This window comes from Apium graveolens, chromosome 8 (assembly GCF_009905375.1).
Source record: "Apium graveolens cultivar Ventura chromosome 8, ASM990537v1, whole genome shotgun sequence".
Taxonomy (NCBI): domain Eukaryota; kingdom Viridiplantae; phylum Streptophyta; class Magnoliopsida; order Apiales; family Apiaceae; genus Apium; species Apium graveolens.
The window spans coordinates 139678688-139750776 of NC_133654.1; the positions used below are offsets into that span (position 1 = coordinate 139678688).

The 72089-nt window shown below is 36.5% G+C and overlaps 1 protein-coding gene across 2 annotated transcripts; it reads right to left on the bottom strand.

The window, feature by feature from the left end:
• Window positions 1–28831: 28831 nt before the first annotated feature.
• LOC141678809 (uncharacterized) lies at window positions 28832–41995 on the bottom strand. 2 transcript variants are annotated; one of them, XM_074485212.1, is made up of 11 exons: window positions 41737–41995; window positions 41465–41559; window positions 39270–39327; window positions 38049–38243; window positions 37603–37679; window positions 37005–37087; window positions 36748–36799; window positions 35351–35419; window positions 30278–30364; window positions 30037–30098; window positions 28832–29382 (listed from the first exon to the last, which is right to left on the bottom strand). In XM_074485212.1, the coding sequence occupies exons 1-11, from the start codon at window positions 41852–41854 to the stop codon at window positions 29211–29213; spliced, it is 1068 nt and encodes a 355-aa protein (XP_074341313.1). In that variant the 5' UTR covers window positions 41855–41995; the 3' UTR covers window positions 28832–29210. The 2 variants fall into 2 exon arrangements, with proteins under 2 accessions (XP_074341313.1, XP_074341314.1); XM_074485213.1 differs by having other exon boundaries at window positions 28832–29373; window positions 41737–41990.
• Window positions 41996–72089: the final 30094 nt, after the last annotated feature.

The following is a 72089-nucleotide window of genomic DNA, read 5'->3' on the forward strand; positions in this document are numbered from 1 at the left end:
TCTGCTCTCCAAAGGTATCCACACGAAAGTCCGATCGTCCAACGATCACCGGAGCCGGTACTAGCCGATTTGGCTGCCTCTTTGTAATAACCCAAAATATTGCTGATTGAGTAAAATTATCAGACCATCCTATGTAGGGGTTCTTTAATTGATATTCTGAGATCATATTAGTATTTCGTAAAATAAATGAGTGTATGTAAAGTTCGTCGAAATTTGAATTCGAACACTTTGATTTTTCCCGAAAATCCACCAGATACCGAAAATCCACAAGATACCGAAAGAATTGAGTATAAGGTTACATGATAAAAAGTATTTTAATTCAAGGATTATAAGATAGGATCATTAAAAGAATATAAAATATTAAGAAAGGTTTATGAAAGCCTAAGTAATAAGATCCTGGATATGATCCCTCAAATGAATAACGAGAACGAGAGTTAAGCGAACCGTAAAATAAATAAACGACCAAGGGGAAAGCACACGTAAGTAGCATGGAAAGGAAGCTTCCAAGAGAAGCTAAAACATGTGGTTCTAAGTAAAGACACCCTCACACCATGAGATTGTAACATGTGGCAAAGGAATGATGCAAGCAATGACATAAACAAGTGATGTCATTACTATATCAAGATATTTGTTCAAGAATCATCCTCCACCAAGCATTTCTTTCTCATTTCCCAAGGAAAATCAAGCAAGCAAAAGCTCTCCCCCATTTCCTTCTTCTTCCATTTGACCTTTTCATAGAAATGGTGATATAGATTTTCAAAACTCAAGCTCTAGGCCATGGAAAATTACAAGGTTTGTTTCTTTGGATCCTATACTTGATAACTTAGTTATGCTATAAATTTGAAGCCGAGATTCCAAGGATTCCTTAGTTAAACAATTCCTCAAAGTTCTTGATGAATAGTATTTTCAAAAACTAACATTTTTCTTTCTTATGTTTTCGTTAAGATCCAATCTTGGTAGAGATAGTTAGAGGTTCCTAGAGGCTTTTTAGTAATTCTCCGCTCTCCAAGGAAGGTATAAACACTTGAACCCTTAGTTTTAAATTTGGTTTATTTGGAAGATAATGGTGATTAGGATGTTGGGTTGTTTCTGGTTGATGTTTGGATTGTTGCGGTTGGATTGGAGTTGAATCGGCGTTGGTAAATTTTGGAAATCATTAGGTTATAGCTTTCGTAATGCCCGATTTTCCTTAATTATTTTGTGCATAACTTTTGGACCCGAACACCCATGGATAAGAACTAACAACTTCCATGCTTAGATAGTTTGTGTTTTAAGCTTCATTTTGATATGTGGTTCACTTGGATCCGATGTACGGTTTAGGAGAAATGACCGTTTTAAGTAACGGCGTTTCGCAAACAAACCTTTACTCCTCGCTTAACTTTGAGACCTTATTTAAGTCCCTTAAAGGACTAATTGGATTATGAAATAATTATTTAAGGTTAATTGGTTAGTTGGTAGAGTATTCACGAAAGAGTCTCCTTAAACAATTTAACGGTTAATTTTATAAAAATGGTGGAATCGAGGGTACTCGAGCGACTAATGTAAATCATTAAGCGAAAAAGTGAGCGTTAGTGTCTAAGTGGATAAAGTCTAGTTTCTTAAGAGACCGTGGTTTAATTCCGGCTTATATGTTGTTTGTAGTTTACCGGACTCATCCTAGACCCATTTCCACCCCAGATCGCTCAGGCAAGTTTTCTACCCGTATAACTGTTGTTGTGATATATATATATGCATTATCTTGTGATAAGTGCAAGATTGTTTTTAGCAAATCTTTTGATATATTAGAGCATGCTGAGATGATATATATATATATATATGCATGCATGTTTCGTAATCTTGATATCTCATTGTTGATTCAATTGTTATAAACTGCATAATACCTATGCTAGAGATAGGCATTATTTGTGTATACCCTTAGTATAAGGGACCCAAAGTTTAACATTTTTCTAAACCGGGACGCGATGTTCCTGATTATATTATATATATATATATATTATTTTCAAAACTATTAATCGAATAATGTTTATTCAATAGTTTTAAATTATAAGTAAATATTAGTTTGAATATTCATTCGAGGACTTATGACTCCGTTTACTTTATTAAATAATATTCTTTATTTTCTTAAAGAATAATTGTTATGGATTAAAAACTAGGGTATATGATTGTTGTATTTATTACTAAGGAATGTGAGCTTCGAGGCTCGATTTGACTGCTCTTGTGTTTCGTGACTCAATCTGCCTTAACAAGATGTCTACGTACCTTGCTGATTGCCAAGGATCAAGTCAAAAAATGTAGTTCTGATTTGTGGGGTGAGGCCCTTTATATAGATGTTGGGAGTCCTTGAATTGGACTTGGTGTAGGAGACTTGGTGGTCAAGTCTCAGAATTAGAATGGACTTTGGAGTCCTAGGAAGTAGGAAGTTGATTCCTTATCCATGAGGTTCCTTGAAGGCCATTCTACAAGGATTTATATCCCCTCCAGGACTTACCTTAATAGCTGTTTTTCTCCCTTATTAATTACTTAAGAAATTAATTAATATTCAGGGTTTTGTGCTTTCTTTGTTCCATCAGGCCTGATCTGATCCATCATGTCTGATCAACGTATTAACCTTTTTGGTCTGAATGTCATACATCTTCTTATTGAGCCTTATAGCCTAATTCATGTATAATCAATTAATTACGTAATCAGGATTTATTTACTCCCTATCATTTGCCCCCCAACTTTTGGGAAACAGTGGCTCGGTTTCGCAGAAGTTTAGTTTACTTGTTCCCTTACAGGGTATCGTTTTTGCGTAAAGTGTGGAGCGACCTACATATTTACGACGATTTTCTTTCATCCCTATTATTTAGGAATTATCTTAATTTCTCGGAATTTTTCCTGAATTCTGGGATTTTTCCTTATTTTTCTGGATTTTTCCCTTATTTTTTTAGATTTTTCCATTTTTTTATGGATTTTTCCTTAATTTTATGGATTTTTCCCTATTTTTGTGGATTTTTCCTTAATTTCTTGGCTTAAAATCGATCAGGATTCATACCAAATCGATCAGAAATCCTGGTCGAAATCGTCCAGGATCCTGATCGAATTTACTGTGATATTGTCATTCTGGTCGATTGAATCTTCGATCAGAATTCCTGATCGATTTCGATCAGGATCCTGATCGAACTAGCTCAGAAAATAACACTCTAATTGATGGAATCTTTGATCAGGATTCCTGATCGATTTTGATCAGGATCCTGATCGAACTAGCTCAGAAAATAACACTTTAATCGATAGAATCCTCGATCAGGATTTATGCAAAATCGATCAGGATTCCTGATAGATTTCGATCAGGATTCTAGTCGAACTAAGTAGATTTTTACCCTTTTAATCGAATGAAAATTCGATCAGGGTTCTTCTCTTTGTCGATCAGGACTCTGATCGAACTAAGTGGTTTTTTATCCTTTTAATCAAATGAAAATTCGATCAGGGCTCTTCTCTTTGTCGATCAGCTCTGATCGATCGAACTAAGTGGCTTTTTACCTTTTTAATCGAATGAAAATTCGATCAGGGTTCTTCTCTTTGTCGATCAGGACTCTGATCGAACTAAGTGGCTTTTTACCCTTTTAATTGAATGAAATTTCGATCAGGATTCCTGCCTTTTGTCGATCAGGACTCTGATCGAATCATTTCTTCAAAATTCTGGTCAATTTTTGACCCTTCAGTTTCCATCCGTGCTTCTAGAATATTCCTGACACTTCTCCATAATGGGCTTTCCTCAAGTTGGGCCTTGCTGCATGTGCATTAAAATGCCTCGTATTCCGAGCTTTTCGTTTATATAAGAGAAGTGAGAAGTGAGAACCCTCACTTCACTTCTCATTTCTCAACTTTTCTCTCAAAAACTCTCTCAAATTTCTCTCAAGGTTCTTCTCTTAGAAAGGCGATTTCCGGCGACCTCAGCCATCGTAGCTCCACGACCTTCAAGTTTTTCTTAGTTTCAAGCCTTCATCCGAAGAATATCAATGGTAGATCGCGACCTAGGTCGTTTGGGGAAGATGAACACTTCCAAGAGAGGTACAGCCATTCAAATCCAATCTCCGTATACTTCCTTAATCGATATGATAAACTCTAGAGGCGATGAATATCCCTCTTTATCTGAATTAGATTCATATAACCATGGTAACACATTTCATGAGTTAGATGGTAGAATCGAGTCCATGAACACCATGTATAGACTTCCACCTCATCTTAGAATTACCCCAGCCGCCCCTGGGGATAGGACATGTAACTGGGAGGGCGATACTCTGTTTATTTATCGAGGAGCCCTGACCGCGGGTCTTAGGTTTCCATTCCATGAGTTTATTCCTTGTTTGCTTGAAGACGTAAAAATCAATCCTTGTCAACTCCCCCCTAACGCATGGAGGAATATTATTTGTTTTATGGTTCTGTGTCTTAGAAATAAATTTCCCCTTTCTGTAGCTGTCTTTAGGAAAGTTTTCCAATTTTACAACAGTTCCATGGGTCAACTGGGTTGTGTTTTAATCCGTCAAAGGCCCAAAATTTCCCATATCTTTGATAGTAACTCTATAGCTGAGAACAACCCTAAATGGAGGGATGAGTTTGTTAGGCTGACCTGGGCCAGGGGTGATTGGGCCACACTCTTCCGTAGGCCCTTTTATAAAGTGTCCGACGGTAGTCCTGGTAGCATCAGGTTAACTAATGAGGAGGAGGTGGCCTATCAAACCCTCATTTCAGATGACGGAAAAATAGATACTTGGACTCTTTTAGAGGAGTTCTCGTTGAAGAAAGTCGGTCTCTCTCATGCCAGTGATAAGGGTAAACTTACATATGTGCTGTTATTTCTTTTTTCCTTTTTATTGCAACTTTATTATCCCCTGAAGTTTAAAATTCTTTCTTCTTTTTCTTTCAGCTTGTGAGGCCATTAATAATATCAACAGGCCTAAGGAGGGGGAATCAGGCCACCAGAAAAGGGCCAAGCTAAACAGAGATCCCAGGGGCAAGCCCGACGCTCCCGCCTTCCTTAGGCCTCACGTCCCTGTTGTGGAGCTAGGGGATGATGTGGATCTTCCACTTAAGGTACACTCATTCAGGCCTAACTGGGGCTTTAGGAGAAGTGACACGGTGGTTGGATCCACCAAGCATGCTAAGGATTGGTCGTACCATTCCATCACTCCCCACGACTTCACTGACATCGTCACGGGGAGTGACATTGAGACAATCGAGCTTCTGAGTTCTCAGCCACAAGCTGCGGTAACATACTACTCTTTCTTTTTAAATTCCAACTTTCTTGTTTTTCAATGAACTTGTGTTAACTCATGTTTCTTTGTGCAGAGTAACACCTACTTCCAGGCGGCCCTCCATCAGGCTAGGTTTTGGAAGGGTAACTCCGATGAGTTTGAGAAGGAGATAAAGAAATGGAAGGAGAGAGCTAAGGTCCTGGAGAAGAAGCTGGACACAAAGAAGGAGGAACTGTCTAAGGCTCATTCTGAGCTGGTGAAACTTAGGAGTGATAAGGAAAAACTCATTGATGATTACATGGATTCTGATAAATTCAAGAATCTCATGGAGATTCATGATGAGGGTCTTTATTCCCTACAGTTTACCCATGGATGGGATGCAGCCGTGAAGGCGGTTTCTGCGAGGCATCCAGGCTTAGTCGACCCTAAGGACTTCATAAGTCATGAGCAGGCTGAGACGGAGGACAACAAAGATGCCCTCTTCAACTCCCCTCAGCCGGATGATCGCATCTTGGATCCTAGCACTACTTCTCCTCCTGCTTCTCCCGCGAAGAAAGCTGAAAAGGATGGTGCTGAAAAGGAGCAGGAGAATGAAGGCTCCCACATGGAGGAGTAGTGTTTCTAGTTTGTAATTTTATTCATAACTTATTGTTGAACTTTATTTGTATCCAGAACTTATTACCCTTCGGGGTTAATTTATGTTGCTTTCTTCTTCATACCTTTCTTCTTTAACTTTCCAGCACTTATTATGCTTTTAACGTTAAATGACCTGAACTACTTAGCCCTTTGTACAACAAGCACTCCTTATGATAGAAGAATTCTTAAAGTCTTCTTGTTTCAATGATCAAAACATGATCTTTGTTAAAATCACACAAAGTATTATCACAACTTAAATATCCAAAGGTTGAAATAATTTCAAACTCATTAATATGAAGTCTGGTTTTCCAAAACCTTACATAGCATGGGTTCGACCCTTAATAATAATGATTCGACAATGTAAATCCTACTGGAATTAAAATATAAAATCTTACGCAAGAAAAGCTTCAAGGTGCTTTTCAACCTACTTGTCATCTTGACAAGTGAGAATCGTGCTCAACCTCTTTATACATAGTAAATCTTTAGGTTTTGTGCATGCCAAGTTCTCGGGACTTCAAAACCATCCATAGTCTCTAACTTGTAAGTTCCCCTTCCTTGAACGCTCTTAACCTTGTACGGCCCTTCCCAGTTTGGGGCAAGCTTTCCTCTCTTCCCAACGCCAGAGGCTTCCACCTTCCTCAAGACTAAGTCTCCTTGCTTGAAGAACCTTTCCTTAACCCTTAGATTGTAGTAGAATGAAGCCTTTTTCTGATATTCCACTATCTTCGCATGTGCTTCATCTCGTACTTCATCAATTAGATCCAGGGCTAATCTTTGCCCTTCCTCATTTTCTTCAGTGTTAAAGGCTTGAATCCTTGGAGATGAATGTGATATCTCTACAGGAACAACCGCTTCAGCTCCATATGCCAATATGAAAGGACTGGCTCCGTTAGTGACTTTACAAGTAGTTCTATAAGCCCATATTATTGGTAGTATTTCATCCACCTAGTTATTTCTCGACTTCTCAATCCTCTTTTTTAGTCCATCGAAGATTATTCGATTTGCCACTTTCGCTTGCCCATTGTCTTGTGGGAGAGCCACAGAGGTGAATCGTAATTCAATTTCATTCTCCTCACAATACTTCTTAAACTCCTCATTGTTGAACTGTGTTCCATTGTCAGTGACTCCCGATGCGGGGAATTCCATATCGGCACATGATATTTTCCCACAGGAATTGTGCAACCTGCTTAGTTGTGGTCTTGGCCAAAGGTTTGGCCTCAATCCACTTAGTATAATAGTCAATGGCTATAATCAAAAACTTCCTCTGTGCCGTGGCCATGGGGAAAGGCCCAAGTATATCCATTCCCCACATAGCAAAGGGGATGGGTGAGTTGATGGAGGTCAGCATCTCAGGAGGTTGTCTAACGACAGGTGCATGCTTCTGACAGCGGTCACACTTCTTCACATACTCTTTGGCATCAGCCATCATTTCTGGCCAATAGAAGCCTAAACGAGTTATCTTATGAGCTAGCGCTCTGCCCCCCAAGTGTTGCCCACATATGCCTTCATGTACTTCTTCGAGAGCCAAGCATGCCTCATCGGGCCTGAGACACCTTAAGTAGGGAACCACAAAAGATCTTTTGTACAAGATCCCATCTATCAAAGAGTATCTTAGTGCTCGAACAGCCAACTTCCGTGTTTCAGTAGCATCGTTTGGCAACCATCCAGTTTGAATATGAGTCTTAATGGGCTCTATCCATGGAGTCCCCAGACCTATAGGAGCTACATGCTTAACATCAATGCTTCGTGTCTTCAAAACACGGAAGTATACACTTCCTGAACTTTCCTCTATCTCAGATGAAGCAAACTTTGATAAGGCATATGCCTTAGCGTCTTTCTCCCTTGGAATATGTTCAACATGGAATTCATCGAATTGGTTCATCACAGCCCTTACTAGGCGGACATACTTAGCCATCGTATCATCCATTGCCTCAAACTCTCCCTTTACCTGGGATATGACCAGCTTCGAGTCTCCACAAACTTTTATGTTCTTGACTCTAAGTGTTCCTGCTAAGCCAAGACCAGCTATCAGAGCTTCATACTCTGCTTCATTGGTTGTGGTCGGGAAGTCTAACTTCATGGCATACTCAATCAAGAACCCATCAGGGCTTTGTAAAACCAAACCTGCTCCACTTGAATTTGTTTTTGATGCTCCATCAAAATAAAGGACCCAATATTCCTTGTCCTTATCATCCTTTTCTTTGTCCCCCTTATCAACTTCCTTGTCTTGAGGTATGGTATCTTCCTGCCCCCCGACTTCTTGGTTGGGTATGGTACATACCAACACGAAGTTAGCCAATGCCTGCGCTTTTATTGCTGTTCGTGGCTTATATTTGATGTCGAATTCTCCCAGCTCTATTGCCGATTTGATCAGTCTCCCACTAGCCTTGGGACTATGAATTATATTTCTCAAGGGCTGATTTGTTAGAACCTCAATTTGATGAGCCTAAAAGTAAGGACGTAACTTTCTTGAAGCCATTACCAGGGGTAAAGCAAACTTCTCAATGGTTGAATAATTCAACTCAGCTCCGTGCAGAATTTTGCTGACATAGTATACGGGTTTCTGGATTTTCAGTTCCTCCTTGACCAACACAGCGCTCACGACATTTTCTGAAACAGCCAAGTACAAGTATAGAACCTCATTCAAAGATGGCTTGGCCAACAACGGGGCTTGAGCCATATATTCCTTTAACTCTTCGAATGCCTTCTGGCTTTCTTCACTCCATACAAAATCTTTAACCTTCTTTAATGACTTGAAAAATGACAAACACTTATCCCCAGACTTGGAGACGAATCGTCCCAACGCGGAAACCTTTCCAGTGAGCTTTTGAACATATTTGATAGTGTTTGGTGGCTCCATGTCCAAGATTGCCTTTATTTTATCGGGGTTGGCCTCGATCCCTGTCTTAGAGACCATCAATCCCAAAAATTTTCTAGATCCTACTCCGAAGGCATACTTCGTAGAATTTAACATCATTTTGTGGTACCTTAGGACCTCGAAAGCTTCCCTCAATTGGGTTATATGATCAGTCTTTACTAGACTCTTGACCAACATGTCATCAACATAGATTTCCATAGTCTTTCCAATAAGATCCTTAAAAAATTTATTTACCAACTTTTGATAGGTGGCTCCTGCATTCCTCAGACCAAATGCCATAACAAGATAATAATAAACACCAAAGTCAGTGATGAATGATACCTTTGGAATGTCATCCTTGTGCATCTTAATCCGATTGTATCCACTAAATTCATCCATGAAGCTCAGCATCTCATGCCCAGCAGTGGCATCTATCAAAGTATCAATCATTGGCAACGGAAAACAGTCCTTAGGGCATGCATCATTTAGATCAGTGAAGTCTACACACATCCTACATTTTCCATTGGCCATTTTCACCATTACAGGGTTTGCTAACCATTCCGGAAACTGTATCTCCTCAATAAAACCAGCCTCCAAGAGCTTCTCAATCTCTTGTTTATAGCTTATTGCCTTTCTGGAGCAAAACTTCTTTTCTTTTGCTTCACTGTCTTCCGAATTGGATCCACATTCAGCTTGTGAGTAATCAGTTCCGGGTCTATGCTTGGCATATCAGCTGCTAACCATGCAAATACATCACTATTTTCTTGCAAACATTTCACCAACTTCCCTCTAAGGGGCTCCTCGAGTGTGGCTCCAATGAAAGTCACCTTCTTAGGATTCTCGGGGGCTAAAGAAATTGAAACCAAGTCTTCCGCTGGCTTTCCTCTTTTCTCATCATTCTCTCGGATATCCAGATCTTCAATAGGAAGAACCTGCCCCCCAACTCCATCTGCCCTCAAAGACACCACATAACAATTCCTAGCCATTTTTTGATCTCCTCTTTCTTCTCCAATTCCATTCTGGGTAGGAAACTTCATAACTGAATGGTAAGAAGAAGGGACGGCCTTGAAGGCATGTATCCATGTCCTTCCCATTATACTTTATAAGTTGAACTAGCCTTCACCGCCACAAAGTCCAACATCTGTGTTGCTTGCCTTGGTTCCTGACCTATTGTTGTTGGCAACTTGATTATCCCTTCCATGGGGCACTCTACTCCAGCAAATCCATATATCGGCATATCGGTCGGGGTTAATTGAGAATCATTATAACACATCCTTAAAAAGGTGTCGTGGAGCAAAATATCCACTGAAGCACCATTATCTACTAGGAACCTCTTCACCGGGTTGTTTCCTATTACTGGTGTTATGACCAGCGGGTCGTCATGAGGAAATTTCACACCCTCTAGGTCAGAAACATCAAAAGCCAATGTTACTTCCGTCATAGCCCTCTTCGGAGCTTCTCCAACAATATACATAACTTCTCGGGTTATTCCTATCCCCTGATCATCTTGGTCCCTCCTACGATCTTCAAAGTTCATTCTTCCATTGTTATTCCTATCCCCTGCTTCTCCAGTATATTTGTTCAATCTTCCTTTTTGAATGAGGAACTCAATTTCATCTTTCGGTTGTCTACACTCATCGGTGTCATGACCAACTTCTTTGTGAAATCTGTAATACTTGCTCTTATCTAGCTTAGCAGGATCAGCCTTCAAGGGTTTAGGCAAACGAATATCTCGATCTTTCTCGATTTCCATTAAGATCTGGCTTCTAGGAGCATTCAGCTTAGCGTATTCAGTGAACTTTTGCCCAGGTCCTCCCTCTTTAGGGGTTGAATCAGAGTTTTTCTCAGTTCTAGGATACTTGTCCTTAGTAGTATATTCCAGGTCATTTTTTCGCTTCTTGCCTCCAGCGGGCTCAGTACTCACCACGGTCTTTCTCATGCTCTCTTCCACCTTGATGTACTTCCCGACCCTATCTTGGAGCTGCAATATGCTTTCAGGGGGGCGCTTGGCTAAGGACATCTTGAAGAATTCATCCCTAGTTCCCTGTTGCAGTGCTATCATGGCCACCTTGTCATCAAGGTCCGGAACTTTTAAAGCCTCCTTTGTGAAATGATTCAGGTATTCACTCAAGGATTCCCTCGCTCCATGTACAACGCTCATGAGGGATGCTGAACTTTTCTCATGCACTCTCCCGCTAATGAACTGCTTAATAAAAGCCTGACTTAATTCTCTGAAGGACCCGATAGAGTTCGGGGGCAAACGACTATACCATCTTTGAGCCATACCCGACAGGGTTTGAGGAAAGGGTCGACACTTAATAGCGTCATTTACGGGCTGTAACATAGTGCATTAGAGAATATCCTGACATGATTAGCGGGATCTCCCGTGCCATCATAAGCTTTGATAGTGGGCATCTTGAACTTCCTTGAGATATGGGCATTCATTATTTCTTCAGTGAATGGCGGAGTAGAATCATCAGGATCTCCAAGGGGAAGAAGATTGCTTGGATTAGCCCTTGGGACAACAACCCTTCTCTATATTGGACCATCCAGGTCTATGATAGGGGGAGGATTCCTCCCCCTTGGAGGTAGTGGGGGTCTGGTATTCCGGTGCGCCTCCAAGTCGCGCTTCAGCCTTTGAATCTCAACCTCATGAGCCCTGATCCTTTCCTGCACTTCTTGGGAATTCATCCCTTGGGTGCTCCTAGGACGCTGGTTACCATCAGGCATTGGTTCTTTTCCAGCGCACCTCATCCGAAGATTCGGAGTCTCTCTCAGTATAAGGGACAAAGTATTCTTGATCCTCCGGTATAGGAGCCAAACCACGTATATAGGGGGCGAAGAATTAGTAGTCACAACAGTTGAATACTCATACCCAATGGGTCGATAATTCACAGGTGCATGTAGTTGTTGAACTTGGGGATTCATACCTTGAATAGTCGAGGGAATCGTCCCTTGTGGCTGAGGTTCAGTTACCCCTATCTGGGCTTCTCCTTGGTTGGCTGCATAAGTTAAATGAGGAGGTATCTCCACAGTTGACGAAATTACTTGGGTTGTCCCCGATGGTGTTCCTTCCTCAAGAGCTCTAATTGTTCTCCGTGTTCTCGCCATGGTTGTTGTTATGCTTTCCCACAGACGGCGCCAAATGTTATTGATTAAAAACTAGGGTATATGATTGTTGTATTTATTACTAAGGAACATGAGCTTCGAGGCTCGATTTGACTGCTCTTGTGTTTCGTGACTCAATCTGCCTTAACAAGATGCCTACGTACCTTGCTGATTGCCAAGGATCAAGTCAAAAAACGTAGTTCTTATTTGTAGGGCGAGGCCCTTTATATATATGTTGGGAGTCCTTGAATTGGACTTGGTGTAGGAGACTTGGTGGTCAAGTCTCAGAATTAGAATGGACTTTGGAGTCCTAGGAAGTAGGAAGCTGATTCCTTATCCATGAGGTTCCTTGGAGGCCAATCTACAAGGATTTATATCCCCTCCAGGACTCATCTTAATAGCTGTTTTTCTCCCTTATTAATTAATTACGAAATTAATTAATATTCAGGGTTTTGGGCTTTCTTTGTTCCATTAGGCCTGATCTGATCCATCAGGCCTGATCAACGTGTTAACCTTTTTGGTCTGAATGTCATACATCTTCTTATTGGGCCTTATAGCCCAATTCACGTATAATCAATTAATTATGTAATCAGGATTTATTTACTCCCTATCAATAATATTTCGTTATTCGCCAAGTATTCGAGAAATGATTGATATCGTCAATCATTCTTACCTTAAATATTTTCAGAAAGTTATTTTCAAAACTTTTACTTCATTTTCTTTGATAAAAGCTATTCGTTATCGGAATATTATTTATAGCATAATATTCATATGTTCTTTGATTATCTTGGAATTGATTTATTCTATCAAATCATCCTTATTCTAGACGCTTTTAAAAAAAATTGAGTCTTCAAAATAATTTTAAAGATTAGAGCGGATCCCAAAACTTGTTTTCAAATTTAAGATCTTCCTTTCGAAGGGGACTTGAATACTCGCTAAAACAATCTGAGGGATCCGACTCCGTGATATGTTTTTATATTCGCAAAGAGGTTGCTGATTGATAAAAGAGTTTTTGATTACTTTCCCAACATTCGGGAAGTAAGTCCATCTAAATGAGTCGGTATAAGCGATAGGCCAGGGTACGGTCTATCAAGGTGTAAGAGGTCGGGTGACAGTCCATCAACGCGTGAGTGGTCGGGTAACGGTCTAGCGCGAGGTCCTAATGTGGCCAGGGTGATAACCAGTGTGGAATTCATCCATCTACTAGTAGAGAAAGTGACTTAATTGGTATTTTTTCCTGATCAGCAAGATATCGAGTTTATGCCAAAGTTTTCTTGTTTCCAAATTCATTGGATATTACAACTCTTTTTATAATTTTCATAACAGAGTTTTTCAAGTAGTGTATGAGATATAGGTATATATATCGGTAATTAATGAAGTATCTCGTAACTTCATTTCTTTTAAATCATATTTCAAAGATTGATTCTATTCAAGTCTTATCTTGTAGTCTCATCTATATGATGAACTTTTGACACTTATTATACTTTGAACGTTGGTAGTTTAAGTAGTATTCGGAAAAGATATAAGTATATGGGAGTATCTTGTGACTTCATTTTTTCAACTTATATCTAGTAAAGGATTATCTCATGCATGACAAAGATTTTTAGAAAAACGTTGAGACAAGGTTAGATATATGAGATCACCTTGCAATGATATTTTTATACAGTTATAAACTGGAACTCTGTTTATATTATGCATGGAAGAGGATTTGAAAGATTTTGAAAAGTATATATACACATATACTGATTATTTTGCGACTTGGTCGCGTTAAGATATCAAACTTGGTTCATTTTTGCTTCACCGAGACTTTCATGACGCTCATATATTGTTAATTACTATACATGTTATTTTGGTGGGCTTGTTGCTCACCCTAGCTTTATTCTTTCATCACACAACAACAGCTAGACAAGATGAACGAGATCAAGCTCCCAATTCGCGAGCGGATAGGAAATGTTCTGCAGTTTCTAGTAGGGGTTGATGTCGCTGTAGCTGAGGTAGGAACTACCAATAGGCTACATTTTCAACTTTTGATGCACTAGACTTATGTATATTTATGAATTGTAATAATGGAAAAGAAATATAAATTTATTCAGAAAACCTTTTTGAGGTGTAATGACTTATAATTGTGGAATAAAATGACTTGTGTTATTTTTGGTATTCATCTCTGAGACTATAATTTGTGGTGTGTGTGTGTATATTGTGGGTTCACAGTACGCAGTAGTGGGTTGTTCATTGAGATTAAGTGTTATTAAGGAAATGGAACTTGTGACAACCCGGATCTCTAACCCCGGATTTGGGGGTGTTACAGAAATGGTATCAGAGCGAAGCGTTATAAATCTCAGAGATGATGCGTCGTTAAAATGATAAGTTCATTAAGATAATAAGAACTCTTTCCAAGTTCATAGTCAGACTACCTAACATAGTACTGACAGTGAAAACCCTTACGGGAACCCTTATAAATATCATGATAGTAACATAGATCATTATCGTATAAGGTAGCCGGGCTCCGAACCCTGAAGTTCAAGAGCAATAACACGATGATGTTTTACTATATATTGGGGATCCGATTGTGGATCTAATGGAGCATCCTAACAAAGGACCAGATAATGTTCATATTAAGGATATAGCGGTTGAGAATGTATCCCAGAAGGGATTGTTGCTGAAGAGGATTTTGTGGAGGATCTTAATAAGAATGAAGAAAGGACCGATGAGGAATTAATGACCGTAGTCAGGGAGACTACCAGAGGTAGGATTGACCGGTTACTACCATAGGTTCGTTCAAGTTTGGAAAGATCGCATCCCCTTTAAAGTGGCTTACTCGTAAGACTGAGAAGTTTGAATTGACAAAGAAATGCGAGAACAGCTTCCACGAACTGAAGCAAAGATTGGTGACGGCCCCTATGTTGGCGTTGTCGGATGGAAAAAGAGATTTTGTAATTTGTAGTGACGCTTCGCACAAGGAATTAGGGTGCGTTCTTATAATAGCACGGCAAGATAATCGCGTACGCGTTAAGATAATTAAGGGAATATAAAATTCGATATCCCACCCATGGTCTTGGTTTCATGATAAAGTTTTGCCCAAAAAAATTGGAGGCACTACTTGTATGGCACCAGTCAAGATCATGTCACAAATATGATTTATCTATGAGAAGAACAACTTCACGGCTCTAGTAAACAAGGGGATTCAACAGTCTGGTGACTACCACAAAATGATGGATTTTGTGAAGAACTGCAAACTCAACTATGCCATGATGGAATCACCTACCATCTTCCGTGAGGTTATTAAAGAAATGTGGTCAACTGCTGTGTACAACTCAACTGATAAAACCATCACACTCACTATTAAAGGTATGGAATTCTGTATTAATAGTGATGTTATTAAAGCATGTTTCAAAATTCTTGATAATACTGTAACTTCACCACACACAGATACTGACATTGTTAATATGCTTAATTCCATGAACTATGCACTCTCTGCTTCTAAGTTAAGTGAAATTAGGAGGTTGGGTCTTAGGAAGGAATGGAGTTATCTATGTGATGTAAGGTATTCCCTGGTAAAATCAGTAACTTTGATTCTATCAATATCTCTATGCTTAACATGCTTTACATGCTAGTTATTGATAAGTACTTTAACTTTAGTGATCTTGTTTTGTTTGAGTTGGGGTTTAAGTTAGGTGAGTTAAATAAGAGGGGTAAAAATGTTTACTATGCTAGATTTTTCATGATGTTAGCTAACCACCTCTCTGAGGAAATTGTGCATGAGAACCCAACCAACAAACTAGATTGTTGGGTTCAAGAAGAAGAATTATTGCAGATTTGAACAAGGCAAACCATCACAAAGAGGTGCCACTCTTCTTTTTCCCTGTAATGGAAGCACCTTAGGTAAGTGAGGTAAGTTAATCTGTCTCTACTCTTCCAACCTTACAAATTTCTTTACATTCTAGTGTAGTTATGGCAACTATGTCATTGACCCAACAGTTGCCTACCCAAGCTACCAAATCCAAAATTTCTAAATTCAAGTCAAAGAAAGCCCCCTCTGGCATCTCTCAAAAGATGCCAGTTGCAAAATCCACCAAATATAAAGAGGGGAGTGTGAAGGTGGGTAAGGTAGGTGAGGGACAGGGTGAACATGAAAGAAACCCTAAGGATAAGGTTGGAGAGGTGAGTATTTCCCAGCCTAGCCACACTGCAGTTTCCCAACAAACTGCAGTGCTTAATAAGGAAATAAGCTCATTTCTAGTTACATCCTCCCAAAAGGATGTGGCTATTGAACAAAACTCTCAGCCAAAAGTACAGGCCAAAAGGGTAAGGGACACAAGCTCACCCCAAACCTATACTAGAAAGAAGAAACCAAAAACCTTGGGGATGCATAGGGTTCACACACTGTGCAAAATGGTGCTAAAGACACAGTCACTGCACCTTTTCAAAGTCAGTTTGATGTGGCTCCAATAAATGTGGAGTCATAGCCAAAATCTTTAGTTATAGAAGCACCTCAAACACCAAATTCTCCCGCAATCTCTCTGGATGTGGATATGATCAACACATCAATTCTTGATTCCCCTTCTTTAACTCTGTTGCGGAAGCCAAAATCTAGTGCAAGTGAGCATCATCTTTTGGATGATTTGTTGGCTCATTTGCCAATTCTTTCAGGAACTGTTGAGACATATGTGCCAAAATTTTCATCAATCTGCACAGAGTCCACAAAAGTTTCCACTCCAAACTCATTTATTCCTACTCTCGATGGATATTGTTCATCCGTCGAGTAGTGATTGTATCCCGATGGATAAGCTTAACAGCAGTTATCCGTCGAATAGTCAAACTGCTAACTCGACAGATATCCCTTATCTGTCGAGTATCTCTGCACAGCTTCCAATTTCATCAATTATCTCAAGTGCAGAAGAGTTAGTGATAGTACAATCACTCCTAGGATTGAGGGAAGGGAGTGAACTGAGTGAGAGTCTGGGTTGCTCCCAGGAAAAAGGAGAGGAAAAGAGTGAAAATATGCAATCTAGTTATTCAGGATTGGCTAAAGAGAGTGTGTGGAGTCCCACCTTAGATGGTGAAGGTGAGGGTGTGAGGGTGGGGAGCCAACGTGAGACCTTGATGCAACAAAAGAGAGAAAATGAGAGAAAAGCAGGTACTGAAGATATAAGGGTGGATGTTATTGTAAGTGAGTTAATGAAGTCCAGGATGCAGACATGGAGGGACTATCTCAGCAACCTCAAGCTGTTATAGATTCCACCCCCCTTGATGCTGAGACATTTACTCACCCTGTTCCAGCATATCAACTTCTAGCTGAACAGGGCAATGACAATGTAGAAAGGATGCTTAACTTGGTGCACACCATACAGTCAATGCTAAGAGCTAAGGATGCCATCACAGCTTTGCCCTCTACAGCTGGTGATATTGATTATGAGACTGGTGGTTCAGAAGAATTCTTTGGAGGTGAAGGTGGAGATAGTGAAGAAGAGCCATTGGACATAGGGGAGAAGTAGGCTCTAATTCAAGATCAGGCATGCCATCTTGGGCATTTTCAAAGCACTGTGATGAACACTACTTCAAGACAACCCTGATTCAACTCATAAATCAGACAAATTCTGCTCTTCAAACCACCACAAATGCCAACACCAAAAAGCTCCTTCAGGCACATCTTGCTTCTCTGTAACTACAACAAATTCAAGGTTTTCAATATGCTCGAGATGTCAACACTATCAAAGGTGATATTGATGAGATGAAAAAGGCCATTTCTGACAAAATGGACTCTAAACTTCCAGAAGCTACAATGCTTTACATCAAGAGACAACTCAGAAAAAATTCTGATCTTGCCACAAAGATAGATGCCTTAGATACAAGAATGACAGCAATGGAAGAATCTCTTACAGCAATTCATCTACACCAAGCTCAACAAACAGACTTGCTTCAGAAACTGGTGGTTGCACAAACCTCATCCTCTACTCAGCTTGATGATAACAAAAAGGGGGAGATAGAGAGTTCTAGGAGTGAGGGGGAGCAAAAAGTGCTCAACATTCAAGTTAGCAAGGTAATTGTGCCTACAATTACTATCTCAAAGCCACCAGCTAAGGATAGTATTGATCTGATAAATGAAGTAGCAGTCACTATAAGAGCAGCTAAAAAGGAGCAGTTGATTCCAATCAACTTGGAGAAAATTGATGAGGACATTCAAAAGAAGTTTGGGCTAGCAAAGAAGCCAGAAAAGTCAGCCATTCATCACTCTCAAGTTAGGCAAATCTCTGTGAATGAAATGAGCATGAACTATCTGGAAAGAGGACAGCCATCCTGCATCAAATCTCCAAAGGCTGAAGTACTTTTGAAGCCAAGGGTGAACTATCCAAAATCATCACTAAAGAACCCTTTGGATAAAGTGTATAAAACACCAAAGCCTGATGAGAAGAAACTGTTGTCAAGATCCATTGCCTTCTACAAGGATCCAGCTGATTCAGCTTTGAAAAGGAGAATTGCTAAAGTTTTCAGAAATGGTAAAGAAATTTGTGTGGTGGCTCGACATTCTCAATTTGCTGAAGCAAAGAGAGAAGAAAAGGCAAGATTAAAGCAAGAAAAGAAGCAAGCTACTCTAGATGCTAAAAAGGCTAAATAAAAGAAAGAGCAAGCTGCTATCTTGGCCAAGCTACAAGCTGTGAAACCAACACAACAAATTCCTGCTCAGCCATCTGAAATCACTGAATCTCAAGATCCAAAGCAGCAAGTTGAACCACAACAGAAGAAATCTCAAAGATACAAGGAATTGGCCAAAAGAACCAAAAGGAAATTGAACTTTTCTGGTAAGGAATTAGAGGATCAGTTTTCCAAGGAATCCACTCCAACTACAACTCAAACATCAAAACCCTCAGTGGTATTTGAAGACATTAAGGTGGTGGATCCTTACAGTAACATTCATGGTGAACCTATTGTGCCTAAGGATGAACCAATAGACTGGGAAAGTCTACCAATTCCTGACTTCAATCTTTCAATCATTAACAAGCCAAAGAGAACAAAGTCAAGAGCAGTCAAGAAAGTGAAGTTCTCCCCTCTCAAATCCAAATCTCTAATCAAAGCTCAATCCTAAGTCAACAAGGGAGATTACATGTACTTATACGACATCAAGGAATTCTCTGATCTAAATCTCTATCTAGATGAAATAGAAGAAGTTAGAGGGATTGATGCCTACAGGAATCTACCTGAAAGGTTAGTTTTCAAGTACAAGGGAGGAAAGGAGATTCAATGGCCACTTCACAGGATCCTTCAAGAAAGCCAATATGTGTTGATAAAAGTTTATTCATCATTCAAGAAGAACTTTGGATTCAATGTAACTGCAAGAAGACTGGTTCTAAAGAAGATTGAAGAACTGAGGAGTATTAGAGCTAAAGATGCACTCTCAAAGACTCTAATTATTCCTTACACAGGGAGAAGAGTGCATCTAAGGCCCTACTGGCTGATGGAGTTCATGGATGACAAAGCAGTTAGAAGATTTTTCAGATTAGAAGACCAATTGAGCATCTCTAGCAATGAGACTCTTTTGGAAATGCAAGAAAAGCTAAATCTCTCAGAATCTGATGAACCGGAATTCCACAGACAGCTCCAAATCAGATAGAAGGAAACAACGGAAAGCTTGGAAAGAGTTCCAGACCTTCAAGAAATTAGATTAATCTGCTCAGGCTAGAGGAGCACCTTGAAAATGTCTGTGAGCTAATCTTTGTGCATTTTGTTATTTGAAGCACTTTACAGTTTTATCTACATACTTTTAAAGTTATATTTTTAGGGTATTTTGTTATCATCAAGTTTCTCTTAATTTATAGCTACAATTCCAGTAGACATAAATTGGGGGAGATTATTGTGGATAAGTTATGAACTTGATGATTTCATTAACAAAATACCTTAGTAGATTTTACTTAGTGAAAAATGTAGCAATCGACGGATAAGGAATATAGTCTCGAAGGATGACTCAATATAGTCCCGACGGATGATGATCAATTATCCATCTAGTGAGTAGCTTGTGTAATAATGAGTCTGTAGCACATTTCTGCATACACCTTGTTTAGATTCTGTAGTAGCACTCAAGTCATGTTGACTTTAATTAGATATGCAGAATAGGTTGATTAATTGTACATAGATGATGTCTTGTAATTCTGTATTTTTAAAATGAAGTCAAGTGCCAGATAGCTACCCGACGGATAAACAACAATGTCACTCGATGGATGATTAACAAGGCAACCCGACGGATGATCATGTACCCGACGGATAATCAATTCAAACATCCGTTGACAGTGACAACACAGTCACATGCGTCGAGTGTATGCAAAAGGAATGTGGAAGCCTATTCAACTGGGTTTTAGAGAACAAAGAAGCATTGCCATTTCCATGCTATTATGAAGATATTCAAAGATGTTGGAATAGAGTAATGAAGCAGCAGAGTATTAAACTTGATAGGTTTTGTTTTATTATCTTGTCTTATTACTTTTGTAATCTTGGTGATATATAAACCAAGAAGTAGCAAATAGAACAACAAGAACACTAAGCAAGAAAATTCTCAAAGAAACATTTGTAAGCTGTATTCTTAGCATTTCTCTAGAAACTTAGTTGTTCATATTTGTAAGCAGCTGTGAGCAAATCTTGCTACACAGAGTTCTCTTGATATAATATATATCTCTGGTGGATACATTCAAATCGACCAGAAAGTTTTTAAAGACTTGTATTTTTAATTACTTGTGTTTAGATTCATTCCAAATTATTATTCCGCACCTTGCAAATCAATTCACACAGATATATATTTTAAGTTAGAACATTTTATAATTTGAGAAAAAGGTTCAAGAATTCCATTCAACCCCTCTTCTGTAATTCTTGTTGCATTGTTAGGGTATAACAATTAGGGTTGTCAATTTGACTTAGTCTTGTTAATGTACAGTCATTTCTTGCACAACATATATATATATAGTTGGGTTTCATGAAGAACACCTTAAATGGAGATTTCATTTTTTATATATTTTTGTTGTACCTTGTATTCAAAATGTATGTAATGAAAAGAGGAAATTTTTACATAACATATACATATGTTATGCACAAATTACTGAACATACTGTACTTTTATATTTAGGGTTCTATAATAATTATGACATTTTTTTAATTAAAATTTTAAATGTGTTATGTAAAACTAAAATCTGTTTCTAAGAATTTTTGATGCAATTGAAAAAAAATTAGTAAAAATAATATTTGCAGAACACATCTATACTATATTATTATAAGCGAAACATAGTTTCGTTTGGTCGGTTGGGTAACACCTTCCTAAAAAGTATGCTAACACCTTCCAGAATAAAGTTTAAACAAACATACTAGTTTTCCGGGGAACTATTTCTCATTTGAGCCTATCTCTATATCTTTTAGGGGACATTAGATTAGATTGATCTAATAACTTAAATTAATTTATATTTTCTATTCTAAAATCATTTTTTATTAAAGTAGCCCATATATATATATAATCATGCATAACACGTCTTAGTCCGGATATATTTCTCTCCCTACTATTTGTCGTAATATTTATCCTTTTGATCTATCATCATTTTGTTATATGTATATATTATATAGAAAAAAATATTATTTCTTAATTCACCTTATATTTTATATTTCTATTTAATTTATTCCCTTGTGTAAACAAACTAGTTTTGTTATAATACAGAACTAATCAAGCAACATTTCTAAGTCAAACACTGGATTTTCTACTTATTTGAAAACTATATAAACTGTAACCTCATAACAAGTAATTTCTACTTACCACGTAACCATAAATCATGATAAAAGAACGAGGCCCGGACCAGTATATTTTTTGACAAATAATGAAATTTTATTAAAACTTCAAATCACTTCTGAGTACATTCCGAATCTCAATAGGAATAAAACTCCTATCGAAAACTCGATCTGGAAAAGAACATGACAGACGAGCTAATTCGTGCACCGTCATATTAGCATATCGTTTAACAAAAAACCAATGACACTGTGTTTGACTCCACCAACATATTCCGACAGGATTGAACAACCTTCCCGAGAGGAGATACCATTGGCGTCTTACTTCGAATGGCCTGAATAGCAGTCAGGCAATCCGACTCCACCACCACCTTACTCCAGCCCTTACTTTTAATCCAACTGGGTGCTTCTTCAATCACCAAAGCTTCAGACATAATAGACGACACCATACCTGGAAGATACTGAGTTCACGCTTGAAAAAGATCCCCATGATCATCCCTTGCAATCGAAGCCAAACCTGAAGCATTATACTAAGAGAAAATTGCTGCATCTGCCGAGATCTTCATATATTCAATCTGTGGTGCAACCCAAAGCTCCTTCCCGTCACCTTCAGAAAGATTAGGATAACGTAATGGTTGTTTATTCTTTTGGGCTATATTCCATTGTAGAAGAAACTGCCTAGCTTTTGCTATGACAACATTCAGACGAGTATAATTATTATTTTAAACAAAATCATTTCTAGCTTTCCATAACGACCAGCAAACTGAGGCTCTTTTCTTGTTGTCACAGATCTCCAGAACTCTCTTCCACCATCGGAAAAAACTATCATTCCCGTTTGCAATGACCTTAGGTAATAGTCGTTGCCAACATTGAGCTGCCAAACTAAAATGACATAAAATATGCTCCACTGTTTCATCACCATTTCTGTTTACTTGACAAACTGAGCTGACAGGTACGTGTTTCTGCATTAACATCATCATTGTAGGCAAACAATTCAACAAAGCTCTCCACATGAAATTTAAGATCTTTGGAGGTGCTTTTACTCTCCACGTCTTTCTCCACGTACTATTCTAATCATCTCGTCTCCATAAATTCTTTTATTGTTGAAGAAGTCTATATGCACTTCGAACAGAGTAATGCCCTGACACTTCTTTTCCCCAGTACAATTCATCCTCCTCACTACTCTCTATCATATTTATACGCCTAATGCACTGCTGGTCATGAGTATTGAACATGACACTCATAATTTCCTCATCCCACCCTTTGTGATCCATAGACATTAAAGCACTTACCTTGTGATTTTTCAAGCCTTGGACGTTGAAGTTACAAACGGATTGATTTCATCTAATAACCAAGGCTGACCAATAATATTAATAGAGTTCCCCGAGCCAATTTTCCACCTCATACCTGCTGCAATAACATGCTTAGCTTCCCAAATATTTCGCCAAACAAAACTAGGATTGTTGCCAATTTGTGCATCCATAAACAAATAATCAGTGAAGTAACGCGCCTTGAAAACCTTACTAACCAAACTATGAGGATTTTTAATGAATCTCCAACCTTGTTTCCCATGCATTGCTAGATTAAATCTCTAAAATCTCTAAATCCCATCCCCCCACAAGATTTATGTCGACTCAATCGGTCCCAACTCATCCAATGTATACTTTTACTAGCTATCTTCTTAGTATTCCACCAGAATTTTGAAATACATCTCTCCACATCTTTAGTGATCTTTAATGGCAGTAAAAATACGCTCATCTCATATGATTGCTGAATGATTGAGTTCACCAGCACTTTTTTTCCACCCTGGTTGATAATTTTTCCATCCCATCCTTGAGCTCGTCTTCTTACTTTATCTTTCAGAAAACCCAGCATTGCCACCTTACTTCTTTTCATCATATTAGGCATGCCCAGATACATACAATCATCTCTTGCTTCTTCAATTTGTAAGGTGCTACATAGCTGGTGTCTAGCATCCGTCCTTGTATTTGTACTAAAGAAAACCGAGGACTTAGATAGATTGACCTTTTATCCCGAAGCAAGCTCAAATTTCCTCAAAATCTCTACCATTTTCTGCACTTCACTTTCTCCTGCTTTACAGTAAAAGTAAGAATCGTCGGCAAATAACATGTGAGTAATACTTGGAGCTCGTTTGCAGACCTTAACCCCCTGAATCAATTTTTAATTTTCAAAACTATGGAGCATAGCCAAGAGACCTTCTACACAAAGAATGAACAAATATGGAGATAAAGGATCTCCTTGGCGTAAGCCTCGACTTGGCATAATTGGGCTAATTTCCCTTTGAGCATGAACAATGTGGTATGAGACTGATTGGACACACTGCATAATTAAGTGAACCCACCAGGAATCGAAACCCATCTTTATCAAAATAGCTTAAAGGTAACTCCATTCAATACGATCATAAGCCTTGCTCATGTCGAGTTTTAAAGCCATATATGCCTCTTTCCCCCGTCTTTTCCGTTTTAGAGTGTGCAGTACTTCATAAGCTACTAACACATTATCTAACATCAACCTCCCAGACATAAATGCACTCTGATTTGCAGATATCACCTGATCCAACATCAATTTCAATCTGTTCGCAACAACTTTAGTAATAACTTTTACTAAAACATTGCATAAAGAGATAGGACGAAGATCCGTCACCACTATTGGGCATTTTTTCTTCGAAATAAGGACTCTGTTGGTAGCATTTAACTCCTTTATTAAGATGCCTGTAATGAAAAAATTGCAAACCAAATTGACAACATCCTTTCCTACGATTTGCCATTGCTTTTGATAAAAGCCAGGGGTCATTCCATCAGGACCACGAGCTTTATCCGTGTTCATTTGGAATAGAGCTTCCTTAACCTCCTCTACTCAAACTGGGCCTAACAAGTGATCATTCTGGTCCCTTGTGATTGAAGTTGGCACATAACTAACCACCTCTGAGCAATCGACTTGAATGGCTGTGAACAAGCTCATGAAATACCCCGACATCATCTCTGCAAGACCATTCTCCCATTCCAGCCATTGACCATCTTCATTTTTAGGCTTATTAATTTGGTTATTTCTCCTACAATTGGAAGCAAACGAGTGAAAATATTTGCTATTTTGGTCACCAACCTGCAACCACAATTGTTTTGATCTTTGGCGCCAAAAAATCTCTCTCTGATTTAAAATTTTTGTAAGCTCGTTTCTAGCTTCGTTGTACCGATGCTTTGAGTCCTCATCTCTCCCCCCTCTGAATTGCTTCATCTCAACTTTACAACTCTTAATTCTGTTGCCAAAGTTGCCAGTTATTTCTCGACCCCATATTGCCAGACTATGACTACAAGTTCTAATTTTCTGAAGAATATTGGCTTCATTATCACTGCTCCAACCATCTCTGACTATCACCTCACACATGGGCTCAATCATCCAAGCATTTTCAAATTTAAAATGATAAGGAGCCTTTACTTTCGAAATAACTTGAGGAACTAACAAAATAGGACTATGATCGCTGGTGGTACCTTCTAAATTATATAGATTTGCCATAGGAAACATGTTCAGCCATACCTCTGTTGTCAAAGCTCTAGCAAGTCGCACCTCCATCCAATCATCTATGTCTCTCCCCCTTTCCCATGTGTATTGATGCCCCACCAATTCCATATCTATAAGACCCGCATCCTGCAATGCTTCATTGAACCCATCTATTAACCAACTTGGATATTGTGGACATCCAGTCTTGTCCCTTATATCAACTACATTATTAATATCTCCGATTACACACCAAGGTAGGTTTGAATCTCTCGTAAGATTTCGGAGTAAGTCCCAAGTTATGAATCTTAAAGCTCGGGCAGACTCCCCATAGAGTCCAGTTAAACGCCATGAAGACCCGTTCCCCATATTAATTTTTATGTCAATATGGTTCTGTGAGTAACCCAAAACTTCAACCTGATCACTCTCCTTCCATAGTATAGCTAAACCCCCACTTCTTCCTATACAATCAACCACGAACATACCCTGATACCCCAACTTCATCTGCACCCACTCCATTTTCGACTTCCTTGCTAAAGTTTCATATAAAAAAATAACCATGGCATTTTCTTGACGTACAACGTCCGATAGGAACTGAATAGTCCAAGGGAGGCCCACCCTTAGGCAGTTCCAGCTGAGAGTATTCATAATGATAGGCGGGTCTGCTTTGCAGAGCCCGCCATAATTTCATTTTTTAATTTCAAGTTCTCCGGCTTACCTTCTTCAGTCATGTCCGCAACTTCTGTACTGTTACTTTCTCCCAGCCCAACTTCTATGGTCTCTTCAATTCGGCGTCTTTTTGGGTCCACAACTTGCAACCCATTGTCTTCATTTGAATAAACATTTTCCCCCGTAGAAATATTATATGAGATAATAGCATTATTATCTCCTAAATTTTCTCCCGTACCAGATGTGCCTCCAATCATTATCTTTTTTGAATTAACTTCCATATCCATTATGTTACCTACTTTCATGGGAACAGGAATAATTACTGCGCTTTTGTGGCAACAATCCCTCCCTCACAGTCAGCTGTCGTTGCTACCGGAAAACTCACCGGATTTTTACCACCCTGTCTCAGCCATTTAGCTCCCATTGTGTGATTACGCCGCCTTGGTTCAGCCCTCATCCATACACCATAGGGTTTCTCGATTTCTTCCAGGGGAGTATCAAAAATCTTCTCACAAAACTTCTCCCCATGTCCTATCATGCCACAAATAAAACAGAATGTGGGTACCCCTTCATAGCGAAAGTTAACCCAGCACCATTCGGACTGACTCTTTCGAAGTTTCATCCTTCTTTTCAACGGCATATTCAAATCAATCGTAACACGAACACGGAGATACTCACGCCAGACACCCACGAAATTATTATCATCAGACTCAATGAACTTCCCTATATAATTGCCTACATCTTTTACCACTCTCTGAGACATGAAGCCTGCATGTATGTCATGGAGTTGAACCCACAAATCCAATTTATTGATTAACATCGTACGAGGATTGTCTCATTTCTTCATGCGTTCAAGAATTAAATTAAATCTACCAAAAGTCCAAGGACTTCCTTCCAGAACTCTAGTAATATCGACCTCATGGTAGAACTGGAAAATATATCTATTTCGATCTACCTCTTTGATATAAATTCCCTTTCCTGGCCTCCATAATGCTGCCATCCTATGTTGCATTGCCAGAAAGTCTATAGGAGAATCTGTTAAAAATCTGCCTACCAAGCACCATCTGACATCAATTTCAGACAAATCCTATGTATCTTCCTCATAAAAAATGCCTCCTTCCTCCTCATCATCTAGTTTAAATCGTGCAAAACTTTCTTCCATATCTTGAACTGCTTTAGAATTTTCTACCATTTTCACCAAACAATACTATGCGAACAGAGAAAGATAGTAACTACTGATTAAAGATAACTATAACAAATCAGGGATAACGGAACGAATCAATGACTGAAATGCGAAACTTTCACACCATGGTATAAGCCACGATAAACACTGCTCTCAACTCTTTTAGTTTTTAATACTCAACCTCTAGTCTCCATCACCGATTGACCATACAAACATGTAATATACACACAGTATACACACACGACTTTGTAAAAAGATACTAGCTAATTTAATTATTATGCATACCAGATTTACAGGATGGTTGCTAGTAGCGAAAAACCCAGTTGCTTGTTCACCCCTGCTGGTGATATTGGTTTGTTACGAGGAGCGATAATATTGTTTAACTAACAGTTTAGCTGCACAATAGTATTGTTAAACAGAGGTTACAGATGAGAAATAGCTTGTATTCTGGCGTGTTGGATTGTGCTTCTGTGTGTGATTTGATAGGAACAAAGGGGATTAGGGTTAAGTGGTTCGGGTTTTTAGATGTATGTATTGATAGAAAGGGAACAGAATTGCGAATTGATTACTCTGTTGGGGACTATGGGGGGAAGTGGCCAGACCAGTATTAATACTACATTTTAGAGGTGAACAAAATAACAATGTCATGAAATTTTCATATCTACAAGTGCTAATGATATATTGCCAAATTTAAATATAAACAAGTATTAATACTATGTGGGTTGTTTTATTTATTTATTTTCCAATGTAAAAATGTATTCATTAGGACTTCAGATCATTATGTAGTATATGGTAAAGTTCTTCTTGGTAGGTATCCCCTCGTATCAATGAAGATCAGCAATAGGATTATTATCTCTTACCAAGAAGTGAGGCACATTATTCGCAGATCGCTTAACAAAATCCAACATCACATGACGATTTTTTATCTCGTTAACTAAGGCTTTGCACTCGTCCACTAAGATAGGACAGGTTAAAAGAAGAGCACCTGATTGCTTGAACCAGTGTGAGGCAATTAGTTTTGATTATCACTGACTGCTTGATCTTGTTATTTACCCAACTTAGTGCTTCTTTGACCCCAATTGCTTGGGCCACCTCCGGATTTATTTGACCGTGTGTCTGCCACTAGCTATGGCTGCTAGCAACTCCCAGTATGATCCATGGCTACCATTGATAAGCAGTATGAGCCTGAGTAGTCAAAAATTGTTACGTCCTCCTGTGGGTGATTAAAATACTCTTTGTTGTCCTCTTTAGTCGTAAAACCAAAAAAAATATTAAACGCATTCTTCCATTGGTTAAGTAGAAGTTTTGCCAGTTTATACACTTCTGAAAATTCCGACCAACGCTGATTTCATATAATCTCATTTCTATTCTTCCAGATTGACCAACAAACCCAGAACTGTTTCCTTTACTTCTCGTGTACAATTTTAGATTTAATGACAATAAGAGAGTTTAATTGGTTTGATATACACGAGTGTGATCAAGTGACCTTGCAAATAGCTTCCATATCCTATATTTATGAAAATCAAGGTTTAAAGACTTCTCAAACTATAAGCCGGTCAAATTTTCAAACCCAAAAGAAATTTCAGAAACAACGATACTCTCCAAGATGTTCCTGCAAAAAAAAATCTCCAAGATGTATAAATCGACTTGAATTGAACTATTTTTAATCATCTCAATTTCTTCAATATTAACTTTCAAAAAAAAAATTTCTATTGAAGTTTGTTGAACTATTACACAACATTACATCCAATCTCATCCTGGAATCTAGCAATTACATCAATCACAGATTCATTCCAATCAACATTCTTTCTTATTGTTCGAACGAGTTTAGAAAGAGGAAGACGAGTAGACAGAAGATGTGTAGACAGAATAAAATTTGAGAAACAGACTTTTCGAAATGTTAATAAAATCATCATAATATTCTTCTCTTTACAATAACAATATCATACAAATACAAGAACAGACCCAGAACAGAAATTTAAAACTAGAATCATAACTTCTTCTTTTTCTGGAAAATGCGTACTCCTAGTCAACATCAAAGTAGTTGCTACTATTCAAAGAAAATTCAGTAAAAATATTGTCTCTTCCTATATCATTTATTAATCATATTTCATTATTCTAATAAATAAATCCCCCCTCCCCTCCCCAAAAAAATGAATTTTCATGGCATTGAAAATTGTAAATACGCATGAAAAATATTCTTCATATGCAAAAAACAGATTACAAATTGTCCTTTGTGCATCTTCACTCTACTTTATACATTTCCTCTGCTGGTTGTAGCATCTACTGATCTCGAGCTCCCTGGGATCCCCATTTTAATGCTATTTGCCAAACCGCCTTCCTCGTCAAGATGTTTGCTTTGTTCGGCATTTTCATCAGCAACCTCAGCGGAGTTCTGTTCCACTTCCCTATCACCCCTGAGATCACTTGGTAATCAGCCACGACAAGTGAAAATTGCATCAAACTCTTGGGAGTAATTAGAAAGTAACTAATGTCAATGTTCTGTATGCATGTCTTAACAAGGGATTTAGCTTTTCTAGAAATGGCGTAAAATATTCCAGGTTTTACAAGATTATTTGTTGCATTTATTAAATATAGAAATTAACACTAAATAATAGAGATTGTTGGCTTGAATTTTTTATTTCTTATTATGAAGGAAACAAATTGATCTATAGGAACTACATATTGTACCAGTAAAAGATATTTGGTATGTCCGGATAAGATTTTTATATGTGGAGTGTGCAAGGCCTTGTTCGGATAAAGTGTTCCAGGTTTAACAAGATTATTCGTTGCAATTGTTAAATATAGAAACTAACACTTAATTATATAGATTTTGGGATTCAATTTTTGATTTCATATTATGAAGGAAACAAATTGATCTATAGAATACCAGTTGAGATATTTGGTATGTTTGGATAAGATTCTTATATTTGGAGTGTGCGAGGCCTTGTACTTCTTGTGATGATTTTAAAAAAATATTAAAACCAGTTCTAACTTTATAAGCAGAACAGCAGTCTCTTGCAGACTTTGTTTTTGATTAGCCCATTACAAGCATCTCTAAAAGCAAACCAAATACTTACCCTGAATATACAACTAGACCAACAACAACAGCGGCAAAGGCTATGAAGTACATCCAGTCAACCTGTAAATAAAAATACTATTAAGATTGGTATTTTCCAGTTTCTCAAATATGCTTACTAATCCAGTGGTAAATGCTCAACCAATGTGCTACATACACACTCAATATTATGTATTTTACACATATTGTGAGTGTGTGCAGTGAGTGTCTGTTCGTGTTATATGTGTCTATATGTTACACACCTTCTCATGGTATGCAAATATGCGAATCAAGACAGACCACATGTCTGATGTCAGCAAAGACAGGTTCAGCATTGTTGATCCACTCATCTGCATGTAATAACAGAACATTTCTTTAATGGAATACAATATTTAACACATTTTATTGGCATGCAACACATTTAAAAGATAATACATGATATTTGAAATATGAAATTCCAGCAGTTGGCAACTCTCTAATTCAATGCTGAAGAACAAAAATTACTTGTTCTAATTAAAGATCTTTGTCCTTGGTTATTGACTAGCAGAAATATGGTGGGATATATTAGAAGTGGGCTTGTTTCACGAAAAATTATCCCTATATCAATAATGATCACTATATCTTTTATTTTTACTATCTTCAAGCTGAGATCTATTATCATTTTTTGCGAGACTCGGCATAAGTTCAATAGTTTAAGGAATAAATATATAATATTCATATAAGCACATGAAGAGATAACATGGTCAATCAAACCAGATCTTGCTATCAATCATTTAGTTAGCTTTTTGTTCATGAGTACAATCTGTGTAGTCTTCCTTCCTAGGGGTTTCAATTGGTTTCACACCTTCACATGTTTCTTTACCACCCACTTACTAGAATCTTATCCTTTCACCTAGTCCTAAACTTTACACCTTTCTACCAAGGTTGTTAAGTCGACAAGTCGGGCCTAGGCGCTCGAGTACCTTCAAATTGACTAAAATCAATTGGTTTCACACCTTCACTTATTTCTTTACCACCCACTTACTAGAATCTTATCCTTTCACCTAGTCCTAAACTTTACACCTTTCTACCAAGGTTGTTAAGTCGACAAGTCGAGCCTAGGCGCTCGAGTACCTTCAAATTGACTAGTCGACAAGTCGCCCGACTAGTCGTAAAAAGTCGACAAATAGTCTGACATATATATTTTAGAGTAATTACAATATATAGTATAAAGTATAAGTTAACAAATATCAATTCCATAATTCAAATAAAACTAATTGATAGTAAGTTCAATTACCCAAGTCATATAGTGAAAACATATGTAAAATAGTGTGTGTAGCAGATGATTAGCATTGTGGCAGACTAGCACTGCAGCTGTGTAGTTTTTGCCAGGTGCAACAGTGTGTGTACAGGTGCACCAGACAGCAGTATGCAAGGAAGAGAACAACCAGGTGATACACAGGAGAGTTGATAAGAGAAACTGTGTAAAATTTTGATAAGCAATGTGTAAATTGATTCACAAGAAAGTTTTATTCTTTATCAAAATTCAAAATTTTTCTTTAAATTTTAATAAAATTGATAACTTGTTTTAAAAAACAACTAAAAAAAATTGAAGTTGTAAAAATTGATAACATAGATAATTTTTGATGATATAACAAAAGGAAAAGCAAAATAAATTTGAAGTGAAGTTTTAAAATAATCCAATAAACTTAAAATTTGAAAACAAAATCATTTTATATGCAAAAGAATTATCAATAAATAATAATAATAATAATAATAATAATAATAATAATAATAATAAAAGAAACGAAAAAATTGAGAACGAGAAGAAGAGTAGAGATAAAAAAATTAATGTTTTAAATAAAGAGTAAAAAAATGTTTTGAAATAAAAAGTAAAAAGAAAACGTATATATATATACAATCAGACTGTATGTATATTCAATGACGGGACAAACAAAAAAACTGAGAGAAGAAATCAAGAGATGAACAAGGAAGATTGTAGAAGAAGAAGAGAGATTAGATGAGGAAGAAGAAGATTGGAGAAGAAGAGAGATGAGATGATGAAGAAAGACTTACCAAAGATTAGCCGCCTGTGCTGTAAAACCCCTAATTTTTCGTCGGTTTTTAAGTTGGGTTTTGGGCCGGGTACCGGGTCGGATCCGGGTAAAACCCATGGAAGCCAAACTCAACAAGTCGTGGGTCGACTTTCTCTCCTATGTTGACTCGCCGACTAGTCGTCGACTTGACAACCATGCTATCTACCAATTGACTAAACATAACATAATTAAAGTTCAAGAAAATTTTACATAAATATTGTCATTCCGAATTTCGCTAGAGGTCCAACCTAGACCATCACAAATTATAAAACACTCTGTTTCTCACTGACTTTTCTTTTCGTATCCTGGGGTCCATGAAAATACTTAAAACATAATTTTATCAGTATGTATTGAATATAAATCAGAATCTAGTGTTTTCTTTGGGAAAGTGATTTTTTACCTTAAAACTAATCTCCATGTGCACCTCAAAAAACATGAAAAAGATAATTTTCCTCGTGTTCCTAATATTATTTTATCATTAAAATGTCAACTTCCATATTTTGTTTTACAACAGTCACTGAGGACACTCAGCTGAAGTACGTATCATTTAGAGTCCACTTTTGAAAATATCCATTGCCCACAGAATAATTTAGCATAATTATGGCCCTCAACATAAAGTTAATATAATGACTATCACCCAACTATGGAATTCACTTAAACCGGCGCATGCCAAGGAAAAATAAATATAGGAAACAGACACTAAATATATTAATGTTCTTAAATGTCAAAGAATGGAATGATTCTGTGTCAGGATTTGGTGAGTTCCTGAGCTGTTTTACAACTGTTTTTGGTATTTTTGTATATAATAAGAAGTAAACAAGCAATAACAGAGGAGTAGAGATGATAATAAGCAGATATAGAGTGAGATTAGAGAGAAGGAAGCAGATCTGAGATAGAGAATAGAGATAACTTGCAGAGAAAGATAGAAACTAGAGAGAGCATAGAGAGAATCAGTTAGAGGAGAGAGAGAGAGAGTGGTGGAAACCTTGTTCCTTTTCATATATTTATACCAGGACTCAGTAACTAACTCATAAAAGTCCATTATACCCTTACTACAATTCAAATACCTATTATGACTATACTACCCTCCCCTGTTACTAACACATATTACTACTGTTATTATTATTATCATACGCAGCTCCTGACATTCTGACCCTGGAATATGAGGGCCAGAAGATAAATATGAAAAATGACAATAATAATATAATAAGTACATTTAGTCAGAACTGACATTTATGAATTAGCATTCAATTAAAAAACTCAATTTATGCAATTAAATTTCTAAACAATTTTCATAATTATTTTTAAATTACAAATGTAATACACATGCATTATATAATTTGACATATAAAATAATGAGAGATAGAAATATAAATAGTAATATTTAATCTATTTTTTTGTTATTTTATTTTAAAAAATATTTTTATAAAGAACGTTTTTTAGTTTTTGTAATGGATATTATCTATAGATAATACTTAAAAATAGAAAATTTACAACTTGTAAATCAAAATGACCCCGGTGGAGGGTAAGTGGTAAGTGCAGATACGTGAACTAGAGCTGCAAACGGACAGAGCCGAGCCGAGTTCTGTCCGAGCCAACCCGAGCCGAGCTTAATTTTTTTTTTAAACGAGCCGAGTTTAATAACCGAGCGGAAAGTGATGTTCAAGCTCAAACGAGCCGAGCCCGAGCCGAACACGAGTTTGTTCACTAACAACCGAGCTGAGCCCAACTCGAGCCGAACTCAAGTTGTCCACTGATAGCTTGGATATATTTTTCAATCGATTTACCTTAAATTATAATTTATAATTTTCAAGTTGTATCGAGATCAACTACTAGTCTTATCTTACAATTATATGCGCACACCCATGCTCTACCCTTTTATTTTATATCTATATCATTGTATTTTTCAAGATGACTTATAAAAATAGATCCAATTTTATTTTTAATTATTGGGACATTCGTAACTTTATAAATCGTCCATTACTTTTAAAAATGAGGATGTCAAAATTTTATTATATTTTGCTATTTTACTTAAATTTGGTTTATGTAAATTACAATTTATTTAATATTGTTTATGAAATATGAACAATTGGAGATGAATGTATCATGATAACAATTTGATAATTTACTTACGAAAAAACTAAGTGTTACATTTAGAAATATAAACAAAAATTCTAAAATAATTAAATTATTAATAAATGATGAAAAAATGTACTAATTTTAAGTGATCAGTAAAAATTAATTATTTATAATACATATAAACTTTATCCGAGTCGAGTTGAGTTGAGTTACCGAGCTGAGCCCAAACTGAACGAGCCGAGTCTGAGCCGAACTTTTTGTAAAGTTCGGCTCGGCTCGCTTATTTATCCGAGCTCATTTTCATGTTCAAGACCGGCTCGTTTTTTAAGACCGGCTCGTTAAAAAAAACGAACCGAGTCGAGTTCAGTTAAACGAGCTGAACCCCAGGTTTGTTCTCGAACAGCTCCGTTCATTGGCATCCCTACTGGGAACTATGAGTTCCTTAGTTTATTTTTAAATTAATACAACCAAACAATATATAACTTATATATATATATAGTCTTAATTCACTAGAAACTCCCTTATAATGAAAACTAGAAACTAAAATTAAAAAAAAAATCAAAATCGCGTCATTATATAGCACATAAGGTATGCAAATTGATCATTGGGAGATGACGAAAAATATGGAGAATTTAGATTTTTTTTTTTAAAAAACTCACGAATTGAACGGAAAAATGTGGGAGGGTGTATTTTAATCATGTGTAGTTCCTATAGAGGGCATTAGATTGGATTGATCTAGGGGCTTAGATTAGTTTCTAGTTTTCATTTTAAGAATCATATTATAATAGAAACTAGAACCAGCTTAGTGATTTCCATTGTTATAATTGGTGATCGTTAACTAATTCACTATATATTTATGACGGTTACACCCCTCATTTAGTAAATTTAGTAATCAGTAGTGGCATGTAATTTAGTAATTATGTATGTGTAATTTAGTGATAGCCGGTAAATAGTTCGCATATAAATTATTTTTATATTTAGTGACTTTTAGTATGTAAATTAGTGATCTACATAGGTTTCTAGTTTTTATTTTAATATGGTTTCTATTGGAGTAGGACCATATATACATATAAGAATGTGGAGAACACGATGAAATTTAATTACAACAAAGATTTAGCTAATCACTTAATAATACAGTAGTATGATTTAGCATATATATAAAATCAATTGATAAAGTCATACCTTCAGCAAAACAGGTACTCCGGAATAAAATAAAAACATTGCCACCGCAAATCCAGTGAATGGGAACGCCTAAATCATGGGATCAAAGTATAGGAAATTAAGACTTATTTTATAATAAAATAACAAATTGTATGATTTAAAGAGCAGCATAAACAATATGTAAGCCTAATTTCATCATATAATATAGCCCTATGGAATAATTTGATAACTTTCAGGTTCGTTCTCTTTTCTTGGAAGAGTATAATTCTCACCTCTCGGGTAAAAAAACTTAAAAATATTTGAACTCTAGCTATTGATGCAATATCAAAGTTTAAACGTACAAAAGTGTTCAAGTAATTAAGTCATATATCATATCGGACTCTGTGACAACTTCTTCACCCACAATGGTAAGCTCTTTGATAGCATTACATATATTGTATTAATGTGATTAAGCTTAATATGAATCTATTATCAGAATATTTAATACTTTCTTGAATTGTAAGATAGCTTAAGATGAATTTGTTATTAGATGCTTAAATGCTTTCTTTGACTTGTTAAGATAGGTGATATAAGTCTCCGAACATTAAAATTAATTGCTTTTCCACTAAATCTAGGTATACATAGTTTCTTTAAAATCAAAATATACTGTCAGCATACTTCCATATGAAAATAGTTCTCCACAACAGTGTCAACTATATTAATTGAGCAGGCTGTAATTTAAAAAAAATAGGAAAACGAAGAGAAAATAAACAATGATGTGAATTGGTACACACAAAAACTACATAGAACACCAACAACTGTTGTGGGGCTTTAACTAATTTTACCTAGTGACAGCTCCTCAAAGGATTATACAGGCTGATAATTAATTAAGAGGCTGATAAGTCTCCGAACATTAAAATTAATTGCTTTTCCACTAAATCTGGGTATACATAGTTTCTTTAAAATCAAAATATACTGTCAGCATACTTCCATATGAAAATAGTTCTCCACAACAGTGTCAACTATATTAATTGAGCAGGCTGTAATTTAAAAAAAATAGGAAAACGAAGAGAAAATAAACAATGATGTGAATTGGTACACACAAAAACTACATAGAACACCAACAACTGTTGTGGGGCTTTAACTAATTTTACCTAGTGACAGCTCCTCAAAGGATTATACAGGCTGATAATTAATTAAGAGGGATATAGATGCTCCATTAAAACCTATACGATATTTGTTCATTTAGATCTCTCATACAAAAGTATAAGGTGCACATAACACTAGACCACAAAAAAATGAAACAAGAATATGACTACTGTCACAAAAAATCATAGAAATAGATAAGAACGCATTCTTGTAGACCAAAAGGGATACAGGCAGAGATGTTTTTCTTTCTCAAAACAGAGGATATTGAGAAAAATGACAAGAAAACTCACCACCCCAGATGACCAATGGATGTTTTTCAGCTCAGTGCGCTCCAACACACATCTATATTATCCGTCAAGGAGAGATATTCGGAGATAGTGAGATGCCAGAGAAACATGAATTATAGACTTACATAGAACGCAAAACAAAAGATATGATGATACTACATTTTAAAAGGAAAAGCATTATACATAAATTAATTATTAATGCATGCTATGTTACATGCAGACGAACATCTTTATATTTTTTATGAATATATAGAGGATACATCTGGATAGCACTGACAATAGCACCAAAGAGGCCCAGCATTGCCATTAGTTCAACTCTGTCAGCATTTTTTACAAAAAATTCCTGCACAAAGCAGGCAGGGATTAGCATTCTGATGATTGGCATTTTTTTCTGTTATATAAAAATATTTCCCTAGGCAGGGTACAATCTATAGCTCAAAAAATAAATACATTTGTTTGATTTGTGGTTCAGAGAGTGAGAATGAAACTTTATAGATGTATAACAGATTATAAACTACTCTATCGTAATGTAATCAAACATATTCTAAGAAGAATAAGAGATATATTGCCACTAAATTCTAGGGATAGAAAAGGAAATGCTTTAATGGAGGAACCAGGCGGAATTACAGGCATATGAGAAGGCTATTTGTACTGGAGGATGAAACACATGCAAGTGGAAAGACATTAAAATTGAAAAAAAAAACTGAGAAGACATAATTTATTGGAGGTAAATGATGCAAACAAACAGAAGTATGCTAATTTGAAATTTTAAAAGAAGAAACTTTAAAATGGAGTAAAATATAAGGGATACAGAAGCCAATTTTTCTTTTAAAGAAATATGATGTATTATTTGCTTACCTCACTGACATTGCTGATAGCGTAAAGCATAGACCCCGCAATTACCAACACATCCCCCTTCAAAGGGCTGCTCCCACCTATAGATGGTACAAAGTATTCATGAGCAACATAAGCAGCAGTAATAAACATGACATACCATTAAATGATTTTATCGGTCTATTTTAAATCATCATTGCAATATTTATAATCAGTTAAGTATTTTCTTCTTGAAGGTAAGGAACTTCAATTACTTGCGCACTCCATTTAATAATATGATAACACTGGTGATAAATTCATATTCTGTAACTATTTAAGACGGAGGTATAAGCACTGAGATCTATATTGAGAACAACCAAATTTACACCAACGGGAAATTGAAAGACAAGAAATTTATTCATAAATGCAACTTAGAAAAGAAACAAAGTTCACTTGAACTATTAAATAATCAGAAATCTACAGTTGCTTACTTGAACGATCTGATGCATGTACGTCTGAGAAGATAACCAACACTAGACCGGCTACGCAAATAGCAACACCAACATATTTCCTGAATCTATATTTTGTCTTCAAAAAGAGCCAGGTGAGAAGTATAACACATGGGATTGACCAACAATCCAGAAGCATAACGCTTGTTAAGGATGTGTACTGGTATGCCTTTACAACTGCACAGAAAACATCTTGATTCAGATTTGCAGAAATCTCGAAGTTTCTATTTTTCTTTCTTCATCTAATCCTTGAATAGTTAGTATCATTATCATCTGGCTTTTCAAATACTACTGATTAGGGGTGTAATAGAGTCGAGTCGAGTCAAACACTATCAGGTTGGGCTCGAGCTCAATTAAAAGTTTGAGCTCGAACTCGAGCTTGAGCCAGACCGAGCCTTAAATTTTAAGCTTGAAACTCGGCTCGTAAAAAGTTCGATAAGCTCAAGTTCGATAAGCTGAGATCGATTTCGCCAAATATTGATTAAAACTCGAAATAGGATCGATTCGGCTCGAGGTCGCTTCGATTAAATATATAAGATATTGATAAAAAAAATTGAATATTTATACAAAATTATATTTATAATAAAAAGTAAAATATAATAGAGGCTCGATAAGTCTCGCGAACTTTACGAGCCGAGTAATTTAAAGTTTGAGCTCGGCTGGGTAAGGAGCTCGAACTCGGCTCGATTATCACCTAGCCGAATTCAAATAGCCGAGCTCGAGTAACTCACAAAAAGTTTGACTTATTTACACCCCTCCTGACAATCATATTAAACATATATAGTGCAAATTGTTTATTTGTAAGAGTTCACCCGCATTCAACGAACATTTTCTGGTAATTTATCTTATAAAATACTTTAGCATCTTTTTTGGCATAAACTTGTAATTGAACTTTTGACATGGGTCTTTGTGTGTGTGTGTGACGACTGATGAGAGTCGTTATAGTTTGCACTTTAAGCATACCACACATCTGGTCCAACTTTATAGGAGTCACCTCTAATCATGTGAAATTGTCTATATATAGTATGCTCCTGATTTTTCCATATGAGAGTATACATTGGTCATCGAGAGACTACAAAAAAAGTAGCATCTAAACTAAGATATATTAGACGATTTTACTTTTCACAACTTTAAGCATGTATATTAACTGAGGAAAATGAAAAGGGAAAAAAATTATATCCTTCATTAGCATAGATGGCTTACCTAGATAATTGGCTTCAACATCGACCAATCCTAAAAGTACATAGAAGTACCACTTTGACTGCATAATTTTAGACAAGGATGATAAACTTGATTCATGAGTAGGAAACGGTTTAAGTACAAAGATCACTAAAAGAGGCTCAAACTCTGGTTAAGACTAGGAAGAAGAATCATCAAAAATATTTACATAAATTTACAAAATAATGGTATTACAGTTTACACATCAGTTCCTTACCTTACTTGTATAATGAAAAAGCAGACAAATACACATCAATGCACTGCCTTAAATTTGTTCATTAAATTATTTTGTTCATTACCTGATTTCATCATCACAATATATTAGCTTCTTTGTAAACCTATACTACTGAGAGCAACACCAAATAAGGAGTATTCAGCCAAAGATCTAGCTCTGACATGCATCTGTATCCTTCTATTAGAACTGGCACACATGTTGTCCAAACAGTAAGCCTGATGCTACTTTTAAACATGGCAATAGTGATGAGGATGAAGGATTGAATATATTAATTAGTAAATATTGCAGGCTATTATTTATGAATAGATTCGAGTTGGAATTTGTAGAGGAGTTTGGAAGAAATACAGCTGTTGAGATTGATATTAGGGAGTTGTCTTCATATATTTATGTTGATGCTCGGAGGGAGGAAGCTTGGGTAATCGCAAGAGGTCTCACACAGAGACGACAAGTTGAAGAGGCCATAAAAAGAAACAAACATGTCACAAAATCTCTTATGACCAGAAAACAAAAGACGCATCATGGGCAAGATGCCTCGTATGCTGATTTATTGAGTTGGCTGATTAGTATATAAATATTATGTAGATATTTTGCTAGCAAGTTTCTACATTTCACTTAAAAAGATTTTTCTTGTTTTAAGCACTGAAGATTTTATTATCCTACTTGCATTAAGTTTTATCTATTCTCTATTTGGATTAGGTTCTTGATATGGATTTGGACATTGGCTAATTTTAAAGTTGGTATTAGATTCCTCTTAGATTAATTAATGGTGAATTGGTGATTTATACAAATTTTGTTTTGAGAATAAACTATGATTAGTTTTTCTTTCTTCTAAACTTCAATTACTGGATTATTTTTTAGGGTTAGATTCAATTCAAATTACTTAGTTTCTGGATTGATATGAGGATCTTAGATTCTAAGTTTACATTTTTGGATTGATCGTGCTTTTTTAAAATAATTTTTTTCCTATTCTTTATTTCTGGAGATATCCATATCACATAATTTTAAAGCTAAAGAACTTGTGTTTCAATGCCAATTGCAAAATACAATCAACCAAATATATCAATATATTGATTATATAAAGTCCAAATATAAATTTTAAATTGGTAATGGGGCAAAGATAATTATAACTATAAATAGGGTTATAGCTTAAACGCATAACTAAGTCAACAAAGTGTTCATTCCAAAGCACTTGCATGAACAAATGGATAAATATTTATTGGTTTTATACTTAGAACCAATTAATAATTCATGCATTCAAGTAGCTATGCACTGGGGTGATATTTTTCATATTAAGTTTTATATTTTAGCTATAGAACTAAGTACATATGTTACTTATTATTCATTTTTCTTCATTGTACTTAGTTGCTGAGGTAGCAAGGATTAGATATATTCATCTTTAGTTTCATATATCCATATTTGGTGGAAAATCTAAAACCAACTATGCATATGTGCATAATTGCATTCAAGTATGGCATTGCTTTAGTGTAAATAGTTCCATTTTATGGAAAAGAAACCAATTATAGGATTGCATTAAACTTGATCTAACAAAAAAGTGACACGGGGTAATTCGTCTACTTGTCCATTAATATGATGCCAATTATAAAATAATTCGTCTACTTGCCCGTTAATATGTTGCCAATTATAAAATACATCCAAACCCAAAACAAAATGGGTACCGGGCCAACAACCCCATCACAGATCTGTCCAAAAGATCTAGCAATTTGGTACACATTAGTTGTTTGACTTATATCTATTAAGGACCCGAATACTCTTATTCTTATTGATGTGGAATGTTACAAAATTTCGAAATTGGAAATAAAAAGATCAAATCCTTGTTTGACTCCTAGACATTCAACATACTTTCGCTTTGTCAAAGGTAATCCATTACAATACAGTTATGAATGAGCATTAATTAAAAGGGGAATTGATATAGGGTGTAGATTACCTTGAGAGGTTTCCTGCGGTATATCAGAATGCATCCATAAATTAGCGCCAAGAGCACATAATTAAATAAAGACTGGGAAGTTGGTGCATTAATTCCTAAAATACACATAAAAAAAAAAAAAGGAAAAGCATATAATTAAAGCAAACAGCTAAACTAGCATATACTATAATAAAAGGATATTGAGACAACATGAAAAATTATGAAGAAATAAAAAATCAACGATAGGACAGAAAGATAATAACAGGAAAACAAACATGTATGTATATGTATACCTCTCCTAGCCAATTCAGAAGATGAAAAACCAGTGGAAGTGATCAAAAGTGATAAAATCTGTCCCAAAACTAGAGCAATTAATGTCTTCTTGCTCCAGAATTCCCAAAAATTAACCATTCTTACTTGGCCCCTCTCCGATTCTCTTATGTGTGTGTGTTATACAAGGAGTGTGTGTTATACAAGGAGAAAAGGGGCAGTCAACACAAAGTGAATATAATAATCTATACAATACACAAATAATTAAAAGGATCAAGTCTTCTATGATATATATTCAACTTCATATACAGTATATGTGTATATTCTCATGACTATGACTGTGAGTATAAAGATGAAGGTTATTTTAATTGATATCCAAATCAACTTATTATATTAATTCATCTTTATTTAATTAATTTAAATAACAATTTTTATTATAATAAATAATTTAATTATTATATAAATATTATAGATATATATATATATATATATTTACACTATCAAAAGTTAAGTTATCATAATATAATTTTACTAGTTAAAAAAAATCACATATAGTATTAATCTGGTTAAAATAAAATTATCATTTTGTAAAATCAAACTAAAAGTAATTAGTTAAATTTTCTTGGTGTAACTAGTATTAGGTTAAAACAAAATAATGTAAACTATTAATTCAGAATAAAATGAAATTAATATATGACTGAGCGTAATTAATATATTGTTGATCCAAATTAATACTTCTCTTTTAATTATAATCATTTATATAAAAATACGTAAAAATATCAAAAAAAATATTTTTTTCAATAAATATTATTGTTCTTTTCAAATATCTCTTATTAAAAAATTATAAAAATATACGGGTATTAGTATATTTATCATGAAATCATATCCTTTAAGAAATTTAAAATTTGAATACAAATTAAAAAAATTCAAAAGTTATATAATATTAAAAAAAAAGTTTCGTGAAATACACGGTTTTTAAACTGCTAATAATAATAATAATTCATTTAAACACGCCCCAAAGTTGATGAAGGTTTATAAGCCTCATATTATACTAATATACTGCTTCGTCCCCCGGTACCAATTTACTTGTTCAATTTAACTAGTGATTTTTGCCGCGTTACGCGCTTTCTATAAATTTTAATTTTTAAAAAATTATTTTAGATTATGCAATTATAATCAAATATTGAGCAAGGTGTTGAAATTTTTTTCTGTTTCATCTTATATTGTTTATTTTTTCACTTCACAAATATCATTTACACGCTTTTTTCAGTTTATAAATGTTGTTTACGCGATTTTTTCAGTTCTAAACATTTTTTACACTGATATATTTTTTTACATATATTGTAAGAATGTATTTTTTACGCAGATATGTATTTAAATCATATAATGTGCAGTATATTCCTGATGATATCGCAACTAATAATGACCGAAAATGGTTTGCAAATGAGTTCGTCACCCTGAGAACAGAAGTTGGAATATGGACAGTCAGTATTGCAACGTCATATGATAGGCCAAGATTTTATACCAGGTGGAGCGCATTTGCAAACGACATCTATACAATACTTTAATAACCGGAATGACATATAATTTGTAGTTTGGTTGACCCTCATTTTGGTTATCCCTTTTCATCATGACCGTTGGAATTCTTCACCAAATAATCAGAGCCGTTAGATTCATATGTTATTCCCAAGGAACTAACAATGAGATTTACAGAAGGGGGTTGAATGTAAATCTCAAATTTTTTTCAAGTTTTGAGCAGTTTCAAAGGCTAAGTGTTTGATGAACAGTTGTGTGTGAATTGCTTTGAGCAGGTGCAGACAGATGCATATTCAAGACACAAAATGTAAAGAACATAAAGGCTTTAAAAACTTTTCTGGTGGATTTGTTGTTCCACCAGAGATGTGTATTTCAGAAAATCTGTGATTCAAAGAATTGATCACAGCTGCGTCCTAGTACAAACTAGATGATTTTCTCTCTATATTTTTCTAAACAGCTCTGGAAAATTCATCATCTAATTACTAGATGCAACTTGGTTTATATATCACCAAGTTTACAAGTGAAGACAAAAATAAAATACAATTTTAAAATAGTTCTTCACATGTTTCTTCTTCATTTCTTTATCCAATGCAATCTAGGATAATCTGTGAATCTTTGAACACTTCCTTGTTTGCACCATAATGGAAATGCTGCATTTTCTTGATTCCTCCAAGAGGCTACCACATTCCAATTGTCTCTGTCAACCTATGTGCCTCTGTCAGCTTATGAATTGTCAGTGTCAACTGCTATTGAACTGAGCATCCGTTGAAGCTTTTCATCCGTTGATGGCTTTATCCGTTGATGCTTTATCAGTTGAAGCTTTACCCGTTGATGCACTCATCCATTGATGGATGTTATCCGTTGAAGCTTTAGAGACATCCGTTGAAGCTTTGTTTCTCATCCGTTGAAGGCCTTTAATCTATCAGTTGATACTACTTCATTTATACAAAATTACAAGGCATGAAATATTTACAATTAGCCCTCCTATTTGCATATCCACTAGTAGTCAACATGACTTATAATTTTCCACAACTTCTAAGAATTATAACTTAAATACAGAAACTGAAATATGCTACAATACTAAACTTATTTCTAAGTAAAGCTACTCCATCAACGGATAGCCAGAGTGGTCTTATCCATTGAGGCTACAAACACTAGATTTCTACTTAAGTGTTTTGCTTAACTTATCATCAAACTAATACACATATTCCTAACAATCTCCCCCTATTTATGTCTACTAGAATTGTAGGCATAAATTTAGTTTTAACTTGATGATAACAAAACACTTAACAAATATATGAGCTGAAATCAAGTAGAAATTCAAAAGTGCTGCAAAAGTGTATTTACTGAGATAGAATTGAAGAATTACATTGTTTCCAAGGATGCTCCTTTAGACTGAGCAAATTATTTTCTTTTCCTTTATTCCCTTATTTTCTTCCCTAGCCTCCTGTCATTTTCCTCTACTTGGAGTTGGAGTTGTCTGTAGAATTCAGCTTCATCTTCTTCAGTGATATCCAACTTAGATTGCATGTCCTTGAGAGTTTCATTACTGGCAATTTTAAGCTGGTCTTCAAGTCTGAAAAATCTTCTGACTCCTTTATTGTCTCTGAACTCCATCAGCCAATGAGGTGATTTATGAATTGTAATTCCATGCTCAGGGATGAGTAATGTTCTAGGCAAGGAATTAGACTCCCACCAAGTTTTCCTTATGCTGGCAATCTTGTTGAGAATCTCAGTTTTGGCAGTCCTGGTAAAGCCAGAATCCCTTTTGATAGCTGAGTAGACTCTAACCAAGGTAGAATAACCCTCATTCAGAATTCTTTGAAGAGGCCAAGTCTTTTCCTCACTTCCTTTATACTTGAACACTAGCCTTTCTGGTAGCTGTTTGTAGGCACTTATTCCCCTTACTTCCTCCAGCTTATCCAGATAGAGTTCAATATCTGTATACTCTTTTATGTCACAAATGTGAACATAACCATCCTTTGAGGCTTGTGGCTTAGGCTTAGGTTTATGTTTCTGAGTGAATTTACTTGAGGTTGGGGGAGGTGTTGATTTGGATTTTCTTTTCAGTTTCTTTGGTAGTGGAGAGGTAGTTAGGAATGTAGGCAATTTGATGGTGTCCCAATCAATAGGTTCCTCTTTATGGATGATTGGTTCACCATGGACATTTATACTGGATCAGCAACAAAAGGTTCAGGAATGGAAGGTAGTGGTTTAGATTTTGATTGGGTTTCCACAGTGTCATCTCCACTCTTCCTTTTTGCATTGGCCTTCTTTCTGTTCCCTTTCTGCCATTCCTTTCTTTTCTCCCTTCTTTCCTCCACACTCTCACCAACCACATTCCCCATATCCACATTTCTGCTTTCAATCTTGTCTTCTTCACTCTTGTCTTCAATCTTCTTCTTTTTTTCAGTCTGACTTGACTTTAGCTGTTTTTCAAGCTTTGCTTGTGCTCTTTTGTCAGCCTTCAGCTTTTTAGCTTCTTCCTTTAACCTCATGGTTTCTTCCCTCTTGGCTATTGAGAATTTGGGATGTCCTTGCATCACACTGATACTCTTTCCCTCTCTATAGATGATAGCCATATTCATTCTTTCCACTACATCCTTGGTCTCTTTGTGCTTTATGATGTTACCACCCAAAACTTTGTCTTCATCAGGCTTTGGAAGAGGAAAATCCACTTCTTTTAGTTGAACAAAGTTTAGAGGGTTCTTTATAGAGTCCTTGTTGGATCTAGTGGATGGCTTGAGTACCATGGGCTTCAGGTTCCTGAAAGAAGTTTCTCCAGCCTTATTCCTCCTTACTGGCTTGTGCTCCATTGTGATTTGCTCAACTTTTGTGCTATGTTTCACAGATAATGATTTTGTAGTTGTAGAACCAAACACATGATGCATCCTTTCATCAATTTTTCTCCTTTGCTCTTTCACCTTCATCTCAGCTGCTGCTAGCTGGATTAGATCAATTCCATCAAACTTTCCTTTGATTTGAAGTGTTGGAGAAGTAGTGATGGTAGGAACTAGCACTTTGGATATTTGAATGTTTATAGATGGCTACCCTCCCCCTTCCACTTTATTCTCCCCCTTTTTGTTATCATCAAAGAGAGGAGTCAGGCCTTGTGCTTTAGCCAATTACATTAGAAGACTGGTCTGAGACTGTTGATTTTGAAGAATGGTGACCACAGAGTTTTCAATAACTTGAACTCTGTCCTCCAATTTGGCCAGCTTCTTTTCAGCATCTGATTCTCTTCTCAGTCTCAGTAACAGGTCATGTATGGTACCATAGGGCATGATTAAATCCAGCTTCTCAGAGTTACAGGACTTCAAGTCAGCTATATCCTTCTTGAGTTCATCCACACTCAGATTCGGTCTTAATTGTTGTAGCTTCATGAGATGTAGAGAATATAGGTGGGCTTGAAGAATAGCCTTGGTACCAGCATTTGAGGTGTTCTGAATGGACTTTTGGATAGACATGACTTGCTTGACTAAGGATACATTGAATTGTCCTGGTGTAGACTCCTTTATTAATTCCCATTGAGGTAAATCTGGAATAGAACTTGGGCCTTCATCTCCCCCTAAGTTCATGCTTCCATCAAATAAAACAGAGTCATCATCATTAGAATTTACTCCAAATTCTTCAGATGGCTCACCAGCTGTAGAAGGCATCAAATTGACAGCAACTTTATCCCTTTGTAGAGATTCTGAAGTATGTACTAGATTTAAAGCCTTCTCTGCCTCCTCATTGCCCTGAGTAGCCAACAGTTGATAGGCTGACACAGGATGAGTAAAAGTGTCAACATCCAAGGAAATGTTATCAATTACAGCTTTGTAATATTGCTGAAATTGTCTTTCCTTTTCAGCATCATCCAAAATCATTGACTCATGAGCAATGGATGGATCCACCCTTATACCTTATGTACCTGCTTTTCTCTCAATTTCTCTCTTTTCTTGCATCAGGGGCTCCACCTGGCTCACACTCCTCACACCCTCACCTTCACCTACTAAGGTGGCACTCCTCTCACTTTCTTTTGCCATGCTAGAAGAAATAGCATGCATATTTAGACTCTCAAGCTCTCCTTTTTCCTGGGAGCAACCCAGCCTCTCACTCAAATTTTCACTCCCTTCCCTCAATCCTAGAAGTGATTGTACAGTAATCATGTCTTCTACATTTGGAATAAATTCAGTTATTTGTGTAGAGGCTATCAACGGATAAGAAATATCTGTTGAAGTGAAAACTGATGGTATCAACGGATAACTGCTGCTAAGCTTATCCGTTGAAGAACAACCATTTGTCAATGGATGAGAGATATCCGTTAATGAAGGAAAAGAAGTAGAAATTAAAAGTGACATAATTGTTGAATCTCTGTGGATTGATATTAATCTAGGTGACACAGATTCTTCAACTAAGTTTGAAAGAATTGGCTGATGATCCAACAAATCATCTAAAAGATGATGATCACCAGTATTTGAGTGGGGCTCCTCCCTGAGTTGTAAAGAGGGAGAATCAGGAATTGATGTGAATATCATGTCCACATCCAGAGATGGTGATGGAGAATTTGGTGATTGATGTGTGTCAATTTTAAGAGAATGGGGTTGTGACTCCAAATTTGTTGGAGTCACATCAAGCTGAATTTGAGAAGGCATAGATACAGGTGGGTGTATCTGTGCAGTGTGTGCACCCTGTGTGGAAACTAGGGTTTTGACCCTTTTTCTTCTTGTAAAGGCTTTTATAGGTGAGCGTGTGGCTTCAGTGTCCCTCCCTCTTTTGTTCTGTGTCCCTGTTGGGGACTATTTTCAATAGTTGCACCCCTTTGGGAGGATGCAACTAGGGATGAGTTTGAATCATTTTCAACCACCACAGTCTTTTGAGAAACTGTGGCTTGGCTAGCTGGGGTACCACTCACCTCTCCTGCCTTATCCTGGGGGTTTTCTTGATGTTCACCCCTCCCCTCACCACTCACACCCTGTTCACTCCCCTCAGGGTTTATGGTAGTTGTTACAACTGTTGTCTTTTGAGAAACAACAGAGGTGGCTTTCTTTGACTTTGGTTTTGAAACTTTAGGTTTGGTGGCCTTGGTAGGAATCTGTTGGGACAAAGACACAGATTCCATGGCCACACTTGAAGGCAAAGAAGATGGGGTTGGAAGTAGTAGGAGTTGAAGAAGTATTTACCTCACTTACCTGAGGTGCATTCATGATTGGTAAGTATACCAATGACACCTGATTATTGAGGTTAATTCTCAAAAGGTCTGCAAGGACCCTCTTCTCTTGTGCCCAATATTTGAGTTTATTACTCTTATTGGTTGTGACCAAACCTTCAGCAACATGGTTATCCAATAACATAAAGAATCTAGCATAGTAGATGTTATAAGGTCTATTAGCTTTGTTACCTAACCTAGTACCCAATTCTAGCATAACCTAATTGTTAAAATTAAAGTACCTATCAGAAACTAGCATATAGAGCATATTAACAAGAGATGAAGTTATTGCATCAAAATTACTAATTTTCCTAGTGAAAACCTTGATAAAGGCATCACCAAGAAAACTCCATTCTTTCCTAAGGCCTTTTCTCCTAATACTTCCTAAACTAGCAGAATCAAAGGAATAGCTTATGGAATCTAACATGCTAGATACATCATTATCAGTGTGTGGTGTCATGACATTATTTTCAGGTAGTTTGAAACAGGACTGTATGTGACGACCTCAACCCCGGGGTCAGGAGTTGACGTCACTAAAAACAATTACCCAAAATTATAACAATAGAGATATTATTAAAATATACTAACTTGACCCCAAACCAAGATCCGATCCAGGTTCAAGTATAATTCAGATTCTCATTATTACAAACTCTATATTCACTATCTAAGACACACTGACTTTATTCAGCAACTCTTCAGACCTCATGGTCTGATACAAACTACCTCAGAGGAGCCAGGTCCAGTAGGGGCGGGAACACGGGTCGGTCTGACTGATCTTCTAGGCATCTGCGAAATATACATAACAGTTTGCAAGGGTGAGCATAATCGCTCAGCAGTACCAAATATGAATAACATATTAAAACAGTAATGTAACAATAATGGGAACAGAGCTGTAATCATGATATCAACATTTCATAATGATAATCAAAGTAACTAGATATCACTAACTAGCATGCTTTGTGAAAACAACATTCTAGTGTGCTGCGTAATACCAGAGTCCAATTTTAGCATGCTAATCATTTTATAAAAACCGTTGTATCAATCAATCATGCTTTCATATAATTCACAAATCCCAATCAGATACATAACGGATATGTGAAGACAGCTGATCAGGCTATCAACACCAGCGGCTCTAACTGCCATCCCATTTACCTGTTCCGGAACTTAGAGACTAGCTAGGTCTCTGACCTGCTAGACTAATCGGTTTTATAATGCGCGCAACCGAATTAGCCTCTTACGCCACCTCAATAGACCTACTCTGACCCCAATGTATCCCATATCTGACCATTTTATCCAGTTTTCAAAACACTCATACCTATCTCATTTCAAAACCATTTATTTAACCAGCACACATATAAAAATCCAGTTCGCAAATCATTTCATTCGAGATAGGTACCTTTCGAAGTTACTTCTCCCCAAAACAATTCGAAAACAGTGATTTTATAACTACGGGGGATACGTAACTTAAAACGTTTATGTTCCATTACGAGAATAAAACATTTAGCTATTCATATACACTGAACCATAAAAGAATGGTCAGGGGTACTTGCCTTGCAACGCTTTACAAACCCTAATAGCTTTCACGCTGACTTTGATCCTGGAACAACTAGACTGGGATCTACAATTACAGAATACCCTAATTAGTTATACCGACATGCTTGATATCCTCAAATCCTAATAACCCCAAATCCGACAACCCGACTCGTAATATTATTATACATATAACCATGTAATTATATTTCTCGAACATAAATAGGAATATCACGTAAAACATAATTATGTACGATTACAAATATATTTTTTTTTAGAAAATTTTGGCAGCAACTTCTTTATTTATAAGACTACCCGTCGATTATAATCGACGTCAACAATTCTCAACAATCCACAACATTATTCCGTACAATCCAATACCAATCAAGATTAGTTATTTAAATCCAAACATAATTTACATAATTATTTTATTTTATTTATTTATAGAATTTAGGACTCAGAACATCGTCATCACCATCCACCGTTGACTCACCGAAGTTCATCGTCAACGGCGGCACAATTTATTGGCGCCCGATATATTACGGGTTCCCAAATAAATTGTATCGATTATTTTAAAATTTATTTCCAACACGAAAAATTAATATCACGAATGTTAATCAATAATTCCCTGCAATAATGGAATTTTAAAAAAAATTAAAATCTGCAATAATCCAACCCAACAGAACATAAACAACCCACAAAATCCAAACCAACAACACTCAAACAGCCCAACAAGGCCCAACAACCAGAAACCCAACTGCAATAACAAGCCCAACAGTAAGGCCCAAAATGTCCGGCCCAACTACAAGCCCAAACCACAGAGAAGCATCGCACACAGCCACAACACACGGCTGCAACCACACCAACACACGCGCCACCGCGCAGAACACACACACAAATCACAAACACACACGCACATCACAAACACACACACACACTTACTCACATAGGCACACATATATATAACCACATGCATATACACAAATTAACAGCACAATCGAACCAGCCAAGCAAGGAATTCAAGCGGCGGCTCACCGAAAACGGCCGGAAAACAGAAACGGCTACAGAACAGGGCAGCCGAAACACGGGGAAAACAAGAAACGAGAAGAGAGAGTGAAGAGAGATAACGAGAGAGATGAGAGAAGAGAGATTTTGAGAGAGATGGAGTGTGAGAGAGACAGAGATGAGAGAGAGCGAGAGATTGAGACTGAGAAAGAGACTGAAATGGCACAAAGAAAAACAACTGCAGCCAACACGTGTCCTGTGAAAATGGGATACGTGTTGATTTATTATTAATTCAGAATTCTGAATCCCCGGAACACCTTTTATATCCCGATAATACACTTTTAACGAACCAAATAATATTGATAACATGTTGAAATAGATTCCAACCAATCCAAAAAGATTCGATATATTCCGAAGTAGTTAAAAACATAACTTTCAAAATTTTAAACTAATTTTTAAAAACACAATTTATACCCGCTTTTAACAAATAAACGAATCAACGCACGGGTAAAACGACTTCCGAAAATTTCCAAAATAATATGAAATTAATAAAATGTAAGTTTCATAATTTTTAAAGATTCCCACAATTAAATATGGATTTTAGCATTTAAGACACTCAGAAATTCATTTAAAAAAAATGAATTATTAACAAAATATTGATTTCTCAATTTTATAAAGTCCTAAAAATAATTATTGAAATTATAAAATTAGAAAATTAATTTTTAAGACAACCCCAATATTTATGGAATTAAAATTACAATAAAATCACTTTTACAAACGAAATAAAATCACATATCTTACCAATAAATCACATAATTCCAATCCCACATATCAACAAATCATAATTAATTAAATAACAATCAATAATCGCTGCCAAAATCAATACACACCTTTTATTTATTTACTTAAACTTTTATTACACTTCCAAGTATAAAATAAAAAAAAATACACGAGTCGTTATATCCTTTCCCCCTTAAAAAGATTCTGTCCCCAGGATCTGACTCAGCTAAACAAGTGAGGATATTTATCAAGCATGTCTGACTCTAATTCCCAAGTAGACTCTTCTACTCGAGGATTTCCCCATAAAACTTTTACTATAGGAATTGACTTATTTCTAAGGACTCGTTCCTTACGGTCTAGGATTTGAACCGGTTGTTCTACATAGTACAAATCTGGTTGAAGCTCAAACGGTTCATATTCTATAATTTGATTCGAATTAGGGACATATGGCTTCAACATAGATACATGGAACACATTATGAATGTGCTGCCACTGCGGTGGTAACACTATCTCATAAGCGACCTTTCCCACTCTCTTCAAAACCTCAAAGGGTCCTATAAATCTAGGGCTAAGTTTACCCTTCTGACCAAATCGTACTAACCCTTTCCAAGGCGATACTTTTAGTAACACCAAAGCTCCTATCTCAAAGTCCATGTCTTTTCTATGCAAATCTGCGTATTTTCTTTATCTATTTTGAGCTGCTTCCAATCTTTTCCGAATCAACACTATGGCATCTCTAGTCTGGTGAACCAACTTAGGGCCTAACACTTTCTTTTCTCCTACCTCATCCCAGTACAATGGTGATCTACACTTTCGCCCATACAAAGCTTCATAAGGTGGCATCCCTATACTTGCATGGTAGATGTTATTATACGAGAACTCAATCAAAGGTAGGTGCTCGTCCCAATTACCCTTAAAATCTAGAACACAGACTCTCAACAAATCCTCTATGGTCTGAATCGTTCTCTCACTTTGGTCGTCCGTCTGAGGGTGATAGGCGGTGCTCATATTCAATTTCATTCCTAGGCACTCTTGGAATTTAGTCCAGAACCTGGAATTAAATCTAGGGTCTCGATCCGACACTATAGAAACATGAACTCCATGTTCGGTAACTATCTCATCCAAGTATAACTTCACTAGCCTTTCCAACGAATACCTCTCATTAATCGGAAGGAAATGCGCCGACTTAGTCAATCTATCAATGATTACCCAAATAGCATCATGATTCGCTCTCGTCTTTGGCAATCCCACTACAAAATCCATAGCAATGTCTTCCCATTTCCATTGAGGAATCTCCAGAGGTTGTAACATTCCACTCGGTCGTTGATGTTCTGCTTTCACCATCTGACACACGTGACATTTACTTACCCAATTGGCAATATCCTTCTTCATTCCTGGCCACCAGAAATTTTTCTTCAAATCCTGGTACATCTTGGTACTACCAGGGTGAATAGAAAACCTAGAGTTATGTGCTTCCTGCAATACTTCGTTCTTCAACTCTGTTACATCAGGAATCCAAACTCTGGACGAAAACCTATATAAACCTTGACTATCTTTTTGAGTACATAACTCTTCTCTTGTCAAAGTATCCAACTCCTGTTCCATAACTCCTTCTTGACATCTTCTAATCTTTTCCATCAAGGCCGGTTGAAAAGTAATTTCATATAGTTACTCTTGACTTTCGCTAGATCCTCGAACTTCAATTTCCATTCTTTCCAAGTCTCGTGCCAACTCTTCAACAATCTTAACCATATTCAATCTTTCCTTCCTACTTAAGGCATCAGCCACTACATTGGCTTTACCTGGGTGATAATTAATCGAACAATCGTAGTCCTTAATCAACTCTAACCACCTTCTCTGCCTCATGTTCAGATCTTTCTGCGTGAATATGTACTTCAGGCTCTTATGATCAGTGTAAATATCACATTTCTCTCCATACAAGTAGTGACGCCATAACTTTAAAGCAAATACTATAGCCACCAATTCAAGGTCATGAACTGGATATTTTTGTTCGTGAGGCTTTAGTTGTCTGGAGGCATACGCAATCACTTTGTCATGCTGCATTAACACACATCCCAATCCTTTCAGAGAAGCATCACTATAAATTACAAAGTTTCCCGTCTCATCTGGCAATACTAACACTGGAGCCGTCACTAATCTTCGTTTTAACTCCTGGAAACTCTCTTCACACTTTTCTGTCCAAACAAACTTCTCATTCTTCCTGGTTAACTTGGTTAGTGGGGATGCAATCTTTGAGAAATCTTTCACAAACCTTCGATAATATCCTGCTAATCCAAGAAAACTTCTTATTTCCGTTGGTGTTTTCGGTTGCTCCCATTTTGATACGGCTTCAATCTTTACCGGGTCTACTTTGATACCTTCTTTACTTATTATGTGACCAAGGAATTGTACTTCCGTCAGCCAAAACTCACACTTAGAAAACTTAGCATACAACTGCTTTTCTCTTAACTTTTGAAGGGCAGTCTGCAGATGCACCGCGTGATCTTCTGGATTCTTCGAGTATATGAGGATGTCATCAATAAATACAATAATAAACTTATCCAGATACTCCTTGTATACCCTATTCATCAAATCCATGAAAGCTGTTGGCACATTCGTCAATCCAAACGACATTACTAGAAACTCGTAATGGCCATACCTTGTTCGAAATGCAGTCTTGGGGATATCCTCGGGCTTTATCTTCAATTGGTGGTAGCCAGACCTTAAGTAAATCTTTGAAAAGTAACATGCTCCTTTAAGCTGGTCAAACAAATCATCGATCCGCGGCAAAGGATATTTATTCTTTATCGTCAACTTATTTAGCTCTCTGTAATCAATACACAATCTCATACTTCCATCCTTTTTCTTCACAAATAACACTGGAGCACCCCACGGGGAAACACTGGGTCGAATAACTCCTTTATCCAATAACTGCTGAAGTTGCTTAGCCAATTCTTTCATTTCAATCGGGGCCATTCTGTATGGAGCCTTAGAAACTGGTTCAGCTCCAGGTACCAAATCAATGGAAAACTCTATCTCATGATCAGGTGGCAATCGTGGTAATTCTTCTGGAAAAACATCTGAGAATTCTCTTACTATAGGGATGTCATCCAAAATAGGGGTCTCTTTCTTCGTATCCACTACATGAGCCAAGTACGCTTTACATCCTTATCTCAACAATCTTCTTGCTTGCATCACTGAGAGAAACTTTATATCTTGCCTTTGCCCTTGGTAACTGATCCTTCTATTATCGGAGGTGTACATAACAACTCTCTTTTTCTTACAATCAATATTTGCCCTATATCGAGAGAAACAATCCATACCTAGAATAACATCAAAGTCTCCCAACTCGAAGGGTATTAAGTCAACAGGGAACATATACCCCGAAATCTCTAGGGAACAACTAGGACAAAATTGTTTTACAAGTACTTTATCCTTATTAGCCACTTCTATAGTTAAGGGTTCATCTAAATCTTCTAGCATCAATTGCATTTTATTCACACAACTCACAGATATAAAAGATTTGGACGCTCCCGAATCAAACAAAACGTTAACAGGTACGGAATTTAGAGTAAGCGTACCTGCAACCACATCAGAATCATGAACTGGAGACTTCCGGGTCATCTCAAAAGTCCTAGCTCTCGCAGTACTGGTTGCTGGTCCTTGAGACACACTCCTTCCCGCATTACCTTGGGTCACTGACTTGCAATTCCTAGCTATATGTCCCACTTTTCCGCAACTAAAACAAGTAACTCCTTGAATCTCAGACTTACACTCCGTGGAATAGTGACCTTTCTGTCCACACTTAAAATAATTAACATTCTCTCGGCACTGTCCACTGTGCTTTTTCCCACACGTCTTACAATCAACTACTGGTTTACTCATCTTCGTCGGGGCAGAGTTAACTGATGTTGCACCGGGCTTAACTTGGGGAAAGTTCTGCCCTTTAAACTTTTTATTCTTATTTCTGCCGAACCAACGCTGAAACTTCCGACTCGCTATTCCTGATTCTGACTTTGCAGGTCCACTTTCAAATTTCCTCTTCTTTTCACCCTGCTCCTTTACAGCTAACTTCTGATCACTCTCTATTACCAAGGCAGCCTGGACTACCGAAGTATATGTCTTGAGTTGTAAGGCTACAACTCCACTCCTTATTTCTGGCTTCAACCCTTGTTGAAACCACTTCGCTCGTTGGGCTTCTGAACTCACATATTCCGGTGCTATACGAGCCAATTCCGTAAACTTTGCTTCATATTCCGTGACACTCCTATTTCCTTGTTTCAGCTCCAAAAACTCCATCTCCATTTGACTTTGGAGACAGGCTGGGAAATACTTTTCCAAGAACAACTCTGTGAATCTGGCCCAGGGAACTGGACCTTCTCCTTCTAGGGCTCGCGTAGATTCCCACCAATAATTCGAATCATTTCTCAGAAAATAACTAGCATAATCAGTTTTTAAATCCTCACTCACCTTGGTGAGTGCAAACGCATTTTCCATTTCCTTTAACCATATCCTGGCAGCAACAGGATCTACCTCTCCTTTAAACTCTGGGGGCTTCACTGCTTGAAAAGACTTAAAACTAACACCTTGATTTGCCCCTCTCATCTGATGCTGCTGTTGGATTTGTAGTTGCTGCTGTTGGATTTGTTGTTGTTGTTGTTGCTGTATGAGCTGCTGTTGCTGTTGTTGTTGCTGTTGTAATTGTTGCTGCTGTTGCTGGAATTGTTGTTGTTGTTGGGCCAGCTGTACAGTCTGCTAACGCAACAAGTTCATCAAATCACTCATGGAAGGATCCCCAGCAGATCCGTTATTGGGCTGAGAATTTTTCTTTGGTGGCATCTCCTGAAACATAATATTCATATATAAGGAAATGGATTGCTCCAGCAGTTTATATTTATGCATCAGGAGAGCGTTGCCACTAAGACATTATTCGCATCCCCCATTATAATTGGATCCGTCCTGAGTGAATGATTATAATCTAAAAATGCCAGCAACAGAAACAACAATAATAATAGCAACAATAATAGCAACACACGATATATAAAAACTGAACGATAATATAAAGCAACTGAACTACAGTAACCAACAGAATCCAACTAGTACAACTGAAAATCCAAATACAAAGAACCATCCGAATACACGCCAAAATTGGCTGTCATAACAGCCTCGCCTACTATAAACTATCACAACATAATGTACATATACAAAGTAAACAACCACAGAACTCCTAGAAGTCAACTCTGAGCTCTGCATCCCTCTACTGCAGCTCTGTCTAGTCTCTACCACTGCCACCAATGGAACCTAGCTCAAACACTAGCCAGTTCACTAGGTCCTGATACTGCACAGCTCTGAACTATGAACTAATGAAACGGTCAACAGACCTAGCCCTCTCTACAGCCATCTGGGTCAATGCTCTCACACGGGCTCGCACCTCAGGGGAAGGGGCAGAAATACCCTGAAATGGTGCAATAGGTACCTGGTCCAACTGGGCAGCAAACTCTGGACTCTGATAAAGGAAGTATTCACCGCCCTATGCACATGATAAAGGATCGATGAAGAAATACCACTAGGGACCACAGGGGGTGCCGGAGGTCTCATCATAGAAGAACTGGGACCGCAGCCGTGAGGGAAATCCCTGACAACAGACACAGACCTACGTACCCAACGGGGATGAGGACCAGATCCAGGGATGTCTCGAGGCACAAAAGAAGGGACTGGTGGAGGAGGCATAGGGGTCTCCTCGGCAACAGCATCAAGGGGTTTCTCCGAATCTGAGCTATCCGAATCAGAAGCCCGAGATGGAGAACTCGAAATCGCAATAGGCCACTGTCAACATAATAGTATACAGACAAGACACAACCAGGTCAAGGCAATTCTATCAAAACATTTAATAGATGTTAGGGTAACGCCGTCGGAACCCTCGACTGACTCTAAAGGTTTGCTCCTTGTAAGTCATATGTCATAGCCTATTTGTATATTCGAGGATTCAACTCAACTCAAATAAGAATGTAATAAGTAAATAGTGGATCTACCATCAAAGAGATCTCGCAAAGTAACATCTGTCAAAGGATTCAGAAACAAGGTTCATCTACAGACTTGAGGAATTAATTCACTGGAAGAAGTTCAAGAAATTGATCATGCCTCAGTGATATAAATCAAGATTGTGGATTTAATCAAGTGACAGAGATCTCGTCAGGGTATCAGATAATTACAAGGATTTAATCTGAAGAAAATCAGAGTATCAAAGTCAAGACATGAAGAAACGTCACGGAAGTTAGTCACTCATGAACCAGACAGTACATCGAGTGTCAACATTGAAGTGGTGGAATTGATTCATAATTTTCAGTGATTTTCAGAAGATTTGCAGAAGAATGGTTGCAGTTCAAGAATAGTATTAATTCTCTATTAATTAATTAAGTCATATAATTTAATTAAGAAAATAAATTATATCTGCAAAGATTAATTTATTTATTAATTGAATTAATTGATTAATTAATTCTGAATTAATATTAAGATTTTTCAGAATTGTTTTTGGATTAAAATCAGTTTAAATCAGCAAGACAATTGAAAATGAACTAGCATGACAATCTGGATTGTCATACCGATTGTCATGCCAAGTCAATTCAATTGTCATACCGAAAGTTACACTGGGAGGAGGATTGTCTTGCCAGTTCATTCTGATTGTCTTGCTAGTTCAATCAATAGTCTCACCGAAAGTCTTGCTAGCTCAATGGATTGTCTTGCTGAGCTAAAAGGATTGTCTTGCCAATTAAAATCAAAGGTTGATTGATTATAAAAACAACAGAAGCAACAGAAGTCAATTTCCATCCGAAAAACAGTTCAAGAACAAAGAAAAGCAGAAGCTGAAAAATATATCATCTCTTCTCTGCTAAAATCAAGATCACAATTTCTAGCTAGTAAAGTTAAATCCAAACCACTAGAAATCATTATCTTGTTCTTGTGTAACTATCTAGAGGATCAAAATCCCTAGAACTTAATCTCAAATTGCGTTTAGCATTTGAATCTTTTTATTACAAAAATAGAAAAAGTTCATGTCGAATTTATTCTAGATTTGTGATAATTAATTTGAGATTAATTCCTTGTAATCGATACAATTGTTGTAACACCTTTCAAGTTTAATAATATTTTTATTTAACTTGAATTTTGTTTCACATTTTTTATTCCGCATTTAATTCGATTATTCGGTACTGTTTGTATTCAACCCCCCTTCTACAAACACATTGGGACCTAACAATTGGTATCAGAGCCTTCTGATTAACGAACAAATCAAGATCCTAGACTTTTGTGATTTTTCAACTCCTTGAATTTTTATTCATTCAAAAATTCATAATGACTTCACAAAAAGTTGGAACCGTTAAAATTCCACAATTTGATAAAGAGAATTATATTATGTGGAAGAAGAAGATGCTCTTATTTTTACAAGTGGCAAATCCCAAATATTCAAACTTGTTAAAGAAGGGGATAAGAACTCTGATGGTTATTGAACCGGAGGTGATAGTAGATGATGTTGTGATCACCAAAGCCAGAACCTATCCTAAAGATCCTGAGGATTTTTCTCCTGCTGAAAAAGATGAAGCCTCCTTGGATGCCAGCCTTCAATTAATATTAATTGATTCCCTTGATCCCTTGATGAACAGACATGTGATAAACTGTAAAAATTCCAAACACATGTGGGAAACTATTGAGGTGATTAATGAAGGCACAGAGGAAGTTAGGGAGAACAAGTTGGAGATCCTAACCTCTGAGTATGAATATTTTAAATCAAATCCAGGAGAAGGAATTACTGAAGTGTTTGAGAGGTACAATGCGTTGATCAACAACCTGAACATAAATGGGAAATATTATTCAATCAGGGAAGTCAACAAAAAGTTTTTTTTAACACTGCCAACTCATCTTGAACATAGAATCACTGCCATTAGAGAAGCTAGAGATCTGAGTGAGATTTCTTTGGATAGACTCTATGGTGTGTTGAAAACCTATGAGTTGGAGCAGATTCAGCAAAAGGAAGTCTACGGGAAAGATAGAATGGTCAGCACATCTACTGCACTTGTAGCTGAAGGTCAACAACAACAGCAATCTCAACAATTGGAGAGAATGGAACAGTGTTCCAAGGCTGAGGAAAATATATTAGTAGCAGAATATGATCCTCCTACTACAAATCAATCAAGTGATGATTTTTATTACTTGGAAGAGCTGGAGCAATTGGAAGACGAGTCAATGGCCCAAATTGTCAAGAGATTCTCCCATGTCAGATTCAAGAGGAATCCCAAGCTTAAGTACAAGTCCAACTACAACAAATTCCAGAAAGGTGGATCTTCATCCTCTAACACCAGCAGTGGTGGATACAAAACAGGGATGGTTGATCGGAGCACCATTAGATGCTATAACTGCAATGAGTTGGGACACTTTGCCACAGAATGTAGGAAGCCAAAGCAAGTAAAAAAGAACTCTGAAAGGGCTTATCTGGCAAAGGGAAGAAGCTGGGATGATACTGATAGTGAAGATGAAGATGAAGGAAATCTTGCTCTTATGGCTATTGATGGAAAAGCTTCATCGTCAAGAATAGAGGTAAAACTTTCTGATGCTGAAATGGTTTATCATCTAAGAGGTAACTTAGATTGTGCACGTCGTGATAATGAACTGTTAAGTTTACAGATCACAGACCTTGAGAAAGAGGTCAATAAATTAAGACTTGTGCACATTAATCAAGACAAATTAAAAGAACAAGTATCTTTTCTAGAGAATAGAGTTGACTGTTATAGAAAACTCGAAACTATTCTCAAAGACAAGATCACCGGTCTTGAGACTAAGGTTAGAGCCTACTTCAATTCTTGTTCGAAGGCTAAAGAGTTCTACAGTAAGCAATCTGTTAATCAAACATCTGGAATAGGTTATGATTACAATGTTGCTATTGGAGAATTAGGCATAAACTCCCCTCCTCGTGTCTGTGCTAAAGGGAGGGAAGTACCACATGTGCTTAAGGGTGTTGATGAACCCCTCTATAAACCATCAATTGCTGAACCATTTGATGCGACCTATTCTGTTATTCAAGAAGAAATACGTGCTGAAGATCTTGCTAATGAGAAGGTTGTTTCCAAGTCAAGTGTGTCGAAAGTTCCAGTCAAAGTTGTGAAAGCAACTAAGACTAACTCAGACATACATGAGTTGGATAACAAAAATGCCATGTCTGCCATGCATAAATTGCCTGCTATTAATCACTCTCATAAAACATGTGGTGTTTCTAATTGTATGTCTTGTGCTTTTAATATGATGTATGCTTATTTTAATGGTAAGCATGTTTCTAATGATAAGACTACTCCTCGTCAGCATGTGAATAACAAGAAGCATGATAGGTCTAAGACTGCTAGTCCTTCTAAGGCTAGAAAGGAGACATTTGTGCCTAAGCTTAAACAGAAATTTGTTAAGGCTATTTACAAGGTCAAATGTTCAGTCATTGAGAAAGTTGAGACAATTAAAATTAAAAATGTTGTTTTGCCTGACAAAGGACAGTTCTACAAGAATGCCGGGCCCAACCAAGTTTGGGTTTCGAAGAAGGGTTAATCCATTTGTGTTGCAGGGCATTAAAACAGGTGAAACCGGGAGTGTGGATTCTTGAAAGTGGATCATCAAGACATATGACCGGAGATAGAGCCCTGCTATCAAATGTGGATTGAGAAAGCTGGCCCCCTGGTTACCTTTAGAGATAACAGCAAAGGTGTATCCGAGGGATATGGCTGTTTGCAAGCTGGTAATGTTATCATTGAACTTGTAAATAGTTTCTATATTTTTGCTATATTTATATAAGTTTTTATTTGTATTTTCTGTAATTGTAAATATTGTATGATATATGAAATTGTATGCTGATATCTTGTTGATAGATATTTGGTATTTAATTCATTGATATTTGTTTTTATTATTATTATTTGTATTGTATTATTTTTTATTATTTATTTTATTTTATTTTATTTTATTTTAAATTTAATGCAACATAACAATTAGTATCTAAAGTACTTGACAAGTATCGGTCAATGATATGTTGTTAACATTATGTTGCAGATATTTGTAAGCTTTTGACATGAATGAGAATTACTTAGACTTTACCCTAAGTGATCAATGTTTTATCAAAAACTCATTCATATTGAAAAACAAAATCAAACTTCTTTCTACATTAGTGACTTCTTATTTCATGTAAAATCCTTTGAAATCACTATTGTACTTCATTACTCTCAAAAGATTAAATGTATAATTTTCATTCATTATAAATCTTAAATACATTTTATCTCTATAGTGCCATATATGCTGTGTTACAGGTTCAGTCTCCAATGACTTTCTTTCATTGACAGTCATGAGGTTGAAAACCCACAACGTCTATCCCAGATTGTAAAGACAATCACAAAAACAGAACCAACCAACACTCTCTTACCACTAAATGTAGTATGAATGAGCGCGAGGGAGATAGTGCCTTAGTGCACCACATAAGGAAGGTTCTGTGGTCAACCCAGTAGCTCTGTCTCCTACATAGATGAGTAGTATTTAAACCGAGACAACTGCTAGCCCCCATACATCTTCTCAAAAAGATGTAATGGCTGAAAAGGCACAAAAATAGTTACTAGATTCATTCTCTCAACAGGGTGCGTCTATTGAATTTTGCCTATCGGCCAAGGTATCCGATGTAGTATCACCACTTCAAACATAAACAATTCTTGATGCACAAGGAGAGGTTACACACACAAAGGATGAGTTGACGGAAACAAGAGTTTCGACCATTTTAAGGTCAGATTCGATTGTTCAAGGTTCGTTAATGGACCAATTGCCTTTATAGGTGTTAGGAGAGGATACTGATCCATAAGCCATATGTCAGTGGTCAGTGTCTACCTCCCCAGGCTTAAATCCCCTGGATGCATCTGCGGATAGTGGATCTGACATAGGCGCAGATCGGCAACTTGTTGACAATGATTCAGATATTACCTGATGAGTCACAAGGAAATGTCTTCACAGACATTAGAAGGGAACTTTGATCTTTATGCTAAATTCGTTGGATCATTGTTTACCTTCCCAGAATTCAAATCTGTAACCCTAAAAGGGAAACTAACAACTTATAGATTATGACTCAGATTCATCTGACGAGTTTAACAAGGATGGGGATTTGCGAACTCCCATTGCACCACCTGTGACCTCCTTAAGGATGGCTAAGGTGATTTTCCTTGCAGGTACAGCTGGATTATGGAGCTATGAGAGAAGAATGATACACTTGTGAGAATGAGTATAAACACGAGTGGAGAGAAGAGTGAAACACATGTGAGGTACACTAAACAGAATCACACACTCACAGTGAGGAAGAAAGAGAAACTACTTGTTATTTCTTTTCCAACCAAGTGAAATATGAGAACTCCTTCAGACGACGGCATACATTCCTTCTTTAAGGGGGAGATAAAAGCTTAAGTAATAGTTTGGAGGATTCCTCAACTAAGGGGGAGAAATAGCAGGGAGGAAGAAAAAGATTCATATGTACACCACACCACACCATTGTTGTTTGTAACTACGGATCCTATTGTACGGGAGAGGTGGTAAACACAAGGTATTTTTCTAGTAAGGGAAGAAACTGTTTTCAAAAGGGGAGTACCATTGGTTTTTATCTGTGAATCCTATTGTACGGGAGAGGTGGTAAACGAAGGTGATCTTCTTTAATCAATTGATTCTCATAGGGGGAGAAGCAAGAAAGATATGGGCTTCCCAACAGGAAATGTGGTTGTACAAATGAAGATGGAACTACTTGAAGATATGTTCAGTCTAGAGGAACATCTACTTGGAATCTGGAAAATGTTAAATGTCATCCAGAACTTTTCTACTATTTACTTTGCATTTCTTTTTATATCTTTTTCTTATTTGTTAGTTGAGTTATCCTCTAGGTATTTGTGTGTTATTGTCTAACAAACAAATAGGGGGAGATTGTAAGTCATATGTCATAGCCTATTTGTATATTCGAGGATTCAACTCAACTCAAATAAGAATGTAATAAGTAAATAGTGGATCTACCATCAAAGAGATCTTGCAAAGTAACATCTGTCAAAGGATTCAGAAACAAGGTTCATCTACAGACTTGAGGAATTAATTCACTGGAAGAAGTTCAAGAAATTGATCATGCCTCAGTGATATAAATCAAGATTGTGGATTTAATCAAGTGACAGAGATCTCGTCAGGGTATCAGATAATTACAAGGATTTAATCTGAAAAAAATCAGAGTATCAAAGTCAAGACATGAAGAAACATCACGGAAGTTAGTCACTCATGAACCAGACAGTACATCGAGTGTCAACATTGAAGTGGTGGAATTGATTCATAATTTTCAGTGATTTTCAGAAGATTTGCAGAAGAATGGTTGCAGTTCAAGAATAGTATTAATTCTCTACTAATTAATTAAGTCATATAATTTAATTAAGAAAATAAATTATATCTGCAAAGATTAATTTATTTATTAATTGAATTAATTGATTAATTAATTCTGAATTAATATTAAGATTTTTCAGAATTGTTTTTGGATTAAAATCAGTTTAAATCAGCAAGACAATTGAAAATGAACTAGCATGACAATCTGGATTGTCATACCGATTGTCATGCCATATCATTTCAATTGTCATACCGAAAGTTACACTGGGAGGAGGATTGTCTTGCCAGTTCATTCTGATTGTCTTGCTAGTTCAATCAATAGTCTCACCGAAAGTCTTGCTAGCTCAATGGATTGTCTTGCTGAGCTAAAAGGATTGTCTTGCTGAGCTAAAAGGATATCCATCCGAAAAACAGTTCAAGAACAAAGAAAAGCAGAAGCTGAAAAATATATCATCTCTTCTCTACTAAAATCAAGATCACAATTTCTAGCTAGTAAAGTTAAATCCAAACCACTAGAAATCATTATCTTGTTCTTGTGTAACTATCTGGCGGATCAAAATCCCTAGAACTTAATCTCAAATTGCGTTTAGCATTTGAATCTTTTTATTACAAAAATAGAAAAAGTTCATGTCAAATTTATTCTAGATTTGTGATAATTAATTTGAGATTAATTCCTTGTAATCGATACAGTTGTTGTAACACCTTTCAAGTTTAATAATATTTTTATTTAACTTGAATTTTGTTTCACATTTTTTATTCCGCATTTAATTCGATTATTCGGTACTATTTGTATTCAACCCCCCTTCTACAAACACATTGGGACCTAACAATTGGTATCAGAGCCTTCTGATTAACGAACAAATCAAGATCCTAGACTTTTGTGATTTTTCAACTCCTTGAATTTTTATTCATTCAAAAATTCATAATGACTTCACAAAAAGTTAAAACCGTTAAAATTCCACAATTTGATAAAGAGAATTATATTATGTGGAAGAAGAAGATGCTCTTATTTTTACAAGTGGCAAATCCCAAATATTCAAACTTGTTAAAGAAGGGGATAAGAACTCTGATGGTTATTGAACCGGAGGTGATAGTAGATGATGTTGTGATCACCAAAGCCAGAACCTATCCTAAAGATCCTGAGGATTTTTCTCCTGCTGAAAAAGATGAAGCCTCCTTGGATGCCAGCCTTCAATTAATATTAATTGATTCCCTTGATCCCTTGATGAACAGACATGTGATGAACTGTAAAAATTCCAAACACATGTGGGAAACTATTGAGGTGATTAATGAAGGCACAGAGGAAGTTAGGGAGAACAAGTTGGAGATCCTAACCTCTGAGTATGAATATTTTAAATCAAATCCAGGAGAAGGAATTACTGAAGTGTTTGAGAGGTACAATGCGTTGATCAACAACCTGAACATAAATGGGAAATATTATTCAATCAGGGAAGTCAAGAAAAAGTTTCTTTTAACACTGCCAACTCATCTTGAACATAGAATCACTGCCATTAGAGAAGCTAGAGATCTGAGTGAGATTTCTTTGGATAGACTCTATGGTGTGTTGAAAACCTATGAGTTGGAGCAGATTCAGCAAAAGGAAGTCTACGGGAAAGATAGAATGGTCAGCACATCTACTGCACTTGTAGCTGAAGGTCAACAACAACAGCAATCTCTACAATTGGAGAGAATGGAACAGTGTTCCAAGGCTGAGGAAAATATGTTAGTAGCAGAATATGATCCTCCTACTACAAATCAATCATGTGATGATTTTTATTACTTGGAAGAGCTGGAGCAATTGGAAGACGAGTCAATGGCCCAAATTGTCAAGAGATTCTCCCATGTCAGATTCAAGAGGAATCCCAAGCTTAAGTACAAGTCCAACTACAACAAATTCCAGAAAGGTGGATCTTCATCCTCTAACACCAGCAGTGGTGGATACAAAACAGGGATGGTTGATCGGAGCACCATTAGATGCTATAACTGCAATGAGTTGGGACAATTTGCCACAGAATGTAGGAAGCCAAAGCAAGTAAAAAAGAACTCTGAAAGGGCTTATCTGGCAAAGGGAAGAAGCTGGGATGATACTGACAGTGAAGATGAAGATGAAGGAAATCTTGCTCTTATGGCTATTGATGGAAAAGCTTCATCGTCAAGAATAGAGGTAAAACTTTCTGATGCTGAAAAGGTTTATCATCTAAGAGGTAACTTAGATTGTGCACGTCGTGATAATGAACTGTTAAGTTTACAGATCACAGACCTTGAGAAAGAGGTCAATGAATTAAGACTTGTGCACATTAATCAAGACAAATTAAAAGAACAAGTATCTTTTCTAGAGAATAGAGTTGACTATTATAGAAAACTCGAAACTATTCTCAAAGACAAGATCATCGGTCTTGAGACTAAGGTTAGAGCCTACTTCAATTCTTGTTCGAAGGCTAAAGAGTTCTACAGTAAGCAATCTGTTAATCAAACATCTGGAATAGGTTATGATTACAATGTTGCTATTGGAGAATTAGGCATAAACTCCCCTCCTCGTGTCTGTGCTAAAGGGAGGGAAGTACCACATGTGCTTAAGGGTGTTGATGAACCCCTCTATAAACCATCAATTGCTGAACCATTTGATGCGACCTCTTCTGTTATTCAAGAAGAAATACGTGCTGAAGATCTTGCTAATGAGAAGGTTGTTTCCAAGTCAAGTGTGTCGAAAGTTCCAGTCAAAGTTGTGAAAGCAACTGAGACTAACTCAGACACACATGAGTTGGATAACAAAAATGCCATGTCTGCCATGCATAAATTGCCTGCTATTAATCACTCTCATAAAACATGAGTGCGAGAGAGACAAAGATGAGAGAGAGCGAGAGATTGAGACTGAGAGAGAGACTGAAATGGCACAAAGAAAAACAACTGCAGCCAACACGTGTCCTGTGAAAATGGGATACGTGTTGGTTTATTATAAATTCAGAATTCTGAATCCCCGGAACCCCTTTTATATCCCGATAATACACTTTTAACGAACCAAATAATATTGATAACATGTTGAAATAAATTCTAACCAATCCAAAAAGATTCGATATATTCCGAAGTAGTTAAAAACATAACTTTCAAAATTTTAAACTAATTTTTAAAAACACAATTTATACCCGCTTTTAACAAATAAATGAATCAACGCGCGGGTAAAACGACTTCCGAAAATTTCCAAAATAATTTTAAAATTCTCAAAATAATACGAACTTAATAAAATGTAAGTTTCATAATTTTTAAAGATTCCCACAATTAAATATGGATTTTAGCATTTAACACACTCAGAAATTCATTTAAAAAAAATTGAATAATTAACAAAATATTGATTTCTCAATTTTATAAAGTACTAAAAATAATTATTGAAATTATAAAATTAGAAAATCAATTTTTAAGACAACCCCAATATTTATGGAATTAAAATTACAATAAAATCACTTTTACAAATGAAATAAAATCACATATCTTACCAATAAATCACATAATTCCAATCCCACATATCAATAAATCATAATTAATTAAATAACAATCAATAATCGCTGCCAAAATCAATACACACCTTTTATTTATTTACTTAAACTTTTATTACACTTCCAAGTATAAAATAAAAATAAAAAATACACGAGTCGTTATACTGTATATTATCATAGTTAATACAGTAATCTTTACCTTTGAGAGAGAAAGTGATGGTCATATCAGTGGGGTTAAACTCTGCAGTTGTCCAAATCTCCTCAATTACCTCACAGTAAATCGTTGGGGCTTCCAGCATTGCATAGCTTAGTTTGCAGTTTTTGATGAAGTCCATCATCTTGTGATAATCTGAGTGGGCTTCGTTCTTTTCCACCAAAGCTACGAAATGTTTTTCTCATAGACAAATCCAGATTGGGACATTATCTTTACTACTGGTGCCATTGTAGTGGGTAGAGGTTGTAGAGAAAGGTTGAGAGTTTTGGGAGAGAAAGAGAGTAAAAGTTTTTGAAAAATTGCAAGAAAGCGTAAAGTGAAAATAAGAATTCAAAGGGGATTTTATACTTTCTTAAATTAAAACATAAAGAGAATGATGAAACAATATTTTTAAGTAAATTACAGCCGTTTGAGAATAAAGGAAAACTGTATGTATTCTAAAAACTGCCTTTAATACAAATACATACAGCTGTGTATATATATATGTACGGTTAAGTAAAAAGAATCAACGGCTGTGACTTACTTAAAACGACTGATGTGACACTTCAACGGATGAGGTAAACAGTTATCCCTTAAAGATTAACACAGTTTTATCCATTGAAGGATAAAATTACCAGAAATGTATTTGTCTTTCAACGGATAATGAACATCCGTTGATAGAACAGTTTTGGCGTTCAACGGATAGGGAATATCTATTGAAAGAATAGACTTTACTTAAAGCCAACTTTGTTCTTGTAACAAATTCATTTCAGGCTACAAAACAAATTACAATAAGGACATGAATTTATAAATAATTAAGCATACCTAGCTCACTTACTAATCTTGTGAATGTTGATTTATCAAGTGGCTTGGTAAATATGTCTACAATCTGTTTTTCACTTGGAACAAAATGAAGTTCTAATGTACCATTCATCACATGTTCCCTTATGAAGTGGTACTTGATGTCAATGTGCTTGGTTCTTGAATGCTGCACTGGATTTTTAGTAATGGCAATGGCACTTGTATTGTCATAGAATATTGGAATTTTGTCAACATTTAGCCCATAGTCAAATAGTTGATTCCTCATCCATAGTATCTGTGCACAGCAACTACCAGCAGCAATGTACTCAGCTTCAGCTGTTGATGTAGAAACAGAATTTTGCTTCTTACTGAACCATGACACAAGCTTATTCCCTAGAAATTGACAGGTGCCAGTTGTAGTTTTCCTGTATATTTTGCAACCTGCATAATCTGCATCTAAGTAGCCAATTAGATCAAAACCAGACTCTCTAGGGTACCAAATTCCTAGATTTGGAGTCCCTTTGAGATATCATATAATTCTTTTAATAGCAACTAAGTGAGATTCTTTAGGGTCAGCTTGAAATCTAGCACAAAGACATGTAGAAAACATTATATCAGGTCTACTAGCAGTTAAATATAGAAGTGAACCAACCATGCCTCTATAACTTGTAATGTCCACAGACTTTTCAGCCTTGTTTAATTCAAGCTTGGTGGCAGTGGCCATAGGAGTTTTTGCAGATGAACATTCCATTAAGTCAAACTTCTTTAAAAGATCATAAATATATTTAGTTTGACTAATGAAAATTCCACCACTAACTTGTTTAACTTGTAAACCAAGAAAATAATGTAGCTCTCCCATCATGCTCATTTCATATTTACTTTGCATTAACTTAGCAAACTTTTTACAAAGCTTATCATCTGTAGAACCAAATATAATATCATCTACATAAATTTGAACAATTATTGTAGAGCCATTAACATTTTTAAAGAAAAGAGTTTTGTCAACAGTACCTCTTGTGAAGTAATTATCTAGGAGAAATTTTGACAAAGTCTCATACCAGGCTCTAGGTGCTTGCTTTAGTCCATAAAGTGCTTTCAACAGATAATACACATGGTTTGGAAAATTAGAATCTTCAAATCCTGGAGGTTGGCTCACATAAACTTCTTCCTCCAATTCTTCATTCAGAAATGCACTCTTGACATCCATTTGATGGACTCTGAAATTGGCATGGGCTGCATAGGCTAGAAAAATTCTGATGGCTTCAAGTCTTGCAACTGGATCAAATGTCTCATCAAAATCTATTCCCTCTTGTTGAGAATAGCCCATGGAAACCAATCTAGCTTTATTCCTTATGACAATGCCATTTTCATCCATCTTGTTTCTGAATACCCATTTTATGTCAATGGAGCTCTTGTTCTTTGGCTTAGGTACCAGCTTCCATACCTTGTTCCTCTCAAATTGGTTTAGCTCCTCTTGCATTGCTAAAATCCAATCTGGATCCAATAGAGCTTCTTCCACTCTCTTAGATTCCTCCTGTGATAGAAAACTACTGTATAGACATTCATCTTGAGTAGCCCTTGTAGTTTGCACCTTAGATGTTGCATCACCAATGATCAATTCAAAAGGATGATTCTTGGTCCATTTCCTTTGAGGTGGTAGATTAGCTCTAGATGAGGTTGCCTCAGTATTGTCATGATGTGAGATAGAGTGTTGATTGGTTGAAACTCCCCCTGAGTTACTGATCCTTTAAAAGGAACTGGGAGTTCTATCAACTGATGAAGTAAATTGATTATCCGTTGATAGACTATGATCAACGGATGCTTCATTATGTACTTCAACGGATGATGCACTTTGTCTTTCAACGGATGCTGCATTACTTCTATCAACGGATGCTGAATTATGACTTTCAACTGTTACAACATTTTGTGCATTATCCAGAGGTGGACTTTGAATCCTTTTCGAAGTGTCTTCTCCATCATTTTCTTCTTCACTATCATCACAATATATCTCAATATTGTCAAATTTGAGTCCTTCATGATGTCCCTCATCTGTTAGTCCATCAATCTTTTTATCATCAAACACAACATGCACAGATTCCATAACAATGCTGGTTCTTAGATTGTAGACCCTATATGATTTTCCAGCAGAATAACCAACAAATATCCCTTCATCAGCCTTTGCATCAAACTTTCCTTTGTTATCAGGTTGGTTCCTTAGAATGTAGCATTTGCAACCAAAAACATGAAGGAAGTTTAAGGTTGGTTTTCTTCTCTTAAACAATTGATAGGGAGTCATACCTTTTGCCTGATTGATTAGAGAAATATTCTGAGTGTAACATGCACAGTTAACAGCCTCAGCCCAAAAATATGTTGGGAGTTTTGACTCTTCAAGCATTGTTCTTGCAGCTTCAATTAGTGATTTATTCTTTCTTTCCACCACACCATTTTGTTGTGGAGTCCTTGGAGCTGAGAACTCATGCATGATCCCATTTTCTTCACAGAACAACCTCATGGTAGAATTCCTAAACTCAGTTCCATTGTCACTCCTGATATTTCTTACTTTAAAATCTGGATGATTTTTGACTTGCTTGATATGATTGATAATGATTTCACTAGCTTCATCCTTTTATCCAAGAAAGTAGGTCCATGAAAACTTTGAGAAATCATCTACAATCACTAGGCAATATCTTTTCCTTGAAATTGACAATACATTGACTGGTCCAAAAAGATCCATGTGTAGCAGTTGTAATGGTTCATCAATTGCTGATTCAAGCTTCTTACTGAATGATGCTCTCTTTTTCTTTCCTTTCTGACAAGCATCACATAGTCCATCCCTTGAGAATTCCACTAGAGGCATTCCTCTAACTAAGTCCTTTTTGACTAGATCATTCATTGTCTTGAAATTCAAATGGGACAGCTTCTTGTGCCATAGCCAACTTTCATCTTGACTTGCTTTGCTGAAAAGACAAGTAATTGATTCTGCATCTGTAGAGTTGAAGTCAGCCAAGTACACATTCCTTTTTCTAACTCCAGTTAGAACCACTTTGTTGTCGATCTTACTCGTGACAACACAGGCTTCAGAATTGAAGGAAACAGTATTCCCTCTGTCACATAGTTGACTAATGCTCAATAGATTGTGTTTGAGACCATCAACTAATGCTACTTCATCAATGATGACATTTTCCTTTGAAATCAAGCCATATCCCATAGTGAACCCTTTGCTGTCATCTCCAAAGGTTATGCTAGGGCCAGCTCTCTCATTGAACTCTGTGAGCAGGGTGAAATCTCCTGTCACGTGCCTTGAACAACCACTGTCCAAGTACCATATATTCCTTTTTTTCCCTGCATACAACAAAATCAAATCAAGTTGATTTTGGTACCCAAGTTTCCTTGGGTCCAGCCTTGTTAGTCTTTTTCCTAGACTTCATACTTCCTGCACCT

Bases quoted from the DNA above. Each gene is read 5' to 3' on its own strand.
- LOC141678809 (XM_074485212.1), bottom strand. From the start codon at position 41,854: ATGGTTAATTTTTGGGAATTCTGGAGCAAGAAGACATTAATTGCTCTA. The intron at 38,244-39,269 runs GTAAGCCATCTA...TTTTCTGTGCAG, and splicing joins TGTTGAAGCCAATTATCTAG to TTGTAAAGGCATACCAGTAC. The intron at 30,099-30,277 runs GTGTGTAACATA...TTTTATTTACAG, and splicing joins TATTTGCATACCATGAGAAG to GTTGACTGGATGTACTTCAT.